This window comes from Brachycentrus maculatus, unplaced genomic scaffold (assembly GCF_059751285.1).
Source record: "Brachycentrus maculatus isolate JH-2025_06_01 unplaced genomic scaffold, ASM5975128v1 h1tg000158l, whole genome shotgun sequence".
Lineage (NCBI taxonomy): Eukaryota > Metazoa > Arthropoda > Insecta > Trichoptera > Brachycentridae > Brachycentrus > Brachycentrus maculatus.
The window spans coordinates 958,002-1,022,500 of NW_028280911.1; the positions used below are offsets into that span (position 1 = coordinate 958,002).

General features: G+C 30.7%; 5 protein-coding genes across 6 annotated transcripts in view; 4 read left to right on the plus strand and 1 right to left on the minus strand.

Moving 5' to 3' along the window:
- LOC148308533 (uncharacterized) overlaps positions 1-1,337 on the plus strand; it is a 6,790-nt gene extending 5,453 nt beyond the window's left edge. For both annotated transcript variants that reach the window (XM_088261571.1, XM_088261570.1), the window contains exons 6-7: positions 161-321; positions 773-1,337. Coding sequence is in view for 1 of the 2 variants with exons in the window: in XM_088261570.1 (XP_088117696.1) it covers positions 161-321; positions 773-988 (377 nt within the window). In the remaining variant the exon portion in view is untranslated. The remainder of the gene's footprint in view (positions 1-160; positions 322-772) is intronic.
- Positions 1,317-10,858, minus strand: LOC148308534 (UDP-glycosyltransferase UGT5-like). The gene is made up of 4 exons (XM_088261573.1): positions 9,773-10,858; positions 5,123-5,345; positions 2,891-3,107; positions 1,317-1,616 (listed from the first exon to the last, which is right to left on the minus strand). Exons 1-4 carry the CDS (start codon positions 10,607-10,609, stop codon positions 1,331-1,333), a joined length of 1,563 nt encoding a protein of 520 aa, XP_088117699.1. The 5' UTR covers positions 10,610-10,858; the 3' UTR covers positions 1,317-1,330.
- Positions 10,859-15,883: 5,025 nt separating this feature from the next.
- LOC148308535 (UDP-glucosyltransferase 2-like) lies at positions 15,884-23,232 on the plus strand. Its single transcript, XM_088261581.1, has 4 exons — positions 15,884-15,893; positions 17,011-17,064; positions 21,421-22,205; positions 23,215-23,232. The coding sequence occupies exons 1-4, from the start codon at positions 15,884-15,886 to the stop codon at positions 23,230-23,232; spliced, it is 867 nt and encodes a 288-aa protein (XP_088117707.1).
- LOC148308536 (UDP-glucosyltransferase 2-like) lies at positions 23,044-24,206 on the plus strand. Its single transcript, XM_088261582.1, has one exon. It carries the CDS (start codon positions 23,343-23,345, stop codon positions 24,204-24,206), a length of 864 nt encoding a protein of 287 aa, XP_088117708.1. The 5' UTR covers positions 23,044-23,342.
- A 9,238-nt stretch (positions 24,207-33,444) lies between these two features.
- On the plus strand, positions 33,445-60,229 carry LOC148308537 (UDP-glycosyltransferase UGT5-like). Its single transcript, XM_088261572.1, has 4 exons — positions 33,445-34,509; positions 44,780-45,002; positions 57,850-58,066; positions 59,208-60,229. The coding sequence occupies exons 1-4, from the start codon at positions 33,679-33,681 to the stop codon at positions 59,518-59,520; spliced, it is 1,584 nt and encodes a 527-aa protein (XP_088117698.1). The 5' UTR covers positions 33,445-33,678; the 3' UTR covers positions 59,521-60,229.
- The last annotated feature ends 4,270 nt before the right edge of the window (positions 60,230-64,499 follow it).

Below are 64,499 nucleotides of genomic sequence, written 5' to 3' on the forward strand. Positions count from 1 at the left end.
GCGTACACGGTGGTCAAAGTTTTAATGATCAAGTTAACACTGTGTCAATCCGATGCAAGATCCTTTACACGGATAGGGGTCAAAGAAGATTTCAATCACACATTTATTTCTGATTACCTACTCCATTCAATCTTTATGAAATCTTTGTAAAATGTCTCAGGTTACATGGTCCAACATCAATGGAGCGATAACAATTTGGCTGTGCATATTAATCCTTTATTACCAGTCAATCCAATTACCAATGAAATATCAAGGCAAATTCCACTGAGAAATAATTGGCAAGAGGACATGGAAATTCTATCTAACTACTTGGATTTCAAAGTATACTGTCTCATTCACTATTTGTATTAATAAATAAATGGTTTATTATTTATTTATATTTTAATTTTGATTAAAGAATCCTGAAAATCCACCTCCGTTGTGAAGTGGTCAGCGGGCTTGGCTACCATGCTGAAGGTCCTGAGTTCGATTCCCAGGGGGGTCAAAATAAATGTGGGTGATTTTCACTCTCATATTTATTTAATATCACCCTGGACTGGTACAAGAAGCCCAGGGCTGATCACCTATCCTTTATGTGTTAATGATCAAGGTAACACTGTGTCGCTACGATGCAGTGCTCTATGCGCCATTGGGTACGGATAAGGGTTAAAAGAAAAAAAATGTGAAAGAGTTTCAATTATTATACAAGAAGTGATTACATGCTGCATATATTGAGTTTGTAACACTTTGAAGCATGCTTTTGTCTCGTTAATTTTATTTTTATATTTTACAGGACAGACGTTTGATGGAAAATGAGACGTATTTGGCGGGAAAAGTAGAACTGCAGTCTATCCTCACAGATTACTTTCAAACCATACTTTTGATGAAGCCAAGAGAAGTGTTTCCATTCACAAAAAACTTTTTTTCTAGTTTTTTGAAATCCATTCATCTTCCTCACAATAATTACTTTGACAAGCATTGTCAGCGAGTGCGATACTCGTACTTTTAATTAATATTTTCTTAAAAATGTTATAACAAAATACATATTTATATATGGTGTCCAAAATTATTTTCCTATTGAAAAAAGAGACATGATATTCTTTTACTGACAAAAAAAACATGTTTTAGATATGTATTAAATTGTTGATTTTTCTGAAGATGGGTATGACACAGTCCAAAACTTTAAGGAAGATATTTAATATGAACCAGACACCATTACCCATGGTTAAAATAATAATATTTATTAAAGGTTTTATATTTATTGAATATAATAAAATTTATTTTTGATTGCTTTTATAAAACTTAAAGATAGTAATATTGTGCATAAAAAATTGTCAAATAAATAATTTCATTAGTCATTCTTTTTACTTTCATTCTCAAGAATACTTTTGGGAAAATATGCTTTTAAAGCAAAATAAATGCACAAGACAATGGCTCCAAGTAGGATCATTAGTACAGCTATGACGAAAGCTAGGACGTCGAGGTTGTAGAGTTGGTAGGTCGTGAGGTCAAGTGCTGGAGAGCGCAGCCTCCTTCCCTTGTAGCGAGCTACATACTCCACCGTATCGGCAGCTAGCTTCAGGGGCGGAGTCCGATCATGCCACTGCGCTGATAGACTCTTGGCCGACTGCCTCATCCTGAAAGGAAAATTTGTATTGATTTGTTTTCCATTGAATTTAGCTACTAAAATATCATACTTAAAAACCCACAAAGGGTTTTCTGAAGGAAAGTGTCATTTACAATACATTAAAAATGCTGACATACTTAGAAACTTTGAAAAAGATTGTTTACTTTTATAGAAATTTGGCAATCTTTATATGAACTTTTTCATTAACATATTATTTGTTGACATCTCATCAAAGATGAAGAAGAATATGGAAGTCTGGGCATTTACGGGGCTGACAACCGTCATAGGCTGGTTAAAGTGATTTATTTATTTCATTAACGTTTATATATTACTTCTACTTTTGACCCTTATCCGCATTCAATGGTGCATAGGTCACTGCATCAAATTGATGTAATGTCAATTTGATAATTAATTATATGAAAGCAAGGAGACTAGTATTGCATTGCAGGTGCGAGTCAAGGGTAATATTAAACAAATATTAGGGTAAAAAGACTTTAATATTTATTTTGCCCCCCTGAGTTTCGATCCCGAGACCTCCAGCATGGTAGCCAAATGGTTAGCAACCACTACACTACAGAGGCAGATGAATTACACTATGTACGATTTAGTAAGTAATACCGAGTGCCCTGGTCATTATTGCTATTCCCATTCTCTTCTAAATAGCACTTCTATTATTTTCTTTACCATAATAGCAGTGATGCCCTCCACTAACGTCATCTGCATTCTGTCATGTTTGACAGAATGCATTCAATGCATTCAACATATCACTCACTCCTTTCAAGAACGTCATAAATAAAAATTTGTCAATTTTCAGTTGTGCATGTTTTCGGAATGCCCAAAAAATGTACTGTATCCCAGTGAAAGAAGCATAATTTTAACTTAATATTTACCCGCTACAGGGCAAATAGTGTTGTTTTTGCATTTTGAAGAAAAGGTATTGTTTAATATTTTTATTATATATTTCAAATATTTTTCAAATAGAGAAAAAACTTTCATATTTTACCTAAAAAGATCTGTTGCACAGTTAAAAGTTTAATAAGCGGCTTGATATTTATTTTTAATACATTGTATTATATTTTTAAACTTTAAAAACGTTCTCCTGAAAAATCAAGTTTTTTGATTTATGACAATCTTGAAATATATCAATTCTTTATCCAATTATCTGAAGTACAAGTCTGTTCATAACAATCAACAACCAAGCCAACACTGTATCGATCCACCTGGGTTTGTATAGGGCCAGAGAGAATGTATAAGTATATTTGGTTGACTTAAATAGACACTTACTCTGGTGATAAAACATTGGTTAAGGCTTTGTGTATCCTTTCTTTCGTTATATCTCTATACAGGACCCTGTCTCCCAATCCTGCCTCCACTGCTGCAGCAGAGTTAGTGCCCTGGTCTGCGAATACTGGGATGAAGAGCATCGGAACTCCAACGTGGATAGCTTCAGTTGTTCCTAGCAACCCTCCGTGGGATATAAAAGCTACTGTTTTTGGGTGATCTAATAAAAATAAGAGTAATTTATTAAACACTGGATTGTTTATTCATTTATTTTATTTATTTAAACTTCATGTACAGAAAATAAATAAGTACATTAGCGGGCTTATTGAAAAAAAACAATGTCTTCCACCCAACCAAAAACACACTAGTGATATTGATCAAAACGTTTGAAACCATATACTTGTTTGCAATCAGAGGGTAGATAGTACTTGAGCATTTAAAAAAACATAAATTACAAATTGATGATAATAAAGATTGCGAAGGAAAAAGGGAGTTAAGGGAAGGAGGTAGGGGGAAAACTAAGGGAGGAGGTTTGATAGACAGTTAGGATTCTAATGATAAAAAGTAATGTCTCAGACATTTCTTAAAAGTAATTAGAGCTTCATCGCGATTATTCACCCTACGGATGACATCAATATTATAGGTATCTCAACGAATACCCATATGCCATTCATTAAAAAAAAACTTGTATAAGTATATGCAATGCTATGATTTCATTTATGCTAGTTCATAATTTATAGATTTCGAATCATATATTTTTTACTTCGCAAATTTTTCAACGGATGGCGCCACATCGATGAAATAAGAACTAGAATGTGAAAGGAATCCACCAACATTGCATATATGCAAGTTTAAACATGTTAACAAAAATTATTGCCATATGGATGTTCAGTAATGGGCAGAATGATAAATGTTACACAAGTGTATAAAGTGAAGCCAGTCAAATGCCAGGTCGTAAGCCCTGAGATGCTCAGACTTCCATCTTCCTTCATAAACAAACAATAGATGTAACATCTTAAAATCTCACCTTTAATAACAAGAGTAATTGCAACATATAAAAAATATCTTAAAAAAATATAAATAGAGCTTTATCAAAACAAAAAAGAGAGTATGCATGACCTTGCATATGCTGAAGTGGTTTTTAAATTATTTGGATTTTTTTCCTTGGATATTTGAAAAAAAGCAATTCAAAAAAGTCGTCCATGGTTCAAACCAAAAGTTGTACGGCAAGGTGTTGGTTGACTGGTTTTGATAAGAAATTTTAATTTAATAATTGCATGCATATGGTTATTTATAGGAGTACTGGTAGGTACTTGCATTGGAACAGATTTAAATAATCAATAAAAACCATAAAATAACATAAATTACATATTGGCATATGGTCAAAAGGGGGAAAGCTAATTACTTTACAAAATTCTTAACAGTTGCCAGTTCCAACTAATATATGAATGCAATAGTTACAAAACTGCATAAGTATATAGAAATTTCGAAAATGTATGCAATATTTATGTTAGAGAATGGTGAGCGTTATAAATTGTTTAAAGTGGTCACTTGAGCAAACCAGTACCGGGGGACCAATCATGACGACGCGGACGTATTTGCTTTCGGACGTCTTTTCAGGTATGCGACGTACTAATCATCGCGCTATCTTCTTTATACAAGTACCTGACGGACACCTGTCTCTTTTTTTCCGCACAATGCTTTATGTTTTCATCCCTCTAGCGGACAAATTAAGAAAGAAAAAATAATGCGTAAACTTTGAACGAGTTTTTGAAGTAGGCGAACATCTATATAATATATTAGTAGTACATATGTGCATCACTAAACGAACCTACGCAAAAGCTTAGCGACACCTGTCGACCTTTCTTTAGGAATAACCGATTTCGACCAATTTCGAGCGCAGTAAGGATGCGTATAAGTCTTTTTTCTCAATTCGTCCGGTAGAGGGATGAAAAATATAAAACATTGTACGGAAAAAAAGAGATAGATGCCCGTCAGATATTTGTAAAAAGAAGTTAGCACGATTATTAGTACGTCATATACCTGAAAAGGTAATGCGTATAGAATCAAATGTGTCCTCGTTGTTATGATCGGTCGCCAGGTCTTGTGAATGCTCGGACTTACATATTCCTTTCGTATAAACATATGATTCGTCTTTGTTGAAACACCTAATATAATATGTGTATATCTTAATAAATATATAAAGTGCGGTACCAAAAATGATGAAATACTTACTCAATAATTCAAACTGAGGAAGCCATTTCATCAGTAGAACGTTCTTAGAAAGGTTTGGGATTAGTTCACCTTCCCATTTCCAGATGACGTCATAATCTGTTTTGGAAAATGCTTCTACGAATGCGTCTCTTTTGTACTCGGGGAGAGTAGAGGTTTTCAACATCGAACCCATGCTGAATATAATGACGCCATTTTTGGAGTTGTTCATATATTTTTCAAGATCCTGAAATGTTTAAATGCAGCGTTACAATATATGTTAATACTATACTATTGAATACGATAATTGAATAAACGTAGCGTCGAGTTGTGGTCATATTGACATACGTGGCATACTCCTAGTTGTGGCCATACTCCTAATTGGAGATAATCTAGATTTGTCAACAAGTATTTGGACACACTCAAACCGTTGTAGACAGGATGATAATTTCGTACCAACCATGAAGACCTTTATACAATTTTTAAAACATTGAATAACTTTTTGTTTTTTAGCATACACACATACTTAAAAAAAAACTCAGCACTAACTAACTAAATAACCCGCAGGGGTAGGCAGAGAGAATAGAACACCGCACCAATATGTCTTTGCAAATAATCTTCGTCTCTTCCACACTCATGTATCTCTTCAAACATACCTACCGATTGTTCCAACTTCTGACCTGACTACAGTATTTGAAATACTAGATAATGCCAAGTTTTCCTCGGTCTTCCGCTTCTATTACCAACCACATTATCAGCATTATTGTTGTTAATCCCAGAACTAAAACGGTTAATTTATTGAACGAAAAATATTGAGATAAATTCATCATATTCAGATAAATCCGTTGAAAGAATCGAGTCATTGATAAATGGGAGTGTCCAGTACCTTTTTTTACTGTACAATACCTTTTTTTACTGTACAAATGTCAATATTTCTACAATACATGAAAAAACCGGCCATGTATAATAAATTTATTTCGACTTGCATGTTAACTTAATAATATGTCAAACTAAAATTACAATCATTAGATTTTATCGAAATCTTGCATGATAAATTTTCTCAATGTCATAAAATTACTGTGCAGCGACACAAATGAAAATGAAGGTTTTTGCTGCCGGTATTCGTTTAATAGGTAGGTCATATTTCAAGAATGACAAAAAACTTGTAACTTTATAGTAGACCTACTTACAATCTTCACATTGTTGAATTGGCTCTTGGTAGAATTCTTTGATCTATTATAATTATTCGGTTATATATTTCGAAATACAGTGATGCCTCGCATTACGAACTTAATTCGTTCCAGGAGCAATTTCGTTACTTGAAACGCGTTTTTCCATAACAATACCTGTTTAAAAATTCAATTCGTTATGAAGCATACAATATGGTACTGTAACGTTGAAATGATACTCACGTTTTTATAATATTTTTTAGATCAGTTTTTCATTGTTTTTTTTTCTCTAACCCTTATTCGCGTTCAATTGTGCATAGGGCACTATATCGGATATAAATAGTGCTATATTGATTTAATACACAAAGGAAAGTTAATTATTTTCATGCCCTGTCTTGCGTCTTATGTACCAGTCCAGGATAATAATAAAAAAATGGATCGAAAAATCACATTTATTTTGACCCCTCTGGGATTGGACCCCGAGACCTCTCGCATGGTAGACAAACGCGGACTTGAGTTTACTTGCAAAAGAAAATGCAAGATGCAAGAAATAAAGCATTATATTTTTCTTTTAATCTTACTGTGCGTTTCAACTTGTTCAATGTATTTTTTACTAAAACGGTAGTCTTAGCAAGAATGTGTACTGTGATTTTTTGTATTATTGGTTTATAGTTCGTATTACCTGTAACTACAAAGCGCGTCGGATCCTATTTCCGTATTTACTGATGCGATGCTGAAATTACATCGTACGGTTGAGGTTGACAAATTGACTTAAGGTGGGGTATTCGATAACCCGCAACTTTATTTTCTTTAAACTCAGGTAACATAAATGAATTTTTTGCTAAAAACACCGGTTTTTAATGAAAAAATAAGTTTTTCTTCGATATAAATATATGATTTTGAAAAGAGTAATGCAAAGGTAGAAAGGTTTTAAAAAATATATATGTACTCTAAAAAAATATGCGCGAAGACACGTCAGCCGATAGCTTACTGAATTGTATGTTTGCGACTACCTCCTTAATGAATTATTATGTCTTACGAATATTTTAAGCATACAGAAAAAATAAGACTGGTAATACGAAATGGATTTTTTTAAATGTAGAATTTAAATCTACGTACATTGTTATATTATGCTGTTTAATTTATATTTGCAACTTTATGTAAAAAAAAATGGATAATTTATATAGCGCAGGGGAAAACGATAGTGGAAATGATTTAGCAAAGAAATTAGTTTTTAGTTTTGTTCTAAAGATCATTTCACTCTCGCTGTTTCTAAATTCTCGTGGAAGAGCATTCCACGCAATCGGTCTCGCAACAGCAAAGGCACGCTCGCCAAATTCACTGGTTGTGAGCTGGAAAGATCAGTTTACCCATACCAATTGTTATACCGACCGAAGCGTGAGATGTCTATCAATCAATTCGTCTGGAATACGCATTTTTTTTAAGATACCCTGGTATACTTAAGTTATTTATATAATTTACACATCGATTACATTGAGTGAGGAAATAATTGTAAAACAGATATATAAGAGATAGATATTGAAAAAAGAAGCAGAAAAAGAAAACCAAGAAAAAAGGTCAATAAATTTCATTGTCAAAATGTTTAAAATGTTTGACGATGAACACTCTGGCAATAGCAAACAATTAAGAAGAAAATAATATAAACCATTTTGTTACTTTTGCTACTTTTCTAATTCCGGGTTGTCTAAAACGAGACATCAAGCACACTTTCAGCTTTGTTGTAAAAAAACAGATTTAGATAGCTGTGTATTAAGTTTTTCTGTTTATACTTACGTACAAGTACATATATTTAACTTCCTATATTGTTTGGAGCTTAGCTATCGAGGCGATCAATGTTTTTTCAAAGTAAGAACTCCCAAATACTGTTTTATAACATACAATTATAATGTTTGTGCGATTGAACCCGATCAAAAATAAGTAATAAAAATATATTAAAACGAATATAGATGCATTTCAACATTGCATATATGGCCATATACGCATATATAAGTATACGTAAATTGTGTACTATATTAACTAATACAGAGATTTTGAAATATCGCTCACTCCTTTCAAGAACGTCATAAATCAAAAAACTTGATTTTTCAGGAGAACGTTTTTAAAGTTTAAAAATATAACTAACTAACTAACTAACTAACTAACCATCACGCCGCTTCCCCGCAGGGGTAGGCAGAGAGAATCGAACGCCACACCACTCTGTCTTTGCAAACATTCTTTGCCTCTTCTACATTCATGCATCTCCTCATACATACCCGACGATTATTACGACTCCTGACCCGGCCTCTTTCAAGTATTTGACATACCTGATTGTGCCAAGTTTTCCTCGGTCGTCCTAACACAATGTATTAAAAATAAATATCAAGCCACTTATTGAACTTTTTTCTGAGCAACAGATATTTTTAGGTAAAACCTGAAGGTTTTTTCTCCATTTGAAAAATATTTAGTTTATTTAAAAAAATAATTAAACAATACCTTTTCTTCAAAATGAAAAAAACAACATTTTCTGCCCTGTAGCGGGTAAATATTAAGTTTAAAATATTATTCTTTTTCTGGGGTATAGTACATTTTCTAGGCATTCTGAAAACATGCATAACTTAAAATTGACGATTTTTGATTTATGACGTTCTTGAAAGGAGTGAGCGATATGTATATTTTGGCAAGCAGTTATAATATACACATTGTAAACATCTGAGAAATAAGATATGATGAGAATGCATTTTTTATGACATAGTTATTTTAAGTGTAAACATGCATAAGGTACGCTAGTTTTCATATTTACTATTTCATTGCCAAGAAATTAATTATTCTCGAAAAAAGTGAAGTATAGAAATCTAGCGAAATTAAGGAATTACATTTAAGCTCAGCAAGTTCGAAAACTTTAAAATATTCATTTTTAAATATATGATTTTATTTTCATTTATTTATTTATCAGACGCCGGATTATTCACCCTACGGATGATATATCTATATTATAAGGTGTCTCAACTTTAAATGAAACATCCATCTTTTTTAAATTTAAACGAAATATGATGAAAATCTGAGCATCGCAGAGCACACAGTTTGGCTTTTGGCCGGCTTGCGATCACTATATACAGTACACTTGTGAATCGTTTACGATTCTGCCCATTATTAAACATCCATGTTGCATCAATTTTTGGAACTTGTATTTCATATAATATATGCAATGGTCTTAGATCTCTTTGCAGTCAGCCATATATCCAAAAAAAATGAATTTTGAATTTTACATATTAAATACCATTTTTTATTAAAATCTATTGTGATACGTTTTTCGATGCATTCCGCATTATTTTTACGGTGTTTGAAAATGATTCGGAATGCATCGAAATACGTGTGACAATAGATTTTAGAAATTGTGGTATTTACTAAGTAAAATTAAAATTTAAAATAGATAGATACTACCACAAAGTGACTGCAGAATCAATTTACGAAATTAATCTAGTTTTAAAAATGAAAACAAAAATACCGGCTCTAAGGGTAGTAATTTCTTTTTGACGTGCATCCCGTTGGCTTCCACTACGCCTGGAACAAGTGGCCTCACTCCATGGAGAGTGAAGTGAGTATTAGACAGGAGAGCACTAGTCCTTGGAGCAATTTCCCCCAACTGGGGAAGTGTACGATTAAGATTCCTCTGAACTATCTCCCGTTCGTGAGTGAACACCTTGTACTTAAACAGAGCTTTGTAAAAGTGCTCAATGAGCGTATTTTCCACCCGTTCCATGAACGACATGTGCGGTCCAAAAGAAAGGAAGATACAAGGCATGTAAGAAGGAAAATCCGGTTGTCCGTAGTAAGAATAGCTCCAGGGCATCTGTGGATGCGACTGCAATCCAATTATAGGGGCGTTTATAAAATGCGCGACTCCCATGGCGCATTCGCTGTTAAATTGCTCCAGCAAAATTACATCAAACTTCACATTGTCGTTTATAATCTCATGAATTTGTGGCAAGTTTGTCAACACCTCACACATTCGCTTCGCCAGATCCATGATCACGGACGTTTCCACCAAATGCATGAACGTATCGGTTATGAAATTGCTCGATTCGAACATTTGAAAATTGAGGGTTTCTCTGTGCAGGTTTTTAAACACTCCCATGTTTATTTGTTCCCATCCCTCGATCTCGTTCGGAGGGTCGAAATGTGAGACGATGGTCAACTGGTGTCCTCTCCTTGAGAGTTCCTCTAGGATGGGCTGGAATACGTCGTAATGACTCTTCCCGGGATGAGGGAAGAGGCCTAATATTTTTAAGGAATCTGCGCCCACCAGGAACCCTCCGAGAATTAAAAATAATAATTTACTCATTACGACCGAAATAGGGATTCACTTAAAAAAAAACTGTTACACCTTTTTTACGCGGTATTATCAGTTGTAATCGCAGAATTTATATGAAACATTCACCACTAATTGATGTTCATAAAATAAACCATTATTCGGTCACGGTTTTCATATCTTAATCAGCGGACTAATGTATTTTGAGAGCAGTAATTCGCCAACAAAATCCGAGCGCGTACTGATTGACTTGCGAATAATATGTACAGCTCAAGTGATTTGTTTCTGTCTGCCCGCTCATTATACAATATGAGGATATTCGCGATTGCGGTATTTCGTGTGCATATATTACAGCGATTTTTTCACACATCCACGTGTTTACCTGCAGTTATTTCTGAACCGACTTTTTATTGATATCTCACCAGAGACAAAAAACATTTTTTATATAAGTCCATGATCCCAGTAATAATGTTATCAACATTTTTTGTAAGCCTGTTTGTAATGTGTCTTCTTCTTATCCCATATCCGTACTCAATGGTTCATAGGGCACTGTATCATATTGAAATAATATTGACTTAATCGTAAATCATATAAAGACATATTGATATTCTATTTGAAAATAACCTTTTATATTTTACTTATGAATTTTGAATGCTAAATACTAGAAATGTCCACCTCCGTAGTGTAATGGTCAGCACGCTCAGCTACCGTTCTGGAGGTCCCGGGTTCGATTCCCAAGGGGGGTAAAATAAATATGAGTGATTTTTTCACTGTAATATTTATTCAATATTACCATGGACTGGTACCTGAAGCGGAGGGCTGATCACCTTTCCTTCATGTGCAAACGATCAAGATAACACTGCGTTTATATGACACAGTGCCCTATGCACCATTGGGGTGCGGATAAGGGTTTTATTATTATTATTATTAAATACTAGAAATGAAACAAGGAATGAAATAATTAGAGGTAAAGCCTTTATCGATGTGTGTCAGACCTTTTGTAGTGTAGGTACTTCTTCTGCAATTGACAGATATAAAAAGGAAGAAAATGGAAAGTAGAAAACAAAAAAGGCAAGGATTTATAGAAAACACGAAGATGCAAGAAAGTGATGATATGTTAGACAGAGTTCCGAGAAAAAATGTGTTTAAGACGTTTTTGAAAGTTGTCTGAAACAATGCAATTTTTACTAAGAGACAAAAATTAATTCAACTTTTAAAGTACTTACAATAACAACTGAAGAATGACGTGCTCTGCCGAGGATTGGAAAATGTTTTGCTAAAAATAATTAAGTTTTCAACAAGATATTTTGGTGCACTAGGATTAAAAATAATTTTGTAGAGAAGTGAGAGCGCTGTTGAAGTCGGAACCGCAAAAGCACGAATTGTGTAGTTCTAATTAATCTTAGAAAGAATCTGTATTCTATCCCTATGGATCGCAAAAAAAACGCGCGAGTGCCAAAAATGAAGACTCTGAAGAGCATATCTGTCAAGAGTTTACGAAATAGAATAAGGAACACTAGGATGAGCGAAATATGGGAGATCCAAGACGTCGTTAGGTGGGGAAGACATCGAAGAAGACACGGTATGCGGGGTATGTGAGGATAATGGTACCATCCAGACTCCCTCCCCCACACCCCACTGCACGGCCAACCCCAAAGTAGACGACTCCCGGGCAGACCATAAAAGAGATGGATTGACAGCTGAGGATCGGCGTCGCAGAAGGCCAATCCCTCTTAAAAACAGGCCACAAGGCCTACACCAAGAATAAGAATAGTAAAGGAATGACAATTATTGAACATCTCACCAATAAATGTCTCTAGTGAAGTTCTAGTGATGCAAGAACTGTGTTTCGAAATTGGTTCATAAATATAGAATTTCCTAGAATTTGAGTTGTGTGGTTGTCAATAATGGGTAGAATTGGCGAATATTACATGTGTGTATACTGATCACTTAAACCAGCCTATGATGGTCGTCAGCCCCGTAAATGCCCAGACTTCCATATTTTTCTTCATCTTTGATGAGATGTCAAAAAATAATAGGAAATTATTGAAGAAAGAAAATAATGTATTATAATGCGACGATGGATAGTGGATAAACATTAAAATTACAGACAAATCACGAATACTTAATTGAGCTCGTGAAAATCCTGAAAAAGGAGAAAAAAAATTACGGTGTATTGTAATACGATGCAAGGTCGACGGCTTTCAATTTTCAAAAGCCAAATTTAAATCGCTCCACACAGGATTTCGGAGCGGGTTTAATAAAATAACAAAAACCGCCCAGACTCGTTAAATTTTCCATTTCACTCGGTCTCTAATTGAAATACATATTGAATTACATTCAGATTTACATCGCGATTTTTAGTAAACCTGATTAAGTTCATTGTAGCTTAGGACATGTCATGTTGGATTAAAAACGTTAATGATTTTTCATAATAATGATCACTAATGAACTATGGTTCTAAGCACACACGTTTATATTGGTTGACACGCAGTTTTTATGTAGTCGAGTTCCCACGGGAAATTATTGCATCGATACAAACGCAACTTACTTCTTGTCAATGTGTAAGATCTAGATCTCCATACAAAAACCAATGGGCTTTTAGTTTTTTTTATAAATTTTATAAATTTATTTAATAAAACAACAAAAAATATTACAATTGAATTAATTTGTTAAGTATTTCAACTTTTAACACATCTATTTATTTATTGATTTGGCGTTTAATTTGTAGAACTCCATTTTAATTTATGTATTAATTTTTAAATCAAACACAGATCGGCTGTCCAAACTCAAAATACAGTAAAGGACATTTTTTTGTAGTACGTTTTTTTTTTCATTTTTGGACTAAGTAGATTCTACTTAGTCCAAAAATGCAAAAAAAACGTACTTCAAAAAAAAAATGTCCCTTACTGTGTTTTAAGTTTGGACAGCGGAGATGTTTAGGTCTACTAAGTTGTATTTTATTGAAAAACGCATAAAAATTAAATTCGCCATAACTAGGCGAATCAATTGTCATAATATTAATTTTTATGTGTTTTTTAATGAAATACAACTTAGTAGACTAAAAAAATCTGTGGTTGATTTAAAAATTTAACATATCTTATACTATATATATATATACTAAAAACATAAATTTAACATATCTTATACTAATTACACAGTGCGTCTTCAAAAAAGTGATTAAGCTCTTGTGCTTTGATAGGCATATACACTCTATTGTTTATTGTTTATTGTTTATTGTTTACACTTAAAAATAATGTAAAAGTTTTTTCTTTGTATTTTTTGTGTGTTTATTTATTTATTTTTAAATCAAAATGTATAAAAGACATTTAATTTATTTCAATGAATTTTAATATCTTCTATTTTAGTCAAACGTCGAAATAACGATAATTGAGAATAATCGCTGTTATTTGGATATTTCATTGAAGACACTTCTCTAGAACATATGTACATTAGCGGACTTATTGCAAAAAAGCAATATCTTTCAACCAACTAAAAAATATAAGTGATATTGTTCAAAGCTTCAGTTTTCTATAGATGTTTTTAATTAAAGGGCAGATGGTACTTGTACATATAGAAGTACTAAAAAAAACATTAATTGCAATTTACAGCAATACGACAAAAATATATATATTTTCATTAATCGAATCGGCAGTCGCTTTGCCGTAATATCTTTTCATTGACGATTGAATTTTAACTTTGTACATATCATTATTTCGTCAAATCTATTGTGACGCGTGTTTCGATACATTCCGCGTCATTTTTAAACACCGCACAGTGTTTGAAGATGACTGAATTAACATGCAAATTATGAAATATTCAACTTTTACTAGCTGTACTCAAACACGCATTGATATGGATCGTTCTGGTTAAATGGAAAAAAGAAAAGGGGAGAACGTACATAAATTTTAAATGTTCAATTTCACAATGCTTGTGGGCTTGCAAAATTTTAGCAGTCATAAAGGAGCATGATATCCACCATAAGCAATAACTAGTATTGCTGTTACATTCAACAGATGTCGCTGCCATTGCAAATTGAAAAGCATGTTTATACCTGTCACAGGTATACAGCAACTCGCGGGTATTTGAATGCGACGTATTTAAATTTACAGCAATCTTTGTTTTTTTTTTTAGAATATTTAAGATTTTGAACAAACGCACATTTACGTTTTCATGATTAAAGAATCTATCTCAAAGGTTAAATGCGACACCCTAAAAATGTTTCATTATCACCGCTAAAATCTTACATTTGGTATCAAATATCCACTACATTTTTTTAATTTGTGTTTATACACAACAAACGTAATGAATACAAAAAAAAACATTTTATTTAAATAACGAGTTATCTCTCTAATAAAGCTTACTGCCCATGTTTTTGTCATTACTTCGCTTTAGTAGTCGTTGGACAGTGTTGCAATCAGTTAAAATTTAACAAAATTGTAAATTGGTACCAGCGCAGGTACCTGACAAATTATTGTTAGGTACCTGCGCTGAAACTTCGTGAAATTATTCACGAAGCATAAAAAATATATGCATACCTACCTTTATAGTTACATCATCAAAAATTCACGTATTTTAATTACATTTTACAAAAGTAATTAAAATTGTGATTTAACAAATATTTACTACAATCGTTGTTGCAGAATAGAGGTTTTTAATTTATACATTTACTGCGTACTTTTGGCCAGTAAAATTAATGAAATTTACATCAGAATACAACGAACAGTTTTTTAATTATTAATTTTATTACAATTTTTCATTTCAAACCCTTATCCGCACCCCAATGATGCATAGGGCACTGCGTCATATAAACGCAGTGTTATCTTGATCGTTAACACATGAAAGAAAGGTGATCAGCCCTCCGCTTCAGGTAATATGGAATAAATATTAGAGTGAAAAAAACATCTTTAATTTTTTGACCCCCTGGGAATCGAACCCGGGACCTCCAGAACGGTAGCACGGAGTGTGCTGACCATTACACTACGGAGGCGGACAAAAAATACATAAATTACAATTAATAGCAATATGATAAAAATATATCAATTTTTCATTAAATGAATCGGCAGTCACTTGTGGTAAATCTTTACATTTACGATTAAAATTTAACTTTGCATAAGTATACGCTATTTCGTTAAATGTATTGTGACGCGTGTTTCAATGCATTCCGCATCATTTTTGAACACCGCACAGTTTTTGAAGATGACTGAATTAACATACAAATTATGAAATATTCAACTTTTATTACAAGTGAAAACAAAATTTTTCTTCTTTATATGGTACTGAAAATATATATAATAACAAACAAACATGTGCGAAAGTAACGTGGAAATACGAATATACTTAATAAAGTGACCAAATGACACTTTTAAAATATTGAATATACAATTTAATGTCGATCGAAAAGAAATCGACTATCAGAAACAAAATAATAAATGCAAATTTATGCTATTATGAATATCAATTCGAAAAAGCTTTTCTGTATTCCGATAATTTGTCTCAAGTAAATAAAATAAATTATAATATTTTCAGATTTGTGTCTTAATAATTTTTGTAGGTACTTACTTATATGGTATGGAATAAACAATAAAGTTAACCATATGATTTATTTAATTTAATTAATTAATACCTAATATATTCAATTATTTTCCATAAAATTATCGTGAACACCAATTTCGTTTTAGTAAATCACTCACAGACAAATATACTGCAGGTGTCTAGTTCACAAATCGCTCACTCCTTTCAAGAACGTCATAAATCAAAAAACTTGATTTTTCAGGAGAACGTTTTCAAAGTTTAAAAATATAATGCAATGTATTAAAATTAAATATCAAGCTACTTATTAAACTTTTTACTGTGCAACAGATCTTTTGAGATGAAACCTGAAGGTTTTTTCCCCATTTGAAAAATATTTATTATATTTAGAAAAAATAATTAAACAATACCTTTTCTTCAAAATGCAAAAACAACACTTTCTGCCCTGTAGCGGGTAATTATTATGTTTAAAATATGCCGCTTTTGCTGGGATATAGTACATTTTCTGGGCATTCCGAAAACATGCACAACTGAAAATTGACGATTTTTGATTTATGACGTTCTTGAAAGGAGTGAGCGAAATGTCAAATATGATTGACGTACAACGCCATTTGCAAAAATTATTACATCTTCCGATAGGGTTATTAATTTTGTGGCACCCTGTACAATGTCTGACAATGATTTTGTTTCGTCAACCTAAAATACAAAGAATTGCTTTTCAATTCATACGGATGGAACACTTAATTACACATTGTGTATTTGCCAAAAGTGATGATATTACCGAAATTATAATTTTTGCGTTATTAACGCCAATTAAAAAGTAATAAGCTTTATTTATGTACATCTTTTGAAATTTCCCACTCCCCGCAGTGAGACCTTTCAAAATAACGATATTTTTAAAGTATTACACCTTCATATTTACTTCATACGTATATTTTTTTTCAATGAAATAACCCAGGAAGCTTCTACTTTTTTAGAGGTTTATCTGCAGATAGGATAATAAGGATCTCTCAATGGTGCATAAGGCACTGCATCGTATTGACACAGCGTTATCTTGATAGTTACTTCCATGAAGGCAAGGTGATCACTCCTCCACTTCAGGGACCAGTCCAGTGTGATATTCAATAAAGATTACAGTATAAAATCACTAATATTTTATTTTCACCCCTTCTGATAGGCGAGCACGGGACCTCCAGCACGGTAGCTAAACACGGTAACCATTACACCACGGAGGCGGACAACTTAAGGATAGGGAAGGCAAATGTAAAAAATAAATTTCATACACCCAGACCAATTGAAAATATATATTTTATAATAGCTAGGTACTTAATTAAATTAAACCCTTTTCACTCCATAACTTAATAATTCACAAAATAGATATAAAAAAGGGTGTCACATTAGTAATTAGTTAAAGCATTGTACGTTGTGCATTAATTTATTGCTTTATGTATTTTAGAAATTTCACAATATAATGACTCGATACAGATTTGGCGAAATTAATACAATATCGATCCAAACACAACAAAGGTATATTAAGGCCGTTAAGGGCTAAGATAAATAGTTATAATTATTATTTATGTCATTAATTGTGGCTATTTTGCTCTTCTTGTGAATAAGATGATTCAATTACCGAATCGTCATAGTCCTTCATTAATTTCTCCTAATTAGTCTAAAAAATATAGAAGGCAGTGAGATATCAGTACCACGGTCGGCATTTATTTATTTCTTATACAAATATAAGATCAGATAAACTGTCAGTTGGTGAACTGCATAATCCAAGAATTGAAGTGTTTTTCATACGATCTATATTCTTATTAAAACAACCAGGAATTACGTGCAATGGTCTAGAAATTCACGAGAGATTATCTTTTGATATGATTTGTTAGCTGTCGACTTTTTGGTCGAGAAAATGACAAATCTTATACACACACGAGAAAAAACATACAATGTCGCGTTCCTCCATAAAATATTATAGAAAACAGTAAAATATATAATGGTATTTTAATGGCACGATTAAAAAAAGACGGTTTAAAGCATCGTGTGCCTTAATTATTACATAGTATGTTCTCTTAAAAAACGTAAATTGACTCCAAATTAAAAGTAATCTGTAATATTAACATCTCACCAATAGATGTCTCTAGTGAAGTTCTAGTGATTCAAGAACAAGGTTTCTAAATTGGTTCATATATATAGAACTTCCAAGAATTTGAGTAGTGTGGTTGTCAATAATGGGTAGAATTAGTGAATGTTACACGTGTGTAAAGTGGCCACTTAAACCAGCCGATGACGGTCGTCAGCCCCGTAAATGCCCAGACTTCCATATTCTTCTTCATCTTTGATGAGATGTCAAAAAATAATATGAAAATAACTCCTGTAATTGGAGATAATCCAGATTTTGTGAACAAGTATTTGGACACACTCAAAATGTTGACAACTTTTATATTTCGATTCGCTGTGCCTCTCCATAAAAGAGACTGTGCTCTTGTGCTTGGAGAGGGACTTACACTCGTGGTTTAATGTTATATAATTAAAGATATTATAGTCTTTTTTTGTATATTTTTTCAAGATTTAAATATATTATTGTTACTTCTTTGCATTTTACTAGTGTTAATACGTTATCTTATAAAAAAATGTTTGTATATTGAGTACCTGTTATGTTTATACATATTATAGTATATTGAGTACTCATAAAAATTAAAGTGGATTTTTTATGCCATTTGATTATGGCCTATTCGTGCATATCTATATATGTATGATTAAATATTCATACCCGTATAAAATTATTATATCGACATCTTTACGTGATTCGTGCCCGAGTTCATATTGAAATAACATGCACGATAATTAAACTTTCTACTCGATTGGTACTTACCCTTTTAGTCGCCGAAAATAGAATAAGGGGGGAAAAATTTTGACCAATACTAAGAAAACATTGTCAGGAAATTTTTCCTCAAAAATTGTAAGCGACATTTGACCTTTTCCCAATCAGTGGAGAGGCAAAAATTTCGTGACTTATCGTATCGACGATAACGACTAAAGAAAAGTCGACAACAATCAAACAAAACCGGAATCAGTGAAAAAGTGAACCACTACAGTCAGAAAAACAGGAAATCAGTGAATCAATGAATCAATGAACTTGTGAATCTTTTTTTAAAAACTCAACAAAGGTAAAGAAGAATATGGAAGTCTGGGTATTTACATGGCTTACGGCCGTCATAGACTAGTTTATGTGATCACTTTACACTCGTGTAATATTCACCAATGATCTACCCATGATTGATTTACGTAAATGCCCAGACTTTCATATTTCATTTTTCCCTTAGTTGAGATCTGAAAAAATAATTTGAAAAAGAAGTCCTGTGATAAGAGATAATCCAGATTTGTGAACAAGTATTTGGATACACTCAAAATGTTGTAACTAGTAAAGCAATGAGACTGAATACACTAACAAAATATGCCTTAAACACAGTACTATTTTTAAAAGCTTATATTTTATAATTCAGCCTGTTACTGTACAAACAAGATACGGTTTATATTTAAATAAGTAGGACAAACCAAAAGATAAAACTAACTCAAATGTTAATATAATATTAAAAAGTTCAGTAAAATTAAACGTAAAGTATAATAAATTTCTTATTATACTTTATTTATATATAATAAAGAAAGTATAATAATAAATAAAATTCGCCCGCCTCCGTAGTGTAATGGTCAGCACGCTCGGCTACCGTTCTGGAGGACCCGGGTTCGATTACCAAGGGGGGTAAAATAAATATAAGTGATTTTTTCACTGTCATATTTATTCAGTATTACCCTGGACTGGTACCTGAAGCGGAGGGCTGATCACCTTTCCTTCATGTGTAAACGATCAAGATAACACTGCGTTTATATGACGCAGTGCCCTATGCACCATTGGGGTGCGGATAAGGGTTTTACTATTATTTTATTATTATAATAAATTTACCGAATCACGTATAATAATTTGACCGCTGAAAAATGTATTTAATGTATTAATTAATGAAAAAAAGTGGTTAAAATGATTTTGAATTAAAACTAATAAAAATATTTAAAACTTACACGTTATTTAAAAATTACGGATGCCATTATTTTGAGATTAAGCAGATGATATGTACAATAATAAGTGGAATAAATATATTTTTTACTTAGTTTATCACTTGTTTAAACTTTCAAGTCAATATTTTTTGTAAATCTTCGGATGTATTTCAGTTTAGCCTTCACTGAAAGTTGAATTTAGTTTTTGAACACTTACAAAGTAACTTTGATATGAAATTATTTTATCTTTTTATGACTTTATTATAGCAACGACCGGTATCGATGTTCTTTGCATCGTTTGAAGCCGGTCAAAGTCATAAATTAATCGATGACTTTTCACTTGTCCATATATGAACTGCTCTTCAGAAAGTTGTGTTAATTGGAAGCCAAAATAAAGCAATATTTCTTTAATTAAATAGAAACATTTGTGTTTTATATAATTTACAAAAAAAAAAAATATATATAAATTTTCTGTGAACCTAAGCGTCTATTTGATTTAGAAATCGGTATCAAATTGTGGTAGAGTGGGTTCAAACCGAGAAACTCTGACTCAAGAGTCCGCGACACCACGGAACCATAACCCGATATTGTTTAACTGATTTATTTAAAAATTGTAAGTTATTATAATACATATTTGTATTACAAATTCAATGCTAAAAACATTAGTACATGTATTTATAAACATTGGTTGTATTGCGTTATTGCATTCATTGTATTGTATTATCAAAGCGTAAAAATGTAATTGTAAAAAAAATAAACTGAAAACGTTAATTGTCAATTGTAAAACACCCTCGAGGTAATTTCACACGAAAATAGCGATTTAAAAATTGGCTGTTATTACTTGATCGCGTTAAATCAAAAACGTCCTCGAAATGTCCGTATGAAAAAAAGGTTTTACCCATGTGCGCTAAATACAATATAATTACAAACGAAATGGAAAATGATAGAGTATGGATCCAATAATGTACTTATAATCATCTACACATTAAGTAGTATATAGTATCAGTATAATATCTAGGCTTGTAGATGATCTTAGTAATACTGTTGACATCTTGGCACGGATGGTCAGTGCGTGTTCAGGTATTGGAGACGAATAACTGCTCCCGTTAACTGTAATGTTAGTTACTATTAATAAGTTTTCAGTATTGCAACACGCGTTAGTCAGTATAACAAGATAAATATCCATTATAGTTTGTATGTGACCAAAATGATTAAGTTAAGTTGTATTTTATTGTTCGGGTATGTTTTATTGCGCGCGGATGCCCTGAAAATATTAGGAATTTTTCCTCATCCTGGTAAGAGCCACCATGACGTGTTCCAGCCCGTATTGGAAGAACTGGCGGAAAGAGGACATCAGCTAACTGTCATCTCCCATTTCGACCCGTCCAAAGAAATACAGGGATGGACACAAATAAACATGGGAGTTTTTACAAACCTGCAAAAGGAATCGTTAAGTCTTGAAATGTTTGAATCTAAAAATGTTTTACTGGATAGAATTTTGCACACGATTGAAACTTCTGTGATTATGGAAATTGCTAAGAATATGTGTGATATTTTGACAAAGCTACCCGAAGTGCATAGGATAATAAACGAAAAGGAACATTTTGACGTAATATTATTAGAACAATTCAACAGCGAGTGTCCTATGGGACTTGCACATTTTATTGATGCACCCATAGTAGGTTTACAATCGCACACACATATGCCGTGGTCCTACGAATATTACGGACAACCAGATTTTCCGTCCTATATGCCGTGCATTTTTCTCACCTTCGGAACGAGCATGAACTTTTTTGAGCGAGTAGAGAATTTCGTTATCGAGAACTTCTACAGGTTTCACTTCAAGTACAACGTTTTCGCTCAGGAGCGAGAAATCGTTCAGAGGAATCTCAACAGGACTCTGCCACCGCTGGGTGAAATTGCACCAATGATGAGGGCCTTGCTTTCAAACACTCACTTCACTCTTCATGGGGTGAAGCCGCTTGTGCCGGGGATCCAAGAAGTAAGCGGAATGCATATAAAGAAGAAACTTCTCCCACTGGACATGGTAAAAAATCACAATTTTTTTAAATATTCAACGGGGTACTTCTAGAAAATTTGGCGGTGGATTTACAAACTTGTATTTATTTTGATTGGCAGTGACAGGGATATTGAAAGCTTTTAAATGTAAATTCACAGTAAAATCGGGACACATTTTAGTTTCACATTTTTAATTAATTTCCCAACTAAGTTTAAAAAATTGCTTTGCAAGATAAGGTCTGTCAGGAAGCCTAGATGCTTCTATATCAGATTTGGGAATGCGGTGGGACAGCTTTCAATAGTAAAAAATACATTTTTTAATCTATTGCATCCGTATATCTTATTTCTTCCTATTGGTTAGATAATAATTAATAGATCAACGCATGTATTTACAGCCTGCTTTTTTTGTACATATTTATAAATATATTTTTTCATACTAAACCCATATCAATTCCTAAATATGCTTACTGTTTTTTAACTTAAAAACATTAAGCACCCGGTAATAATTAAGGACTGTCCTCTTGAAATCAGCAGTATTAATTGAACGAAACGAAGTTTTGTAGTACTACTTATAAATTTAAATCATAAATATTATAATCATGAAGTTTCACAAAGTTTATTATGATAACATTAACAAATTAACAGTTTTTTTAGATTTTGGAAACCTTACACAGAACACTTAATATCAATTGAATGTCATGAAAATGAAAAAAAACTCACAAAAACTCATTTAATGCAATTTTTTTAATTTTTAAAATTATTATTATTTTTATAAATTTCTTAAACCGGTATTGCTTAGGATTGCTCTCAATTAACATAATCGAAAAAAAGAAAAATACGATTGTAGTTTTTCATGATATTAAGCCTAATAAAAAGGTTCCCTGAGAATAAATAATAAGATAAGTGAGGACTACCATAATACCTGTAGTATAACTTAATGATTATATATTATATAATCAGTAAGTTATCATAGCATGCACATAGATTATCTTATTTGTACTGATGATATAAATTGACATTATAATACTCATGGTTAGTGTGCGTTTGAATTCTGAAGACGAATGGCTGTACAAATGTCATTGATTCATAATTAATATTACGACGCTAGTTATGCAGTAGCATTAGAGAAGTTGTTTCTATTTTTTACGTACAAGTGTTAAGAATTATGAAGCTTATTTTATTATTCGGCTATTTCATTTCATTATTGGGTGCAGATGCCCTGAAAATATTAGGACTTTTTCCTCATCCTGGGAAGAGTCATCATGACGTGTTCCAGCCCATCATGGAAGAACTGGCAGAAAGAGGCCACCAGCTAACTGTCATCTCCCATTTCGACCCGCCCAAAGAAATCAAGGGCTGGAAACAAATAAACATGGGAGTTTTTACAAATCAACAATCATATAAGGAAATGGTAGATCTTGAAATATTTCAATCTAACAATTTTGTTAACGAAAAAACATCGCACTGGATTACAGCCACGATTATAATGGAGATCGCTGTAGATATGTGTGAAGTTTTGACAAAACTACCGGACGTGCATAGAATAATTAACACTAAAGAGAAGTTTGACGTAATCTTATTAGAACAATTCAACAGCGAGTGTCCTATGGCAGTTGCACATTTCATCGACGCTCCTATAATCGGATTACAGTCGCACACTTTTATGCCGTGGACCTATCAATATTACGGGATGCCAGATTTTCCCTCATACATGCCGTGCCTCTTCCTCACCTTCGGACCGCATATGAATTTCATGGAGAGGCTCGAGAATTTCGTGAATGAGAACATTTACAAATATTACTTCAAGTATTTCGTTTTCGCTCACGAACGAGAAATCGTTCAGAAGAATCTCAACAGGACTCTGCCACCGATGGGCGAAATTGCCCCGAAGACCAGCGCTTTATTATCCAACACCCACTTTACTCTTCACGGAGTAAAGCCACTTGTACCAGGAGTGTATGAAGTCAGCGGGGTGCATATAAAGAAGACACTTCTTTCATTGGGCACGGTAAATTTTATTAATATTTAAACGCATCCTTTTCGATAGAACTGCAATTACTTTAAAGATTTTTCGTATTCCTCTCTATTTATTTAACAATATAAGTAAATAGAAACACAAAAAAATAGTATTAATATTTTAGGTACCTATATAATGTGAAATTTAATGGTGATAGCTGTGTCACACACATACACACACATACGATAACTTATTGAAGTTAATTTTATATTCGTTATCTAAATATATATTAGATAGCAGTCAGTATTATTATGGAAAATATATTTTCTCATGTCATAATGATAAATACTTTTCATTAAGACATGCGGTACCATAAAATGATTCTGCATACATTTAATAACATATGTACGTGTTTATTTTATTTCTTAACACACATTTATATCTGTCGTATTTAGTTATTCACCGTTTGCATTGATATTTTGACACAACGTAACATTCGATTACGGTGTGTTTTTTCACCAAACTTAGCTTTTTAAAATATGTTTAACCGCAAAACTGTTGAAAGTTACAACAACACGCGTAATATTTAATATTGATCATGACGGATGATGCGTTTCTCGAGAGATTGTAAATTAAAAGTACTAGAAATGTGTGTTTTTATTCCTTGCATTTTCATTTTACCAGACCGAGAAATAACAACGCTTGGTCGTGTACAGCAAGTATATTAATATTTATGTTTATGCATCTGATTATAATTATGATTCAATATAAATGAATTCAAATAATTCCATAGGATCTAGCGATAAATCGCATATTATTTACTAAACAACGGCATTGTTCTTTTCAATATACCTACTTGTATGTTATACAAATTCAATTTATAATGTTTGTAAACTACAAAGAAGTTGAACCTTTATTGATTTATATATTCATTGCCATACTTTTATTTATTTTTATTTTTCAAAACTCGTTTGGGAGTGATTTTGGCTCTCACAGACAAAATATTTTGTAATAATATAAAAGGATATTAGAGGAGATAGAGAAAGAGGAAAAAAAACAATAATTAACTAAAATGAAGGTAAATATAAAATGAATTATTCGACCTACATTGATAAAATCATATTAAAATGTGGAACATAATATGGACATGCACACTGTACTTGTAAACACACTTAAATTAAATAGACTTTAACTAAAAGGGACATTCAAAAGTTGTGGAAATATTACATTTATTCAATCCAAATATTACCATTACTTTTCTTTTGAAAAAATGACCAAAACCGTATAAATATATTTAAATCATTAAGACTTGGTAAAATTTTTACATAAAGTGGAACGTATTTCATTTTTTAGTAATGCCTTGAAGAAATTCACTTCTATCGGGCCCGTCAAACAAGATATGATCCAATGTCTCTTCGTCTCCTTCACACGACCACATAGGCAAAGCCCTTGCTTTGCTTTGACATCCTTATGTCGATTCTCGCCAAGCGTGAAGCAAACGCTTGATTCTCATTCTAGATATTAATGAGATATTTAGTTAAACTTATAATGGTATTTTCTGGCGTTTCTCATGTTTGTGATTATAATCTAGAATTCGGACTTCACATATAAATGAAAGAGTTTCCGCTCACTAAAAAGCTTCTTTTGTCTCTAGTGAAATTTTAGTGATTCAAGAACTACATATGTAAGAACTATATTGTAATATTATGGACGGAGGGACGCGTGCTGCGCGCGAAGACACTTTGTGATCAGCGTACGCGTGCACTAGATGACGTCCAAATTAAACAGGACACTTTAGTCCCCTTTTTGTCAGGAGGCAGGTTGGACTGAAGCGAGTATTAATTAAAAACACGGTATCGACTATTTATATATATATGTTTATTTAAAAACAAACAATACGGCAGTCAATACTCATGTGCTTCCAAACAGCTCTGTTAAGTTATGTTACACCCGACTCTCACGAAATACCAAATTAGACTATATACAATCCTCATGCTTTAAGGAAGGGAATCCTAAAATGTTGTATAGTTTTATGGTCGTGGGACGCATCTCACACCAAAGCCGAACAACATGTTGCAAGCAAATGACGAGTCCCTCGACTTTCTAAAAGGGACAATAAAAGTGCGAATGAGAAATGGCAGGGCCATTACAATATATACAATATATATATATATATATATATATATATATATATATATATATATATATATATATATATATATATATATATATATATATATATATATATATATATATATATATATATATATATATATATATTATAAATAGAAATTCCAAGAATTTGAGCAGTGTGGTTGTCAATCATGAGTAGAATTGGTGAATGTCACACGTGTGTTAAGTGATCACTCACACCAGCATATGACGGACGTGAGCTCCGTTAATACCCAGATTTCCACTTCTTCTTCATCTATGATGAGATCTCAAAAAATAATATTATTCTGTTTTCATTACATTAAGATGAGCATACCATGCATGGTAACTTCCGCATATTTGTTCCGCCAATTTCAATCCAGTTCGAAGATGCTAGTTGATCCGCAAGTCAAACGAAAGTGGATAACGAAAGGTTACTTTATAGTACTGCAAAGGAGAGAAATGTACAGAAAGGTTCTGTGAATCTTTCCGCATTAAAAAAAAACATGTATTTTTGCAATACCTATATTATAATACGCACTTTCTCGAATAAAAATACTCGTTCTTAACTCGGGCGAAACCTACTTTTGAGAACAGGCTGTAAAGGGTACAAAGAACGTGTCGTTATGTTTTATAATTCTGCGAATACATTTTATAAAGGTACCTGTATATCTTATACACATATACATGTATGCCTACATGTACTGCATACTTTTACTCTATATATCTTAATTAAGTTTGTACAATATATTAAAATAATAAGCTTTGTATTTCTGTTTTTGTTTTATGATGTATTACAACCCTACGCGATTTTATTCTAAAAAAAAAACATTCAAAACATCGTCTCATACATGCAATCGTTTCATATTTTATTTAACATGTCAGTATTTCAAAATATGAGTAATTATGGCCAAAATACAGATAATTAATATGTATGTACATGTACATTGAATAAATAAATGAAATAAAAAACTATTAAAAATAATAATTAATAAAAGTAAATAATATAGGTGACTCAACTTAAGATGAAACATTTATCGTTTTTATACGAAAGACGATGGAAGTCTGGGCGTCCAAGGTCTTACGACCTAGCATTAGGCTGGCTTAAGTGATCACTTTATACCAGTGGTTCTGAACCTTTTTGAAGTCAGGGAGCACTTTTGACCATAATGAAAATTAACGGTACACCAAAACTAAAGATTCAGAAAACATACAAAGCTAAATTTTACAAAAACTAAAACGGATTATTTTATTACAGACAATTTGAAAATTACTTCAATAAAAAAATGCATCTTTTTGCGACGAAAATTATTTAATGTGACACACAGCTAGTCGACTTTTACAAATTTCAGTGATTTATATCGCTTACCTTATTGACTTTATGGTCTTACATTTGATATAGCTACTCTCATTTCTTCATCCAAATTATGTTCGTCAGATTCTACATATCGCTCACTCGTTTCAAGAACGTCATAAATCAAAAAACTTGATTTTTCAGGAGAACGTTTTAAAAGTTTAAAAACATAATACAATGCATTCAAAATAAATTACTAGCCACTAATTGAACTTTTTCCTGTGCAACAGATCTTTTAAGGTAAAACCTGAACGTTTTTTCTCCATTTGAAAAATAAAAAAAAAGTTTATTAAAGTTTATTAAAAAAAATAGTTAATCATTACCATTTCTTCAAAATGCAAAGACAACATTTTCTGCCCTGTAGCGGGTAAATATTAAGTTAAAAATATGCCGATTTTCCTGGGATACAGTACATTTTCTGGGCATTCCGTAAACATGCACAACTGAAAATAAACGATCTTTGAGTTATGACGTTTTTGAAAGGAGTGAGCGATATATGCAAATACAATATTGTATGTACCTACACAAAATATTGTATTGGCTTCCGCCTTTTCTTTGTTTTAATATTGGTTATTGTCGAGAAACAAAGCTCACACAAATAGGAGGTTGAAATCCGTAGTAAAATTTTCAATGAAAATTCATCGCATCGAGTTTTTTTTTTCTGAGAATTTTGTTTTATGATTATCTACGAACTGCTGATAGAGTAATTAATTGTCCTTCTTCTTGATATTTGTAACTCAAACCGCACAGTAAACGATCCAACATTGAATTGTGGTTTTCATAATTTCTCGGAGCACTTGCAACAAACAACAAGCTCGTGGAGCACCGGTTAAGAACCACTGCTTTATACACTTGTGTAACATTTATCATTTTATCTATTACTAAACATCTATATTGCAATACTATTTTAAATAACTAAGAAGCCCTTGTCGTTCTGCGATAGATTCAGAAAATACTTGGAATTTTATTTTTAAAAAAAACACATTCTCTTCGATTTATTCCAATCATATATCTTAGTGTTAGCTAAGCTTTAGGTAAAATAATAGCGTAGGCGTTATATAAACATTTTGATATCATGTTTTTTTAAAGAAAAAACTTTATTTCTTTTGATTTTTATTTCATTTTATTTTAAATTCAGTGATCGTCACACCTTCTATTTTAAGATGCTTGTCTGCAAATAGGGATATTAAGGATATGGAAAGCGGGTGTGAAAAAAATCGCAAACATAGATTTATTTTGCAATTTGTATGAATCGAACCGTCGATGTCAGTTTTAATGAATTTAAAATCTGTTTTTTTTTTTAAAAATGTAAACACGTTGAACGTATGTATGTAGAACGAAATAAATGTAAAGACAGATTTTTTAAATTTGTTTAAAAAAAAGGCCTTTTAAATTTAAGCTTTGGCGAAATTTTTTAAGATTATTTAGTTAATTTTGGTAAAATTTAAATGAAACCGTTAAGCAAATATATGCTGACGTATTATTATCTTATAATGTGATAATTAATATAAAACTTTACTGGTAAATTTACGCGAGCGTTGGTAAAAACCACGGGGTATTTTGTTATTTGTTTTTGTTTATAATATCATTTATTATATAATAAATTAATTTAATATTAAATATAATGAGCATTAATTTTGATAAGTATGCTAAAGGTCAGAAATACAAATTGATATGTTTATTCAATCAGAATCGCGGATAACACATTAATACGCGGGAAAATTTAACACATTTGTACATCGTAAATAAATAATGACATGTCGTTAAATTGCTTTGAAAAGGAACTTTTTAAAAATTTTATGTTAGAATTATTATTTTATTTGTAACCTAATGATATGTAGATACTTGCAAATAATTTAATGTTATTTGAATAAAATTAATAATTTTCCTTACTGAAAAATAAGGAAAAAGGTACGGTATGTTTTTTTGTTAAGTTTTTTTTTTAAATATTTATTTCTACGTCACTGTTTCATTCTTAAACCAATTGAAATTTATATATTTTAAAACATTTTTTATCATATTCTATTAAAAAAATTCGCCTGTTTTTATAACTCGTATAACTAAACAATTTTAATACTGAAAATTTCAATAACCATTAAACTCTCTATCGTAAGTATAAATTGTATCATTAAAGCCTTTGATTGATCTTATTATAAAAAATGTGTACTTTACTATCTTTACATTATATGACTAATAAATTCTGCATTTATGTGCATTCTGCATTTATTAATAAAACAATATAATAACATTGCAAGTAAACATATGCGGGAGCATAAAATATTGTATTTGCATATATGTAGAAAATAACGAACATACGCCATGATACTCGTATTACAGTAACATCGCACGTGCTAAAATGAAGGCTACAATTTTGTATATTAATAATTCTTATGGATCATTTTTCACAAGAACAGACCATTGAAGTATAAGAAGTAATTTATTTCTAAACTTCTGAATTATTGCTTTACAAACGTGTATTACTGGAATGTTGCAATAATATATGTATTGTATGTTTCAAACGATTGCTATATGGTTCCCATGTTTAGTTTCAAGTGCAAGGCTGTTATCCTTGTCGTCATGGAATTTAGGTAAGCAATGTTTTATGTTATGTGAAGGTACACGGCTACATATGATTCAAACACGTTTTTTTTAAAGATAGAGGAATATTATACTTCAAACTTATTAACCAAAGAGTCAAAAATGCATATTACAACGATTAAAAAAAATTGAGACCTAAGTCCGTTTGCAATTCTAGTACACCTCAATTATCTAACATCTTACTTTGAGAATATATGGCTTAACCAAATTAATAAATATGGATACTTAAATATTGAGTGAAAACACGAATTTTCGTAAATTAAGATATCTTCTTACTCATCTTTTAAGACAATTTTTATTATTTATTTTATTTAATGGTCTTAGGAAAGTTTCATTCTACATACATAAACAAGCTGAAATTTAATAACAAAGTTAACTGAAACTTTGTAGTACCTATATTATATTTATTCATGTTAACTTCTATGTAGTAATAAATAAACATTCATTCATTTTCCTTTCGGTAACATTTACTTAAAACTGATTAATTAATAAATAATAATAATAAATCCCTTACCGCACCCCAATGGTGCATAGGCACTGCTTCATACAAACGCAGTGTTATCTCGATCGATTACACATGAAGGAAAGGTGATCAGCCCTCCACTTCAGGTACCAGCCCAGTGTAATATTGAATAAATATTAGAGTTAAAAAATCACTTATATTTATCAAACCCCCCTGGGAATCGAACCCGGGACCTCCAGAATGGTAGGCGAGCATGCTGACCATTACACTACGGAGGCGGACAAAAATCGGATTAATTGCTGATTTTAAAATACCAAACTCAATATAAATAAAAGTCTTGAAATTATCTACACAACGTAGTTAAAATATTATCTTCCATATGGAATCCCAATCATAGTGCATGCTTTAGACGCTCACATATGGTACACGTGATAATCGGAATCGAAAAGATTATACTCATCATTATTTAAGGAAATCATACCCACTTATCTATCATCAGAATAATTGCAAACCAATGTAGATGCCTCTTAGAAGATGATACGTGGAAAATTTATTTTAAACATAAATATTATGTTCTCAGAATGTATGACAGAGTATTAAAACTAGGAAGTTGTTAAAAAAGATAAGTACATATTATGTACATCATTCCTAGAAAGCTTGTAATACTCGTGACAAATAAATTTTACACATGAAATGTACTACTACTTCTATTACTACTACCATCAAGCCGTTTCCCTGCAGGGGTAGCCAGAGAGGATGTGACGCCACACTCAGGATGTGACATATACTTCTAGCTTCCTTCGCAAACATACATTTTTGACACCACCAGATTTTAGGTTCTAATATTTGTATTGAAAGTTAATAGGTTTAGGTATTCAATATATGGTATACACACACACACACACATATGTAAATATATACAAATATTGCCTTGGTTAGTGACATTTGTATTGTTTATAATACTCAGTTATAACTTTACTGAAGAACAGCTGTTTTTCAGAGTGGACTTGATGTTTTGTCTTGATGCGTACTACCTAATATTTGGTTACATCAAATAATTTGATGCATCAAAATACAATAATTTTCTGAATAAGATCGTTTAATTTTGCACAGTAGAGTAGTTCAAATACAACGAACTGAAAAAATCCCAAATTCTAAAAATATAGTCATCTTGGCAACCAACCCAACACGTTCTAAATAGATGTTATTGACCTTTGCTTTAGTGACACATATAAAAAAAACAATGAGAGAAAAAATGTAATTATTTAAATTACTGAGGTGTCAACGACTAGAGTAGGGCAGATATATTGGTCATTCTTTCTTTTGTTTTGCATCTACATACATATTAGGTTGCTGGAAAAAAATTGAGTTTTTGTAAGGTTTGGGCTATGCAATCTCCTTTCAAAATTAATATTTTTTATTGTTATTACGATGAAAGACAACGTTAAATGTTTAAATCTAATATTAAATTAAGATTGGAAAAAATTAAATCTTATATTAAGTTGATTATTGGGTTTTTAATAGTACAATTTTTTGCTGTAAACATAGTAAATATGTTAGCCTGAGAGTAAATAAATGCATTTGGTGGGTGTAACTAAATCGAATCGACGAATTTCGGAGAAATAATTCCAACTGATTTGTATCACGAACAGTATTTTTTTTATAGTGTTTTGGCTTTTAGAATTCATTTTTCTTGTGAATTTAAAAACTTCTTCACAGCTTACATATTTAAGATATTTTATGAAAAAACTTTGCAAACAAAAAAAACAACAAAGTTATTAAAAATGACAATTATTTCATTGTGTAATGTCGATTTGTCAATTTGGATCTAAAAATGGAATAACCAGATAAAAGCGTGCATGCAAATATGTATATATTTATATATATATATGTATATATATATATATATATATATATATATATATATATATATATATATATATATATATATATATAAATATATATATATATGTATATATATATATATAAATATATATATATATATATATATATATATATATATATATATATATATATATATATATATATATATATATATATATATATATATAAATATATATATAAATATATATATATATATATATATATATATATATATATATATATATATATATATATATATATATATATATATATATATATATATATATATATATATATGTACATTTATATATATTTATATATATCTTCTGATTAAGTATATAAATATATATATAAATATATATATATATATATATATATATATATATATATATATATATATATATATATATATATATATATATATATATATATATATATATATATATATATATATATATATGTACATTTATATATATTTATATATATCTTCTGATTAATTCCAGTTAGCTAAAGAAAGAAAATTAAAAATTGTTCATTAATTTTCATTCAGTATTCGATAACTAGATGATGATTTAACACAATAAATATTTATCATATTTCATTAAATAAACATATCGGTAAGGTATTGTATTTATAATTCATAATTTTATTGTGATAAATGATAAGACAGAAGACATTTATATCAATTGAATAATAACGAAGGTTTTGTCTCCTATACAACTGTCAGAATGCTAAGAATGCTTACCGATGATATGTTATAAGTTATCGCGTATCGTATCTCATAAATACGCACATACTTATTATAAGCGACGTACGATCAACGAACGGGAGCATCAGTATGCAAAGGTTAGCGATGAATGCCGATCAATCCATTTCCCCGTCCGCAGAGCCGCGAACACTCCGCGCCGGTCGAGAATGATAAGCGAATCGAACTGATAGTGTAATACCTCACCTCGAGAGAAAATGTACTCCGAGCAGTGAGTGACAAATCTCAATCTCTTGCCTCCGCTTGCCAAAGCTGTACCGCCGCACAGTCACTTCGTGTCGCGCGACAAACTCTTAAAATTTGGCGAAACATTACTGTGAAATTTAAAATGAAGTGGTTTATTGTGCTCAGTTCGTTGTTGTTCGGAGTGGACGGTCTGAACATTTTGGGCCTCTTCCCACACCCGGGGAAAAGCCACCACGACGTTTTTCATCCCCTACTTGTTGAGCTCGCGGAAAGGGGTCACCAGTTAACTGTAATCTCTCATTTCGACCCTCCAAATAAGATCGAAAGATGGAACCAGATAAACATGGGAGTTTTCTCGAAATTCCACAGGGAAACGTTGGATTTCAAAGTGTTTGATACGAACAGTTTTGTGTCGGGAAGATTTCCGCATATTGTGGAATCGTTGGTGATAATTGATTTAGCGAAAAAAATGTGCGATGTGTTGACGAACTTGCCCGCGGTGCATGATATTATCAATAATAATGTGAAGTTCGACGTTATTTTGTTGGAACAGTTTAATAGTGAGTGCGCTATGGGAATTGCGCACTTTATCGATGCGCCTGTGATAGGCCTACAATCTCATCCCTTGACTCCGTGGACGTATTCATACTACGCGCAGCCTGATTTTTCTTCCTACATGCCGTGCATTGTCCTTTCTTTCGGACCTCACATGAGCTTTTTGGAGCGAGTTGAGAACGTATTTTTCGGGTATTTGTACAGAGCTCTGTTTAAATATACGGTGTTCATTCACGAGAAGAAAATAGTCGAGAGAAACCTTAACCGCACCATCCCGCCGCTGAATGAAATTGCGCAAAGGACCAGTGCACTTTTGTCCAACACCCACTTCACTCTCCACGGAGTGAAGCCGTTGGTGCCTGCGATTGTGGAGGTCAATGGGATGCACGTCAAAAAAACGCTGATGCCTTTAGAGCCGGTAATATCAATTATTAATATACAATATAAGAAAATAAAAAAACTATACATTTTTTCCCACATATATTTTGTTTGACCAGTAACCGAGTTTCGTTGTTACCAACATCGTCAGACTAGTTTGAGGCTAGACAAATTTCAATTAATATGTGCACAATTTTTTTTGACAAAATGATTTTAATATCACTAATTGATTCGGCAATCACTTTGTGGTCAAATCTATCCATTTTTAATTTAAGTTTACCAAGAACATACCACATTTGAAAAATCTATTGTGATACGCATTTTGATGCAATCCGCATCATTTTCAAACACCGTAATACGGTGTTCACAAAAGATTTTTAAAAAATGGTGGTATTTAATAAGTAAAACTAAAATAAATAAATAAATTAAAAAATGAGTGAATATATGTAGCGTATTATAATAACAATAACATATAAGTTATGGTAAGACTTAAAGTATTATTTTATTTATTACAATGCGATGACAATGACGAAGAGAACATATCAAAATCCCCGTACTCATCGTCAACCAGCTTAGAAGAACGAAAGATATAGAAACTTTGGTAAGAATTTATTGTACTCGTGAGAAGCGCTAAGGTGTCAGTTGTCCTGGCGTTCCAACTGGAAATTTTAAAGCATATATCGTAGTCGTACAGGAGAAAGTGACCAACTAACAAAACGTAAAATGTTCAGGAGGGCCATTTAAGTCACTTTTGCTCGGCAATAAAATAAACATTAATGCAGTTAATCATTTTTACCAAGTCAATATATTATACTTACAAGTTTAAAATCCTTTGGGATGTTGCTCAGGGCAATATTAAGCTAGTAAGATATCAAATAGTCAATGATCAGGTTTTTGTAAAAAATGCAGTTGGTCACTTTCTCCTGTATGACCACGATATGTACGTTCCAGCAATTCCGAGGAACATATATACCAGTGTTGTTCGCATTTTCTGTTGTAATTACTCACACCTATATTATTGTTCAAAACCGACGAAGGAAGTCTGTTTGTTTCCCCGCTGAGATTATTATCTTATTTGTTTAATTTATTGACGTCTGTCGACCTAAATTGATGTATGAGCGTTTTATCTTTTGTTCTCTATGACCGATTACTCAGGTAATTAGTTTATTGACGTGTATTAAAGATGTAAGATATAAATATTTAGAGTAGAGGCATCCTCATTTCGTGTTGTGGAGTTGACTCCGTTAAAAATATTTGACCTTGTTTCGACGTCGTTAAGTGGTCGATTTACACACAAATTACTTGCGTTTTTCGACGACCGCTTCTTCTTTAAAAAAAAAACTTGTATCGCTCATATATTAACCAGACTTATTGGTGCTGTGTTACAAGGTTAAAATAATACATATTGTTTTCTTATGCCTAAACTATATGCGTTTTTTTTGGCAAAGCACATCGATTATAAGTGATATAAACGATAGGAAATGTAAAATGCGAAAAAATGGGTTGGAAACATTTTTAAAATACCAAAGTAAATTCCTACAAAGTATTCAAAAGTGACTTTTTTTGTTCTCAATATTATTAATATATAAAGCATTTACTTTGTGGTTGGTCATTTTTACTTATTTTTTACAATTGACTTTTTTTTACTTTTTTAATATTTGATTTTTTTTTATTATTGACAGTGTACATATCCTTGAAACATAACAATTTTCTATTCATTGCCATATAAAAAAAGCAACGTTATCAATTTTAACCCAATTTATTGTGGTTTTGTATTGTTTTGAAATATGGCAAAAACAATATTATTTTAATAACATGCGGTAGATTTCAGAATATTATATATAAATATTTATTTACGTACATTCCATAAATAAATAAACAAACCAATTTTTTTTAATTCAATGTTTTAAGTGTATTAACAAAAGTATTTACAATATTTTGAGTGTGTTAACAATAGAATTCACAATATTTAAACCAGCCAATGACAGCCTAATTACGTAACATGATGTTACAATGTGCAACATCATGTAGCATTATATGTAACAATTATTGATAAAATGGTGTATGTAACGCAGTGTGCGAAGTGATCATTTTTACCAGCCTATGACAAATCGTAAAGCCCTTTGAATGCCCAGAATTCCACCATAAATACATATTTTCATCTCAAATATTGTACATTTCTCCATTTAACCGAGTATAAAAAAATATTTTAAAAAATAATAAATATTAATAATAAATAAAATATCGCTTTTAGACTGTTTTAAAAATATTACATTTAGACAACTTTATTTTTTATTTTATGAATCAACTTTTTTATAATAATATTTTTTACTAGACCGCTGCACTGGTCTAGTCATTATTTGCTCTTAATTCAAGAACGTAAATTATGAAATTATAAAATTGAGGTGACCTAGAAAATATGTAATGCAAAATTAATGTACACTGTCCAACTTTACTTTTTCAAATATTTTGTGCATAATTTTATGCTGATTAAATACAATAACTTATTATTTTGATTATTTTTACATCCAAGTAAAACTTCAAAAGCGGCGATTTGATAATCGATTATTGGAACTGAAATTTCGAAGATGCGTCACGCTTATTAGGTAAAATTCGTTACATGCGAGAGAAGAAAGATATAACGCCGAGAGAAGGAGAAAGAGAATTTTGACGCCACGGGAGTGAAGCGAAAGAGAGCATGATATACACATCGATACAATAAAATAGTGTCGCGATGCGCGCGTTGTAGATGTACACGTCAGACGCTATATATGAACAGCTGGGGTACCACGGGTTGTGTTAGTAATATTTATCATCATGTTTAATTAAACCAATAACAAAATTTGGAGCTACAATTTGTACAATTTTTTATCGTTATCTCGGAAATATCGAATTACGAACATATTGCTCATATTTTAATTGACACAAACCATTAATATCAGTATCAACAATTAAAGGACCAATCAATGATTGTATAAATATTTAATAAACGTTATATTTTTTATGCAAATATTCTATAGTTGCATTTGTTTTGAGATTCTTCTTTCTCTGTCTCTCACATGAAATCTCTGTTGTTCTTTAATTTTAAGAAGTTTTATTTCTGCTACGTGTACGGAACTGCACGCGTATTTTTTCCCATATGGAACGAAGAATGCTTGATGCTAATAAAAACTAGGCCCGCAAACATGTGTATAAATTATCTAAAGATGATTGAAATTTCTATTGACGATAACAACTGATATCTTGTTAAGATCTTAGAAAGAAAATGGTACAAAAATTCTCAGTTTTATTGAAATTGATATTCGAGATTTTTTTTTGGAATATATTCAATTGTGTCGGGTTGTGGTCCCGTGGTTAGTGTCACGGACTCTTGAGTCAGATTTTCTCTGTTCAAACCCACTCTGCCACAATTTGATACCTATTTCACCTATTTCTAATGATGAGCTTCTTAGGCTCAAATAAATAGTATGAAATTAAAGTATTTTTGCTAATATTAAAAACACAAATATTACTTACAACATTTTGAGTGTGTCCAAATACTTGTTCACAAAATCTGGACTATTTACAATTACAGGAGTTATTTTCATATTATTTTTTGACATCTCATCAAAGATGAAGAAGAAAATGGAAGTCTGGGCATTTACGGGGCTGACGACCGTCATAGGCTGGTTTAAGTGATCACTTTACACACGTGTAACATTCACCAATTCTACCCATTATTGAGAACCACACTACTCAAATTCTTGGAAGTTCTGTATATATGAACCAATTTAGAAACCTTGTTCTTGAATCAGTAGCACATCACTAGAGACATCTATTGGTGAGATGTAAAGAAGCTTTTTATTAAGCAGAAACTCTTATATCAGTATGTGAGGTCCGAATCCTGGATAATAATCACACACATGAGAAACGATTATAATCCTGGATTATAATCACACACAAGATTTTGTGAACAAGTATTTGGACACACTCAAAATGTTGTAAATAAATTGTCTGGTCAAATTATAAGCTTAAATAATAAAAATGAAAATGGTATTTTCTGGCGTTTCTCATGCGTGTGATTATAATCCAGGATTCGGATCTCACATACTAATATAAGAGTTTCTGCTTAATAAAAAGCTTCTTCACATCTCACAAATAGATGTCTCTAGTGAAGTTCTAGTGATTCAAGAACAAGGTTTCTAAAATTGGTTCATATATATAGAACTTCCAAGAATTTGAGTAGTGTGGTTGTCAATAATGGGTAGAATTGGTGAATGTTACACGTGTGTAAAGTGATCACTTAAACCAGCCTATGACGGTCGTCAGCCCCGTAAATGCCCAGACTTCCATATTCTTCTTTATCTTTGATGAAATGTCAAAAAATAATATGAAAATAACTCCTGTAATTGGAGATAATCCAGATTTTGTGAACAAGTATTTGGACACACTCAAAATGTTGTAAAGTATTTTTGTTAATAATAAAAACACAAATATTACTCTTTAAAAAAAATTATTTTTCCATGATAGTTGATAGTTCTTACAATGCATAAGTCATGCAGTACAAACAATTTCTACGTTTTTTGCGGTTACTAATTTCTTGGAACGATCAATTATGTTACTTCATTGAGAATCAACAAACGTCCCATATGATTTTTTTCAATTAGGATAATTATCATGTATCCATAACGAAGGTCGTACAAACTATTTTCAGAAATAAAAAATGACAGTTCATATACTGACTATAAATATTTGAATAACCTTGGGCGAGGTACGGGGTTAGATTCCTGGCAGCGTGTCCAGACCTTGTAATGAAAAATCCATTAAAAAAAATGGTCATAGAAAGCTTAATGACAATTTAACAAATTAATTTTAAAAGAATCCCATTTATATTTGACCTTTTAACGAAAATTTTATGCAGAAAAGGAGTTAAATTGATGCTAGAAGGTGTCTAGAAAATTAATGTTTGAAAAAATTCCGTTCATATTTGATCTTATAACGAAAAGTCTATACAACAAAAGAAGTTAAATCCATTCTAGAAAGGGTCCAGAAAATTAATTGTTTAAAAAAAATCCGTTCATATTTGACATTGTATCGAAAAGTCCATACAAAAAGGAAGTTACATTAATCCAAAAAATTGTCTATAAAATTATGTTTAAAAAAAATCTGTTCATATTTGACCTTGTGACGAAAAGTCCATTAAAAAAGAGGTTAAATCGACCTTAGAAAGTGTTCCCGTTCATATTCGACCTTGTAAAAAAGCATGCAAAAAAGAGGTTAGATCGATCCCCATCCGCTGTATCCTGCTCTATTTAGTAAAAACTTTTATTTATCTGGTAAACCACGGTCGCTCTGTATCCCATGTGCTTAAAATCAATTTAAACGCAGCCCAGTCTCGTTACGCTGGACAATTTTTTCGAGGTCAATATGTAGAAATTTGGAATAACATTTCTTGAACTTCTCTTTGCCTGTGTTCATTAAAATACGTCAATATGCTAAACACTTATGCTAATAATTAAAATTATTTAAGTTACGATGTTTGGTGACATCAGAAGGCTGCGATTATTTAGCTGCTTCTTCCTTGTGTTAAAATATTCGTTTACTACTTTTATAGAATATGCCAAATATGCATTAACTGTTTATGACTGTCAACGTCGAGAATGTGATATGCATTTAAAATGACGAGCGGCGAGTCACTCAGTACAATGCACTTTATACGGACATACGAGAAACGAGAAAAAAATAAGAATATTGTTTATGGATCGAAAAAGATAGTTAATTTGATATTAACTAAATGTAGATATAAAAAAAGTATATCTGTATTTAATCAGTATTATTTATTCAATGAGTTAATTAAAAAATTAATAATATTTGTAGTACTACAATATAAATCTGAAAGTTATATTGAAAAAATCTCGTTTGATACAAAATTCATCACCGCGTCTTTCTTTGTCTTTCAAATAAATCATACTTCCGATTTTAAACAATGACAGCTAAAAATGCAATAAAATAAAATGGGTGTCGAGTTGTGGTCACGTGGCTAGTGTCGCGGACTATTGAGTCAGAGTTTTTCGGTTCGAACCCAATCTACCAAAATTTAATACCTATTTCTAATAATGAGCAACTTATGCTCACAATTTTTTTTGTTTATAATAAAAAACAAAAATATTTTCCTTTAAAAAAGAAATAATAATTAAATCTGTTCAATTCATTAAATTATGGTCGTAGTCGGATTAAACACAGCTAAGTTTATCATAAAGTTGTATTAATAATGTATATGATATAACATCATGCAAGTTTCGTAAATATGTTCTGATTTTACATGGCCGACCAAAGTTTAAATTGCAATATAATCTAAAACACAAACATTTGTTATCGTATTTAGACATCTTATTATTACAGAAAGCAATTTGTGCTGAAATCCAAAGATAAGATTGAAAAATCATAAAGAGTAACAAAAAGGCAATTCCTTCTATACAGGATGATTTACTGGACATTTAAAAAAAATGTAAATGAATTTTAAAACAAAATGTTTTTTTGGGTCAGAATGACATAACATATCGCTCACTCCTTTCAAGAACGTCATAAATCAAAATACTTGATTTTTCAGGAGAACGTTTTTAAAGTTTAAGAATATAATACAATGTATTAAAAATAAGTATCAAGCCATTTTATTGAACTTTTTACTGCGCAGCAGATCTTTTTAGGTAAAACCTGAAGGTTTTTTCTCCATTTGAAAAATATTTAGTATATTTAAAAAAAATATTAAACAACACATTTTCTTCAAAATGCAAAAACAACACTTTCTGGCCTGTAGCGGGTAAATATTAAGTTAAAAATATGCCTCTTTTGCTGGGATATAGTACATTTTCTGGGCATTTTGAAAACATGCACAACTGAAAATTTTCGATTTTTGATTTATGACGTTCTTGAAAGGAGTGAGCGATATACTAGTACATGCCGATTAACTATAATATAAATTTCACAAAATTTATCCAACTAGGGTCTTACATTTATGTAAATAAAAGAGTCTCTGCTAAACAAAAGCTTTTCCAAACCGACCACAGATAGCTCTCGTGAACTCAAATATAAACCGTAATGCGATTTTCGATATGTGTATGAGTTACACACATTTAAGTAGTGTGGTTATTAATCATGGGTAAAATGGTAAATGTTACTTGTGTGTAAAATAATTACTTATGCAGTCTATGACAGATCATAAGCCCTGTAAATACCAAGACTTTCACATTATTCTTCATTGTTGAGATGTCAAAACGTAAAGATAACCCCCAAGTGAAAAAACCCAGATTTGTGGACAAGGATTTGAATACAATCAAATATATTCTGTTATGTATGTGTTATACAGTTAAATATGAACTAATAAAGAAATGACAAACAAATACGTTAATCGAAATAAAGGTTCATATAACATGTTGTTACAAAAAATAACATCTTTTTTAGTTGCATACTGTACTAAAAATTACAAGCTGATACCACAAGGTCGTAAATTTTGCCCAAAATGTACCAACAACCGCATGTAATATTGATCAAGGATAGAGAAAAATATTTTACCAATTGGTGTGACGCAAGTTTTGTGTGTACCGCGTACCTACACACTGATTTTATTGGACATTTTGAAAGCATTTTATGTGTACCTACATACATATATCGGATGGTCGAATTTTAAGGATATTATTTATTGTCATTTTCATTCAATTCCTACAAATTTAAAGTTAATGTTACAAAAGTATATTATATTTTAATTAATAGATTGGACAGTCAATTTATGGTAGTATCTTTTCAATAAATATACATACTTCTAATTAATTGAACGATAAATATAATCACAGATATTTTTTAAGTGCTCATATTTTTGCCTGTTTTAGAACAAAACTCCTTCTGTCATAATTATAATTGATTAAAATAAATCAAGATAGGCATGAAATTTATGTACTATCAATTAATTTAAATGAAAAAAAACTAATTAAGATACATAGTTATAACGTATCTATGTTAATATAAAAAAGAAATATTTTGTATAAAATATTATAATATTTTGACCTTGGTATGCCAGCAAAAATGAAGTGACACATAACGTTAAATTATTTAATGAAGAAATAAATCTCGTATTTTAATACATATACACATATATAAATATAATAATATTCTAAACAAATCATATGATTTAATAATAAATTATAATATTTAAAAATAAAAATAAAATTAATGTAATTCTTACGTTACCAAATTCGTTTATTTAAGAATTCCACATTATTTATAATATGAAGTAAATTTGACAGAAAAGTTTTTTAGGATTGGTCACAATTTTAAAAAAATGTTGAAATTTGTTTAAATCGAAAACTTTATCCTGAATTCATAACCTTTCGTCAGTGGTACCACCCAATATGTAATAATATGTCCGTGCTATTGGCTGATTGAAAAAGAAAGAAAATTGATGAGAGTAGAGGCGATTCGTCAGTTATATCGTCTTTAAAAAAAGAGATGTATCTTGGTTCTTTAGAACTTCTTCAGAGTTTCAAAAGATTATGAATACCGTTGGATAGGCCATATACAATAGTATCTTACGCGGCTGAGACATAGCATCTTACAAGGGCCCAGAGCAGCCATATACTCAGCTTTGAAAAAAGATGCCTGTAAAGAATTTTAGGCGTGCGGTGGTTTGACATGAAGAACGTTGGACGCAGTAACACATGGTCGCAAATGTCGCAAAGAAAAGGCGATTTAATTGTGTAATCTATGTACAAACTTAGCATGCCTCTCAAGAGCAACCATCAAAATTACAATTTTTACAAGGCATCAGATTCCCATCTCAGAAGACTTCCACTGCTGACAATTCGTCGGTTCTCATCTGAATTTGGGAATGTTGACTTGCTTTGGGAGGATACAATGGAGTTAACAGCCGACAGAAGAGTCCGGAAGCATTTTGTTGACTTCATTTGCCCCACATAGGTAGATGACATGGATGAATGAATGAAAACAGTGATAATTTATCATTTGTGTTCGAAACTTTATTTAATAATTGATGAAAAATCTATTGTCTGACAGAAAAAACATTATAAATTGTGTCTCTCAAACACGGTTATGAATCTAGGGCTAAAATTGAGTTGAAATTGATAAAGTTCAGTAGAACCTTTAAAACCGGCCCCGTCCACCTTGAAACGGATCATCTTCACCCAACGCTGATGTTAAAATTTACTACGTCGTATAATAATACATATTTAATGTTTTTTTTTTAAAGTAATTGTTGATACAAAAAATTAAAGAAAAATAAATTTAAATAAATTACTAAGAAAACACATTACTTTTCGTATTTTTGTGTGTATATTATGTTATATGAGTATATTATGTTATGAATATATCGATAACGAATCGTCAAAGCACTTAATGAATTTTTCATGAGACGATTAATTTTATTATTTTCGAAGATTAATTTTATTCTTTTCAAATAAATATTTGAACAAAATGAAATATTTAATAATCAAGATTTCATATCAATAATTCAGATTCTTTTTAGTTCCTGTTATTGTTTTCTTTTTTAGTCCAAGCGGCTAGACTATGAAATGAACTGCATCTACATGTGACACTTGTACTTTCTCTAATAACTTTCAAGAAAATACTGAAACATATCATTTCATTCTTCAAAGTCATATCATTCTTCATCCTTCCTCTACTTCTTCGCTTTGACTACTTACCTGATCCTATTTTCTTTGTGTTTCTTTTTTACATTAATTTCTATTTCATTTAATGTAGGTACTCATATAATGTTGAAAATTTAATACATGTTTTTTTATTGCAATCAATTATCATTAAAGTTTTTTCCTCGGATACTTACATATATGAACAAGCATTATCTGCCATCTAATTATAAACTATGACCAGTCTCTCTAGTCTATTTTTGGTTGCTTGGAAGATATTGCTTCTTAGAAATAAGCCCGCCAATATATGTATATTCTGTATTACCATTTCATTGCCCACATCTGTATAAGCGTCCCTGAGGTAGTATTTTACGAAAAAGGCGCTATATAAATTAAACGAAATTAGTATTCTGTAGAGTTAGTTTTAAATAGGTAAATAAATTTATATAATAAAAGATAAAATCGATATATTAAACGTTTTATTTTAAAATGTCTTTTGAAATATATTTTAGAGATCACGTGTTGATTTACAAAATATGTTGAATAAATAGATTTACAATACATGTACATAAAATTCCAAAAGTGAGATTGAAAAAATACATGTTTTAGATATTTGTATCCCTGATATTTTTTATTTGTTTTTTTTTTTTAATATTTCTCATCTTATTTTAACAGGAGTTGGAGAACTTTATGAACAACTCAAGAAATGGAGTTATCATCTTCAGCATGGGGTCCATGTTGAAAACGTCCACTCTGCCTGAAGATAAAAGGGACGCATTCGTTGACACGTTCTCCAAAATTGATTACGACGTCATATGGAAATGGGAAGGGGAGCCGATCCCTAATCTGCCAAAGAACGTCATTTTGAAGAAATGGCTTCCCCAATTCGAACTTCTCAGTAAGTATTTTACGTAAAATTTTTAAACAACACCAATTTTTTTATTGTATCATTAATATTCAATAATTTATCCTCGCTGAGTTTTCTAGGGTCGAGGGTACATTTAATAATTCTTTGTAGTTATAAAATTATATGAAAGAAAATTGTTAATGACATACAATCAAATACGACTTGGCTAAACGATAAAAACAGTTTTATTTTCATATATTTATAAAAATATATAAATATTTGTTAGTTGCCTTAGAAATTTTTTCTTGGCGATTATGTAAAGGATTTAAAGCATATTTAGTTTATACTTATGTCTTAAAAATGATAAAAGGATGTGTATAGTTATTAAATAAATACTGTCCGCCTCCGTGGTGTAATGGTCAGCACGCTCGGCTACCGTTCTGGAGGTCCCGGGTTCGATTCCCAAGGGGGGTAAAATAAATATAAGTGATTTTTTCACTGTAATATTTATTCGATATTATTACCCTGGACTGGAACCTGAAGCGGAGGGCTAATCACCTTTCCTTCATGTGTAAACGATCAAGATAACACTGCGTTTATATGACGCAGTGCCCTATGCATCATTGGGGTGCGGATAAGGGTTTTATTTATTATTATTATAGTTAATAAAAAGTGAAAAAGCCTGATCTCCAAATAAATATAGTTGGTAGATTCTAGTTTTCTGTCCTGTAAAGTAAACACACAAATAAAATAAATAAAATATCCAAAGTTAGTATTGTGAACATTTTCTTGTGTTGAGCAAGTGTTTGTGATTGTCATGTGTAGTATTGTTGACATTTTAGGTTAAAAAATACAATAATGTTTTAAATGAGAAAAACATGGCACGATCAGGTATGCCAAATACTTGAAAAAGGTCAGGTTAGGAGTCGTAACAATCGGCGGGTATGTATGAGGAGATGCATGAACGTGGATGAGGCGAAGAATGTTTGCAAAGACAGAGTGGTGTGGCGTGATGGTTAGTTAGTTAGTTACATTGTGATTTTGCTATAAGGTTAAATGACATTTGTACTTTGATCCGTCTCATTACTGAGTTTTTACATTACTTTTGCGAATTGTACACACATGCATTAAAATATAAAATACGTTAAAAGTATGACCTAATATAGCTTCTCGTAATTGTATGCAAATGAATAATTATTGGCGACGACACGTATGATACGTGCTTGTTTCAATGGCTTTTGGTTTAGCCATTTAGGTCTTTTGTCGTATTGTTTTACTGTACACAAGCTTCCTAGAATAAGTGACAACGGAAAAATACAGCGTACATTATAAGATACACAAAAGAGGTTAAATCTTTTTTCTTTTTCATTATCCGTCCATCTTTCAATTAATTTTATTACTAGATAAAAAAAATGTAACGTATATATTACATTGATACATATGTTATATAGATCGTTAATAACGTGAAAGCAAGGTGATCAGTCTTATGGCCCAAGTCCAGTTCAGGGTGATATTAAGTAAACATAAAAGTGAAAAATCAATATTTATTTTTTTCTTGAATTTCTTGGGAATCGTACATTACGGAGGCGGACATGAAAACACTATTTTTTATTTAATTGTATTTGAGCATACAAAAATTCAATATTCCATACATTTTGTTTCACATTTTTGTCTTACATGTTTGTTATTATTATTTGATATTATTAAATTATTTCATGAGTACATGGTAAAAATAAATTACAAATTTATTAATAAATGCAGACTTTAAAAATCGTAAGTATAACTAATGTATTTCACCGATTTTAAAAAAAAAAATTAAAAACAGAAATATTCTTTTTTACATCGATTTAAAGGTTTTAAGTGAATTGTATTGTATTAGAAGCATGTATACATTTTCTCAGTATTTTTTCTTCTTCTCTTCATCTCTTTATTACTCCAATCGCGAAACCACTAATTTACCATTATATAAGTCGCAAATTAGCAAAAGTCACATTGGTCATTTTTACCGTTCTTTATGTACTTAAAAAAAATGTACACATACATGCATCCCAAAAAAACATTATTTTTACCTCCGAAAATTATTGAATTTTTTTTGCAATCTTCAACAAACCAACCAAATAACAGTGAATGAAATAAAAAGATATTTAATTTAATTCAATACTCGTTTCTCATTTCGTAACGATTGTAATCTTTTTCACCGCAACGGAAAACTAAGCGTCAACACTCACGAGCAAAATTTTGTTTTCATATGCTGACCATTTTGTCGTCAGACAAGGTGATATTTATGACTGTAAAGGTGTGCATAATAATTAAATCATAACATTTCGAGTAAGTATAATTTATATATCGATTCCCTTGTATAAACTTCATGCAAGGGAATCAAAATATCGAGCAAAAAATTACAAATGTACTGTTTAATACTGGTTTAAAATTCAATAAATCCGGTAAATTTTGGTTTTTATTTGTTTGTTTTTAAAATTATTTTTTATATTTAAGTTTTTACAAAAAAAAAACATCTAGAAAATAAAGGGAAGTAATAATTAAAAATTAAATTGATTTCGGGATGTTTTTTATAAAAATATTTAACCTTATTTATATCATATGAAAAACAAATTATTGATGGCAAAACCAATTTATTGGAAGAGAAAAGGAAGGGTAGGGTACAGGAGAGGTATAAAAGGGCGTATAATCTGTCATCGACAAGTTGAGGTGATTAATTTATGTAACATTCACCATTCTGCTCGTGTTTTGAATATCCAATTCACTTATTTGGGGAATCTTAAAACTTAATGATAATTTAATTTATGTTTATATTAATTATTTTTATTCTAAACCTTGATGTGTAATGTGCAAGCGTCTAAAGTTCATTTGGCAAACACAATACTCTAACGTGCAAAAGCAAACAGCCGCAAGTTAAAAACAGTAGTTTTGAGAGAAACGAGTTTTTAAGCTAACTTAAAATAATTATCTTTTTTGCCAACACGTATCGCATGTATAAATTAATACAAGTTTGCAGTTATTTGGATAATGAATATCTCGGTAAAGGAAAGAGATAGAGCAAAATATGTGATTGTATATGATAGAGGCTAGTTATAAGAATGCTTTGAGCCGTGTTACGCCAAACAGCCGCAACTTGAGTAAAGCAACTTGTTGCCTTTACACATTAGACATAATATCCTATAAATAAATATAAAAAAAATACTAATCTTAATTTACGACGTATATTAAGTTATGCTAGTAATATATGTATGTCTTATGTAAAGTTTATCGTGCGAGCAGGTATTAATTCCAATTATTTTGATTATATACACTTGATGGAGACCTAGATCGCTTTTAGCGCAATAATTCATGATCCAAAAGTATGTCGTTTTATAGATTGGTAGAGAGTTGCAAAAAATTCTGCAAAATTAGATTGCGACGAGTAATAATGAGCAATGAGTCAGGCGCTGATCAGCAACGCTCCACTTGCAAAGGCAACTAGGTAATAATTGCTGTTTCTTTAGAATCTTTCTATAAAAATAGTTTAAACAAAACAAATTGAACACCACTTATGTTACAATTACAGAAACGACCAGTGACTAAAATTTTATGCAGTGCATTTCGTATGTATTTTAAAAATATATATGTATATATATATATATATATATATATATATATATATATATATATATATATATATATATATATATATATATATATATATATATATATATATATATATATACATATAAATATATAGATAAATATATTTATATATGAATACACAAATATAAATATAAATAAACATATATGTATATAAACGAAAAGTGGACTGAATGCAGGATGTAGATAATGAGGCGAATGTAGTTGAAAATAAAAGCAGAGAAAGGCCGAGGAAAGTTGGCATGATCAAAGTATTTCAAATATTTGGGCGTAGACAGGTTGAAATATATATATATATATATATATATATATATATATATATATATATATATATATATATATATATATATATATATATATATATATATATATATATATATATATATTTATATATATATATATATATATATATATATATATATATATATATATACATATATTTATATATATATATATATATATATATATATATATATATATATATTTATTTATATATATATATATATATATATATATATATATATATATATATATATATATATATATATATATTTATATATATATATATATATATTTATATATATATATATATATATATATATATATACATGTATATATATATATACATGTATATATATATATATATAAATAAACATATATGTATATAAACGAAAAGTGGACTGAATGCAGGATGTAGATAATGAGGCGAATGTAGTAGAAAATAGAAGCAGAGGAAGGCCGAGGAAAGTTGGCATGATCAAAGTATTTCAAATATTTGGGCGTAGACAGGTTAAAAGTCGTGATAAGCGGCCGGTATATATGAAAAGATGCATGAATGTGAGGAGGCGAGTAATATTTGCTGCCCTCTGCCCACCTCTATGGTTAAGTGGCTAGTTTTTTTTTAGTTAGAAATAAAATGACAATAAATAAGTTTGATATTTAAATCATTACAGTCGTGAATAGTTAAAATCAAATGCTATTTTACCGAATGGTATCAATATATTCATAATATTATGTTTATTTTATTATGAGTTACTTTGATTGACATGTTTGAGGTTTCGATTTATTTTGCTTATCTTCCATCTGCCTAGTGTTAATTTTTAGTATTATCTAGTTAAGCGTTCAGTAAATATGATAATAACATTTATAATTTCATATACTTTACACCAGGGGTGGCACAAACGTGGCGCCAAATATGGAGTACAAGATGAATGAAAATCGCGTGTTGCATCCTTGTGACCGATTATTGTTTAAAATGGTTTCATAACTCAACCTATTTCAATATTTTAAACACAAATGTGATATCAGTTCAATCAGTATAGCCTTTGAAATAATTGAGGAATATCGATTGTGTTTATAAACATGCTTTCATTTGAAAGTTTATAACATGTTTGGACCTTTATGAGCAAGTAGTGATAGCAGACAACTCAAAGTTCTAGGCTAATTTCGTTCTCAAAGCTTCTTCTCGCTCAGAGCTGTTGTAAATAACATTCACCATATCACTCAAAGTTCTAGGCTGATTTCACTCTTAATGCTTCTTTACGCTCAGAACTGTTATAAATCTCATTTGTGGACCTCTTTGTGTGTGTAGAGAGAGTAGACAACTCAAAGTTCTAGGCTGATTGCGCTCTCAAGGCTTCTTCACGCTCAGAGCTATTCTAAATCACATTTGTGGATTTCTTTGTGTATGTAGAGAGAGCAGACAACTCAAAACTCTAAGCTAATTGCGCTCTCAAGGCTTCTTCACGCTCAGAGCTGTTATAAGTCACATTTATGGACCTTTTTGTGTGTGTAGAGAGAGTAGACAACTCAAAGTTATAGGCTAATTTCACTCTTAAAGCATCATCTCGCTCAGAGCTATCTCTCTCCTAAGGTTAAAAATTACATTTGTGGACCATTTCAGTGAGTAGATAAAGTAGAAAACTTAAAATTCTAGGCTATTTCCGCTCTCAAGGCTTCACCCCTCTCAGAGCTGTCTCTTTCTCAAAGTTATAAATTACATTCGTGGACCTATTTGAATAAGTAAAGAGAGCAGACAACTCAAAGTACTAGACTAATTTCGCTATCAAAACTTCATCTCGCTCAGAGGTGTCTCTTTCTCAAGGTTATAAATCACTTTCGTGGACCTCTTTGAATGAGTAAAGAGAGCAGACAACTCAAAGTTTTTAGGCTAATTACTCCATCAAAACTTCATCTTGCTCAGAGCTGTCTCTTTCTCAAGGTTATATTTACATTCGTTGACTTTTTTCAGAGAGTTAAGAGAGCAGACAACTCAAAGTTCTAATTTAATTTCAAACTCAGGGCTTCATCTTGCTCAGAGCTATATCTCTCTCAGATTATAAATCACATTCATGGACCACTTCAAGTGAGAAGAGAAAGTAAACAACTCCAAATTCTAGGCTGATTTCGCTCTCAGGGCATCATCTCGCTTAAAGCTGTCTCTCTTTCTTCACATTCGATAGTTGTGGTCCTGTGTTATCTTCACCAAATGAGGCTCATCGGCATTTATAATACTTCTTATTGTCTACAACAGCGATCACCCTTTATTCTAAGAGATAATTCCTAACTATTGTAGACATGTGTGTTTTGAAATGGGGTAACTTAAGGAATAAAATTGTGCACTTTAGTTATTTCCTTTTTTCTATAAGCAGACTTTAACCTTATCCCTATTTTATAACCAAAACGATGAATGTAAGAAGGTAAAAAAATGTTCTTGAGTTGTATGGAGATCATAATTCGTTTGTGAAAAACATGGCACATAAAATATTAAAGGTTGGCCACCCCTGCTCTATATCATATCTTATCTGCCACCTAAAGATATACAAATTATATAAAAAAACATGAGATCAAGTAACTTAATTATTTTTATTTTATAATATTATATTTTGTAATCGTATAACTGATAATTTCACGTTATCTGATGTTTTGAAGTTATGGAATAATTTTTTTGGTACAGTTTTTACAAATACAATTTTTCTTTGGTAGTACTACTTCATTATTTGGTATCATTTATTTGGTATCGTTTTGGTATCATTTATCATCTTGAGGTCAAATTTCTTAGACACAGGTGAATGATCGGCAGACGCTTATCACCAGCGTCGGGGTATCTTAATCGGGTTGATCGAAAACCCGCTTAATTTTAAGCTAACATTTTACAATATTGCATTTTTTGTTGTTGCTTAAAACACATTTTTTGTATTAAAAAACCAAGTTTTTCTTCGAAAGAAATAAATGATTTTGAAAAGAAAAGAGTTATTGAAAGGTTAGGTTAGGTCATCTCCGCTGGGGGAGGCAGAGAGAATAGAACGCCACACCACTCTGTCTTTGCAAACATTCTTCGCCTCTTCCACGTTCATGCATCTCCTCATACATACCCGCCGATTGTTTCGACTCCTAACCTGACCGCTTTCAAGTATTTGGCAAACCTAATCGTGCCAAGTTTTTTTCGGTCTTCATCTGCTCCTTTTTCCAATTACATTCGCCTTATAAATTTGATTTACCGTTCTTTCCTCAAGAAATATATGAATTTGAATAAAAAGAGTTAATAAAAGGTAAGTAGTAAAAAAATAAAATATACAAATTCCCTACATTCCAATATATGTATATCCTAAAAAAAATGTGCCCGGACAACACCTGTGGCTTTTAGCGTAGCCGGTCGCGTACTGACTTTGTATATTTGCGAGTACACCCTTAACGCTAACGCATCGTCGGAAAGTTGCGATGCAGTTACGAAGTAAATTGCGCAAATATTGCAGTGCACTGTATCTCTTTGGTTTATCTGAGCCTCTATGTATGAATGAATTATGCGATTCGTTAAGTCAATTAATGTGATTTGTTATTAAACCTGCTTATTACATCACAGTACTGATCTGACTGTTGAAAAAATAGTGATGTACCATGAAACGAGGTATCTACAACATATTTTTTAATCTTTTAGTGTATTGTTTTATAAAATAATTATTTTTTTAATGGAAAACTATTGAAAATAAATATTTTTATACAATACAAGCTGTACCCGGCTACGTGTTGCTGTGTCTAAATATGGTTTAATGGAAAGTAAAACAATAGCACACATTTCAAATATGTTAAACTTATAAAATCCTTATACAATATTTTAGCAGCTGTCAAGAAGCATGCTGTCCACTATGAGCAATGTTCAGTATTGCGTGTGTTACTGTTACGATAATCAGAAGGCGTTGCCACTAGGGTTATTTTTTTTCCTGCCTCCTGTAATCTTGCGTCACAATTTCAAATCAATCGGTGAACAGGTGTTGGAAATTTAAAATTTTGAAAAAATGAACATTAACGATTTTATTTTTAAAGATAGATTTTAACCATACAAGAAAAGATTTTAATGTAATCGAGATGCGTTACCAAGTAAAATTAATTACTTTTATAAATAAAAAATAGGGAATTTCACCTATTTCATTGAGATTGACAATGAAATATAATCACTGAATGTAGGGGAGAGGTTCCTATCTTGGACCGTTTTTTTTTCCGAGTCGCATAAAATCGTTACTTGACAATGTACGTTAAAAACATATTAAGCCGAATACATTACGTTAATTTATGATTAAATTGTTAGATTATATCATATGCTAATCATTGCAGTATACATAAAAATGACATTTTACAAAACCTCTTCTTTTGGCCCAAGTTACGGTACGGTCCCACACCTAGGACCATATGGTATTGGACCATATATAACGTAATTGCTCAGTAAAACTATTGATGTTGTTTATAATACTTAATAAATTTATAAATTTTATTCCAAAACTAAAAGTGGCAAAATCTCAGTGCTCAAACGGTTAAACGCTTATAATTTAATTCTAAGAATTAATCATTAATTGTTAATGGAAAAATATAAATCTGCCAAGGGTAAACTTCACTTTTTTTTTATCAAATATGGCCCATTCTACTTTTACCTAATAATTTTAAAAATCTAGTTCAAGGTTAACAACCTGTGGTCAAGGTCAATGTCTATCATATATCAATGGCCGATGTTCATGTCTACCGAACAAGAATCGGTAAAATATGTAAATGTTCGTAACGTATGAAAAAAAAATCATATTTTTTTTCTTTCGAACAAAAATCGTAGTCAACCATTTTTAAGAATGCACCTGACTGACGACATACCAAATACCTCTAATTATTATTTTAAAAAAAAATAATATTAACCCTATCACGTCTGTGATTTGTAAATTTTTTTATAATTATTAATATGATAATGATTATTATTATTCGTATTTTATTATATGCAAAAATGCTAAATAACTTTTTGTGTGAAAATTTTAGTCTGTACGTAAATAACAAACTCAACTTATCAACAACAAAATCCGAACTAGTATAAAAGATGGAATTTTTTCTTTGAAAAATTAAACTTTTTTTATTATTAGTACACTTTAAACCTACCGGTTTCGACAAGTTTTTTGTGAGGGAATGTAATTAATTATAAGTATTTTAATGTTTTAAAATTAAATAAACCCTGATGATGACAAGGTTCTTGTTGAAACCGGTAGGTTAAAGTGTACTTATAATAAAAGTGGTTAAAACAAAGTTGTTTAATTTTATTAATTAAGTTTATAAAATGTGCCACAAAGTATCTACGAAAAACATTCAAGGATTTTTTTCTCGTTATCTCGAAAATATCGAATCACGTTCATTAATCTCATATTTTAGATTTCGACTATCACACACCAATAAAATCAATATGACCAATTGTAGCACCAATCAATGACAATGTAAATATTAAATAAATATAATACTTTTTGTGCTAATTTTGTGTTGTTCTACATATTTGAGATGCTTATTCTCTCTCTGTTGCTTTTACTAAAATCTCTCTTTTTCTTTATTTTACACACGCATTTTTTATCTGTCATTACACCCTCAAAATATTAAAGCTTAAAAAAGGAATAAAAGAAAACCCTTAAGAATGCTTTTACTTCGTCAAAAACTTAATAAATAAACTAATAAAAAAAATATTAAGAGAATAATAAAGCTTTTTTTCAATAAAAAGCTTGTTTTACATTATATGAATTTTTTCATCGAAATTTAAAAAAAAAAAGTTTTTTTTTAGGTAAACGTAAAGGGTTAAACATTTAAAAATAAGAATCAAGTAACTAAACCAAACAAAATACTAAGCAATGAATAAAACCAGAACTCATTTTTCTCCGAATAAAATCCTTGCATAATTATGTCGTCTTGGTAATATTATATACAACAGGTGCAAAAAAATCTTTTAAATTCCTTCACAAAACGTTGCCTTCATATTCTGAATTTTTTACATAAATATACAAATAATATTAGTAATACTATTATTTAATGGACATCTGGTGATATTCAAACAAACAGTAATTGAATATTGTACGAATAATATTTACATAAAATATTTAAAGCACTCGTGTCATGTTTATATGAAGGTACATATATTGTGTGTGTGTAGATAGGTACATATGTACATAGTACATCGGTATTTACAAAATATTACAAAGATCAATGTCAATAATGTGAAGTTGACAAAGGCATATTGTCCTTCATCTGAGCTGAGAAACATATCATCTAAGATATAATCTATGTACATATTTACAATGAATAAAAAAAGTCAAATTTCGTTTGTTCAAAATTTCAATTCTCTTAAAGTTATTCACCGGCCGTTTTGAAATTTTGACACAACAGTACATTCGAATACCCGCGTGTTTTTTTTTTAAACCGGTTAATTTTTTTTAAACAGTTTTTTTTATCGCCATGGCAGATCCATCTGTTGAAAGCAACAGCAGCACATGCAATTCTGATCATCGATCATGGCAAATGGTGATATTTGACAGTGGCTTAAATTATTGTATTGTACATTTAAATGAAAATAAAATATTGTTTTGTACCCACAAGTATTGTGAAAATATAATGAATTGTTATTATTATATATTGGAAATATGTGTTTCTTCATTTTGTTCTTTTGCATGTGTAGTTTTCAGTAATAAAAGTAGGTTTATTTGATAAAATTTACATTTGATGCACTAACTTTGTGATTTTCCATTTTAATGCTTTAGTATTAATCAGTCTTCTAAAGAAGCGGTTAGCTTTGAAACGGGTAGATATTATAATTATGTAAGTTAATAATGATAAAATATTTAAAGTGATTTTAAAACTAAGTTACATTTAAAATATAGGTTTATTTGAATTGGAATATTTTTTTCCTGCTTTCGAAATAAAGATTATGATTGTTTTTTAATACATTCAAGTACTAGATGTATGCAACACAAACCCAAATTCACTAAATATTCTATTAAATTTATAATGTTACTTCAAATAAGATTATTTAACTAAACTTCGTTAAGTTTGAAGATGCCTTAAACTTTTAAGGATTAAATCACGAACTACTTAATATCAAAATCTAGCTTTAATTTAGTTTGGAAGATTTATTTAACTTTCATCTAGGTGCCTTCAATTAAAATTTTAATTTGTTTTCAAGAGGATAATGAAATTTTAAGGCGATTCACTCTTTTCCCCAAAAAATACTGTAAACAAAAACTTAAAGACGATGAGAATATTTCAATTAGTTTTTTTAAATTATTTCAAGAGTCAATATTTATCTTATATATAGATTTGGCATTTACTTTGTGGAATGATATGTTGGTTATTAAAAGTTAAACACTTGTATTAAACCACTAATTGAGTTTTTTTTCATTATCAGTTTCGAAATCTGCAGACGTTTTCATCGACAAAAACACCTCTTTTTGTAGTCACCTGTCGTTGAAAACATCTGTAGATTTTGAAAAAAGGAGTGTGAAATAATACGTAATTAGTGGTCCCACAATTGTGGTGGTCCTCACCAAAACGTTACATTTCCATTAAAAATGATTTTATGTAATTAGGAGTTTTTTTTATCTATTTCAAAACATATAACATATTATTTTTTGACATCTCATCAAAGATGAAGAAGAATATGGAAGTCTGGGCATTTACGGGGCTTACGACCGTCATAGGCTGGTTTAAGTGATCACTTTACACACGTGTAACATTCACCAATTCTACCCATTATTGACAACCACACTACTCAAATTCTTGGAAGTTTTATATATATGAACCAATTTAGAAACCTTGTTCATGAATAACTAGAACTTCACTAGAGACATCTATTGGTGAGATGTAAATAAGCTTTTTATTAAGCAGAAACTCTTATATTAGTATGTGAGATCCGAATCCTGGATTATAATCACACACATGAGAAACGCCAGAAAATACCATTTTCATTTTTATTATTAAGCTTATAATTTGACCAGATAATTTATTTACAACATTTTGAGTGTGTCCAAATACTTGTTCACAAAATCTGGATTATCTCCAATTACAGGAGTTATTTTCATATTATTTTTTGACATCTCATCAAAGATGAAGAAGAATATGGAAGTCTGGGCATTTACGGGGCTTACGACCGTCATAGGCTGGTTTAAGTGATCACTTTACACACGTGTAACATTCACCAATTCTACCCATTATTGACAACCACACTACTCAAATTCTTGGAAGTTTTATATATATGAACCAATTTAGAAACCTTGTTTATGAATCACTAGAACTTCACTAGAGATATCTATTGGTGAGATGAATATGAAAATAACTCCTGTAATTGGAGATAATCCAGATTTTGTGAACAAGTATTTGGACACACTCAAAATGTTGTACATATAACATACATAAGTCATATATATATTTAATACTCCCGATGAGTAATTTCTATTTCTCATTTTGGAACATGGGATTAAGGTTAACAAGACTGGAACACAAATAATAAAGTAACAAACAAGATTTTTTTAAATAACCAAAACTAATACATACATATTTCTTATTACATGGCAAAATATAAAAACAATAAACAGGCATAATAAACAGGCAAAAGAAGCATATTTAAAAGAAATAAATGAGAAAAACATAAGGTGAGAAGCATATTTAAAATAAACAAACGAGAAAATATAAAAAATGAGAAAATATAACAAATGGGAAAAAAAACATAAGGTAAAAACAAAATAAGAAAATATGACTAATCACTGCATATTTATATCTTTCCATAAAGTACCTTCTCAGATCATTTATTTTAGATATCGTTTCATATTGGTTTAACACGGGATTGGTTACATTTCGTCTTAACTTTAATTTAAACTTCGACTTCGAATATTAAAATTCCAATCTTCTTCAGCAGTTTGTTTTAGTGATTGATTTAAATTAAAGGGCACAGGATAATGAGATTTCCTTTTTTCAGGCCATCCAAAGACAGTAGCCTTCATATCCCACGGAGGGTTGCTTGGAACAACTGAAGCCATCCACGTCGGAGTTCCTATGCTCTTCATCCCAGTATTCGCAGACCAGGGGACTAACTCTGCTGCAGCAGTGGAGGCAGGGTTGGGAGACAGGGTCCTGTATAGAGATGTGACCAAAGAAACCGTCTACAAAGCCTTAACCAGAGTATTATCTCAAGAGTAAGTACTCTTGAGTTCAATCAATTGAACCAATTTAAAATAATGGGAGCGGAAGCGTTCGTAAAGAACGAATTGCGATACGTATAACAAGGACATCTTTAATTTATATATACGTATATATATATATATATATATATATATATATATGTATTTATATATATATATATATATATATATATATATATATATATATATATATATATATATATATATATATATATATAAATATATATAAATATATGTATAAATATATATATATATATATATATATATATATATATATATATATATATATATATATATATATATATATATATATATATATATATATATATATATATATATATATATATATATATATATATATATATATATATATATATATATATATATATATATATATATATAAACATGATTGGTTTATACATAAATTTGTGTATAAAAAAGAATGCAAGGCTGAAATAAGCATGTTTATTGTAACTGCAGACAGTTGGTAGAATTCCATATATAATTATTGGGTGATATATCCAAAATTAAACACGGCTATTGGATTGAATTCTATTTAATTTACATATATGATGTATGATGCGTTTCGTTTTATTAAGAGATTATCAAAGACAGTGTTTGATAATGTCTTACTAAGACGAAACGCGTCACATATCATATATGTAAATAGAGTAGAATTCAATCCAATAACCCTGTTAAATTTTGGATATATTACCCAACAATGAAATAAGCATTATAGACAAAATTAAGAGTTTACCTCTTACTCTTTATTTTATCGATAAAACGGAACCTATGAATGAGGAAAGAACGCTATAACAAATTTAAAAAAAGAATGCAGTTGGAAAAAGGAGTGGAAGAATACCGAATATTTATTTGGATTTATACAAGGTCCGAATTTTAAAGATTTTCAATGCAGCTTGTTACTTGATCAGTTGCTTTTGTGTCCAGATACTTGTCCACAAGTTTGGTTTTCTAAATATAATAAAAATACAAAAATTAAACCAGCCTATGATAGTTCATAAGTCCTGTAAATACCCAGACTTCCATATTTGTATTAATCTATTTTGAAATGTCAACAAAGTATTTTGAATAACCTTGAAAATGCAGGATCACAAGAAATTATATTAATTTTCAGGCTAAGACAGTCAGCAAAGAGTCTTTCAGCCCAGTGGCATGATCGGACTCCACCCCTGAAGCTAGCTGCCGATACAGTGGAGTACGTAGCTCGCTACAAGGGAAGGAGGCTGCGCTCTCCAGCCCTTGACCTTTCAACCTACCAACTCTACAACCTTGACGTCCTAGCCTTCTTCTTCGTCATACTGTCATTACTACTTGGTACCATTTTCTTGGTTTTGCGATTTGTCTTCAGACTCTGCTTTGCGCGAAGCATTCCTCAGAAAGATGACATGGATAAAAGAAATAACAACATAAAATACAAATTGAATTAAGTATTAAGTTTATTTTGGTGTAAGGAAATTTATTTTTATGTCGGTAGCCCAAATGTTAATTGTAAAGTATGTTTGAAACATTCCTCTTACAATCGTTTTCCGTAAAAAATGGATGTAATTTGAATATTATTGAAAGATGGAAATATTATTTTGTAACCATTGATTTTTAAGTCTTAGTTGACGAAGAGTTAAATGGGATAAATAATTGAAACAATTATTCTGATGAATTTTCTTTTTATCAGCTTTATTTTTGGTGCTTTTATTTCAACCGGTTTCGACCAGCACTTCGACTTCTTCAGGAATGGACACATTTGTATCGAAACCTGAAGACAAAGAAGAATAAAAGTATTTAAAACATAGTTTTTGTATTATTTATTTTAAAAATGTGCCACAAAGTATCAAAAAAATATTGAAAAAACTTATTATTTTCAATAAATGGTAGGTAAGAGGTTATACTTGTATTGTCTTCTAACGCATATAATCCAGCTTTATTTTCTTAACTTCTTTTATGTTTATCAATATTTTCCTACGCTGGGCAGCATTATTTACCAAATTCATTGACAGTGAGAACAAAACGATTATGTATTATGTATATGGTGTATGTGATACATCAGTAAGAAAATTTGACTCACCTTCCAAAAAAATCAATGTATAAATATTATCAATATTGTATGTTATTTACTTAATAAAATATATAAATTATTATCGATATTTTTCTTTTATTTTTCCAATAAAAAAAAATCATAATCCGAAGTTTTATTAACATTTTCATTACTTATTTCTTTCGACACCAAACGAACGCGTATCAATATGTATTAAAGGTATTTCAAGTAAGAAATTCATCTTTATTTATTTATTTTTAAAAAAATTACACACATTTGTCACATATATCATATTCTCGATGAGTAATTTCCATTCTTCATTTTGGGACATGGGATTGTAGTTAACAAGACTGAAAAACTGATAGTAAAGTAACCAACAAGTAAATACAGAGCAAAATGTAAAATATAAAGCAACAAAAGGGACGGTAAATAGGGATATAGAAAATATAACTAATCACTAACTCAAATACCTTTCCATAAAGTATTTTTTTAATTCATTCATTTTAGATCCGTGACATGGTTCTATTTTATTTATGACAGGCAGATGGTTAATTTTTCTTCTTTCATACACAATAAGATGCTTTGTCCCGATTGAGACACCTCTTAAATATATTGATATTTCATCCGTTAAGTAAATAATCCTGTGTCTGATAAAATAAATTTAAAAAATGATCATAATAAACTGGTCGAAATAAATGTATTTTTAATTGAAATATTATTTTAGACTCTAGGGGCTTGTGCTATACGCGGAATTTTGCCGTCCGGCAGTTCGGTTTTGAAAAATAAAAGCGACTACGACAGTTTAGCGTGATCGAATTTACGCGCAACGTGTTCACGCACCGAACAAAAGCACCGACCCGAAGAAAGATCGACAAAAGCACAAGCCAATTCAAGCCAATCGTTGTTTTATCATGCTAACTGAAGTGCCGGACGGTAACATTCCGTGTAGTGCACAAACGCCCTCTCTGTCCTAAAATATAAATGTGAACTAATTCCGTCCGCCTCCGTAGTGTAATGGTCAGCACGCTCGGCTACCGTTCTGGAGGTCCCGGGTTCGATTACCAAGGGGGGTAAAATAAATATAAGTGATTTTTTCACTGTAATATTAATTCAATATTACCATGGACTGGTACCTGAAGCGGCGGGCTGATCACCTTTCCTTCATGTGTAAACGATCAAGATAACACTGCGTTAATATGACACAGTGCCCTATGCACCATTGGGGTGCAGATAAGGGTTTTATTATTATTTTATTATTAATTCTGAATAATTCTCATTTATTTTCCATTGGAGAAAGCTTTGTAATTCACAAATGTTCAATTGATGGCACCACCGTCAGCATAAATTCAACATCTATTCAAATTATTTTCAACATCTACTCAACAACTGACAAACATACATCTTTCAAAAATGAATACAATACGGATGTTCAATTATATTAAGTGATCACTTAAGCCAACTAAATACTGGAATGCTCAGACTTCAATCTTCTTTTCTTTACTTAATTTTTTTAAAATTTTTATTATAATTTTGCATTTACGAATTTCGTTTTTGCTGGTATATTTGAGATTATATTACGACCAAAGGTGTTTGAAAATGATGCAGAATGCATAGAAACGCGTATCACAGTAGATTTTAATTAATAGTAATATTTACTAAGTATTTTTTTTATTGAAAATATAAAATATAGCCTATCTTTTTTATTTGAAAGATGACATTAGTTTAAAATCATTTTTATTATAAGTTGACTTGTTTTCGTCGTTAAAAATTATATATTTTTATTATTTAAAGATTTTTCCTGTTAATTTTATTACCATATTCCATTACCATAAAATACTCAGTTTTTTAAAGGTCAAAGTTTACGGAACATCTTACTTATATAATCAAATGCTCACAATTTAAATATAAATCCAATTATTTTTTATCAAAAAAAAGTGTGAGTTTTTTGTAAGGAAAGCGTATGAAAATGTTAAGGGGTTTTATAGAATAAACAACTCTCTTTTTTACACTCTTTTTTATACATTTTTTGTCATCTCAACATAGACGAAGGAGAATATGAATGTTTGGGCATTTATGGGGCTTACGACAGTCATAGGCTGGTTTAGGTGATTACTTTACACACGTGTAACATTCACCAATTCTACCCATGCATGGGTAGTATGGGTACCATGGCCATGGTTGACAACCACACTACTCAAATTCATGAAAAGAAGCTTTTTTATTGTGCAGAAACTCTTTCATTTGTATGTGAGTACCGAATCCTAGATTAAAATCACATACTTCTGCTCAAACAAAAGCTGTTCGTAATTATCCAATGATTAATTGAAGCAGCCTTGAGATAGTATATTTTTAAAATATCCATATAAATTATCAGAAATGATTTCCCAAGGTTATTTACTTTCTTATAAACTTTGGAATTTTGCAAAATAAATATGAGCCTATAAGAGTCGATTTTTTTACTTGACAGAAAAAGCAATACTTGGATACACAATTTATTGATAAACTTTATAATTTAAAATCTTTGTTTTAACCACTTTTTATTGGTACACTTTTTTCAACCGATTTCGACAAGACCTAGACCTTGTCATAAAAAGTGGTTAAAACAAAGTTGTTTTATTTACAAAAGGTATCTGCGAAAAACATTCAAGAAATTTATTTTGATATTTATTTTATCTAAAAGTAAAATTTAATACGTTATTAAGAAATTAACAGCATTAAAAAATCATGACTGTTATACACTAACCAATTAATATATCCTGAATTAAAATTGCTTTGAATTTGCAGCAGCAGTAATTAAAAAACACGAAAAACTTAATTTGAAACCTTTTCAAATAATTTTATGCTCTAAATATTTTTACTTGTGAAATATCAAACAAAATCAAGATAAAACTATCGTGATATTTTTATTCGCAATATATGTCATCATACAATATCAAATTTGTAAGTAAAGAATAAAAATACTGTATTATGATAATCTTATGCTGGCATCATGTTTATTAACTTATTATTTAGACAAAATCCGAATACCATAATATATTTTTTTAAATTCAAACCTTGGGAAATTTTGTTATTTCTCGTATTTCGATAAATTATATACCTACATATATACATAAAGTATGTACCCGACGGATTCTCTAGTTCTTTGGACACGTTGATCGGTAGCCTGGAGGGAAAGAGAGGGAGAGGAAGATCCCCACACGATGGACCGATCAAATTAAGGCAGCAGCAGGCACCTCAGTGGTTGGAGCGCTACGTGCAACGCAGTCAAGGGATAGCTGGAGAAGAGTCATTGCGTCGCAACCCTCAGCAATGAGGAATAAGACGGAAAAAAAGAAGAATATACATACATATTGAAAATTGACTTCATTTCGAAAATATATGTCTCATGTAACATCCTCCAATTATATGTATAACCACGAATATTTATGGAAAATTATTAAAAAAAAATAAAAAATAAAAATCTTTGCATTAGGTTATTAAGTAAAATAATACTTATCGTTATGAGCATTAAGAACCGTATAAGCCGCCAACGTATGTAGATAATAAAAATAATAAAACCATAAACCCATTTTCTTACAACGCAGATGTATACTGTTTGCTTCTCGTTAACCCTTGAGCAGTAAAACAGTTCACGTCATAAAAATAAAACAACTAATTCAATTAACAACGCAAGAGTGTTTTCCTCGACTTTTCCTTTCTTAAGTTCACCCGAACAATTCCAATCTCTAGACAAAGTTGGAGGTTAAGCCTTAGGGACGTTTCGTGCAACAAGCATGGGAGGAAATCACGTAAATTTATTTAGTTTAGCAAAGCCATGACGCCGGAGGACATAAAGGCTAAGGGATGGACTTCAAATAAGGGAGTAAGCTGGCCGTAATGCCCCGAGACCCTGGAAGGGGCGCGGGTACTTCGCTTTTTCTTTGCGTCTCAAGGGAATCCTTATCGATTTGTGTTTAACATACGAGTATGTGACTGGTGGAAGAAAACCATTATATAAACAAACGAGATATTTTTTTTCTTTTTGGATGTAAGAGGAAATGCATACATTTTATTCATGGATACATTAGTTTTTTAGACAATGATCGAAATCTCCAACTCCATAATTAAACAGCTTATAGGGCACACATTGGCACTTTAAATTTGAAAATAAAATAGTTGTTATTGGAAACACATTCAAATTCATGTTATTTTCGTGATCTTAAATAACATGTTAGTAAAAAAGAGGTAGCAAATTATGGTAGTTTGGGTTCGAAATTTTAATAAAATTAATAAAGTAAATTTATTGAATTTTGTAATACGAGTAGAATTAACATTTTAGCATATTTAATGAGGGGTCGTTTTATAAGTTAAATAATTTTATTATTATTTTTTTTAATA

What these genes read in the sequence shown, in the direction of transcription:
- LOC148308534 (XM_088261573.1), bottom strand. Translation starts at nt 10,609, where the DNA reads ATGAGTAAATTATTATTTTTAATTCTCGGAGGGTTCCTGGTGGGCGCA. An exon ending in AATTACTACCCTTAGAGCCG is followed by an intron (nt 5,346 to 9,772) that starts GTATTTTTGTTT and finishes TAAACATTTCAG; the next exon opens with GATCTTGAAAAATATATGAA. An exon ending in ACCAATGTTTTATCACCAGA is followed by an intron (nt 1,617 to 2,890) that starts GTAAGTGTCTAT and finishes TTTTCCTTTCAG; the next exon opens with GATGAGGCAGTCGGCCAAGA.
- LOC148308535 (XM_088261581.1), top strand. An exon ending in TTTTTTCAATGAAATAACCC is followed by an intron (nt 17,065 to 21,420) that starts AGGAAGCTTCTA and finishes TGCGCGCGGATG; the next exon opens with CCCTGAAAATATTAGGAATT.
- LOC148308536 (XM_088261582.1), top strand. Translation starts at nt 23,343, where the DNA reads ATGAAGCTTATTTTATTATTCGGCTATTTCATTTCATTATTGGGTGCA.
- LOC148308537 (XM_088261572.1), top strand. Translation starts at nt 33,679, where the DNA reads ATGAAGTGGTTTATTGTGCTCAGTTCGTTGTTGTTCGGAGTGGACGGT. An exon ending in CGCTGATGCCTTTAGAGCCG is followed by an intron (nt 34,510 to 44,779) that starts GTAATATCAATT and finishes TTATTTTAACAG; the next exon opens with GAGTTGGAGAACTTTATGAA. An exon ending in ACCAGAGTATTATCTCAAGA is followed by an intron (nt 58,067 to 59,207) that starts GTAAGTACTCTT and finishes ATTAATTTTCAG; the next exon opens with GCTAAGACAGTCAGCAAAGA.